The following is a 72,089-nucleotide window of genomic DNA, read 5'->3' as shown; positions in this document are numbered from 1 at the left end:
TTACCGCTATAAAGTCAGTGTGGTGATCATAATTTTCATTACTTTATATACTAATTTATATGAGGCCAATGAACAATGTCTGGGTGGAGTAAATCATTTTCAACTTTCTTCTGTGTTTGACTTTGGAACGTCATAGAGAAGGGCGAATTAGTAACGAGACTTATATTATATATTTATAGACAAGCTTTAGACGGCAGAGTATCATACTTGCTCCTCAAGTGGATGTAAAAAACGTAAACCATTTCACAGACGGTCTGATATACTGATACATTCTTTTAGTTGAGGTGGAACTGTATGTACTTGAGTGAAAAAACATTAAGTTTGCGGCGCTCAGGAATGACTGTACACAGTCCTTTGCAAATATAGAGAATGTAATTGTAAATAGTCAGATATCTGAAAGGAATATTCGTATCAATAAATGAGTGAATTGGTACATTGGGGTTCAATTCATCTTACTTTCAACACCACTCATAGATATTTTCCGAAGTTTCATTTTCGGAATGTATTTTTGCAATGAAAACATTTTTCTTTTGTTTCCTTTAACGATTTTAATTTTAAAGATGTCTACAAAGTCTAAAAAAATTTGTTTTTAAATTTCAATTTTGTATTTTTCATATTTACTTTTGAGAATCTTTACAATTTTCAATAATACTCAACATTAATAAGTATCCATTCGCAATGAATATTGAATGCAGTGTGTCTCAAAAGATTTCTAATTAAGAACGTCGTTGCAAATATATTTCCACAAATTACGTCAAACGAAGTTCTGTTTTATTCTTCATTTCCTCTACGATTTATTTTTTATTTCAAAAGCTTTCGCCGCGAACTACATTTTATGTTGATATTTATTTAGCTTTCATATCCAGATCAAACTCGAAATGTATATGGAATATCAGGAACTATATGAAATATAAATTTCAAACCGGATGTAATGAAAATTTAATAAAATATTCTCCAATCAAACATTACTTAATCAGGTTAAAATTTTACAGCTACCCTGCTGTGTATGAATATAAACATGTATATCACGCGACCTGCGTCGGGAAAATACAAAATTTGTGAATATTTGATTATCGTTTTACATAATTTTTCATTTTCTCTTTATTAATTTGACTCTGGAGAGCAATTTGGCACCTGCTGGTGTATAGACATACAAAATTTTAATGCCTGACTAAGATGACTAATTAATTACTTTCGGTCTTTTTTATCATTTTTTTTTGTTTTGTTTTGTGTTGTTCGAACAATTAAATTATTTGCCGTTGGGTGTAAGTGGCTAAGAAGGTACTCGTTTTCTTTTTCCAAGCATATTGTCATTGTCCTTTGTATCAACAGCACTCCATTCATTCCATATACATCACTGTTCTTATAACGAAACGATCTAATCGGGACATATATAATTGCAAAAACAACTTTAATTGATCTCTAAGATAACCCCTAATCAAAATGTAAAATCATTAATAAATTTTGTTTATTTCCCATTTCAGAAATCTCAAACCACAAATAGAGTAAATACGAAAACCGCACTACAATTTGTTCCAGCGAAAATTGATGGAATTTTAAATTGAAAATTGGAATTCTTCACCATACCGATACGTATAGATGTACATATAAATGCAAAAGCAAGTTGTGTAAGCCAATTAATCAAACTTTGATGATAAATACAGAAAGGGAGTATTTAAAACGCCATTGAAATTGAATACACGCTGGGAGCGTATCATCACCGGAATCAATTAAAAATTGATTATTTTCGGTCAGGTGATTTGAAAGAGTGCTTTCATTTCCATTCTTTTTTCCTTTAAATATTGAAATACACGCAACTAAACCGTCACCGATCTACCGGTTCAAATCAACATACCAGTTCAAATCAAAGAGCCGTCATCATCAGATTATGAAGAAACGTCTGAAAACAAGTACAACGAAACGCGCAGCGATGAAAATGAAACGGCTTCGGCCTGTGGTCGAACCAAGAAGCATTTAATAGATGTTAGTGATAAGATTAGCAGCTTTACAATGGAATGTACGAATCGGTTGAATCGTTGTAGTACATGGTTTTGTTCACGCAACAATGATACGAACGTAGATCGAACTAGAAGTCCGTCGGTGGATGTATTTCAAGGTCCCGGTCCGAGTCCAGGCAGTGCGGGCTCATGTGGTGATGACAGTGTACCACCAGCGAAAAACTGTTATCGATTGGTAATGTTAGGGTAAGTGTTGACAATGTGTTTTGTTTACTTTCCAACGCATATGTAGCTCAAGCAATACGGAAACATGCAGTAATGTAACGTAATACGTATAAATTTTCAAAGTTGACTCTCGTCGGCAGTAAAACTGTAGTCAATCAACACATACACTTTTCGTCTACAAAAGGAACTGAAGACTTATCGGCAACGTTGAACACATGCTCACTTCAACGAAAATTAAATATTTCAATTTATTTCTTTCCAACAGTTTGGGGAAAACTTTATTCTTCGTGCTGAAAATCTAACTTTTTTCGTACCTTTTTTTTCTTGCGAAAATGTTTATTGCAGCCGGAACATTTCTCAAAATCTCTTTTCTCTATAAATATAAATATGCGAAAAACAACTTACCCGAAATCGTTTTGCCGCAATTTAACGTGAAATTTATTTTCGTATTAAAGTACCCTCAATTTTAAATATGTTTTCCATCAACTCGACGATCTTTATTTTTAAAAAAAAAGAGAAAGAAAAATAGATTTCGCATAATGCCAAACACCAAAACCGAATCCATAATTTTAACTTTTCATGCTTATTCGAAAGTGCCATAAATTTGTTACCAATTTTCTTTTTCTTTATTTTTTGGGATCGATTTTTTTCCCTCTTCACTGATCTATTATAGATTTTATCAACGTACATACAGTTGTTTGTTTTATATTGGAATGAAAATTTCACAGTGCTTAACGGTGTGCCTCACATATATATTTTGATACACATAAGTACGGCAACATTTCCCAAATGAATAACTTTTAGACGTTAACTCTATCATCTGATTGAGTTAGTAGACGTTAATCCTGTGATAAATGTTTTGTTATGTAGAGTAAATGATAAATAAGGGGACATAATAATGTATTTTTGTAACTGAAAGTAAACACAAATCAAACGTGAAATATTATGGCAAAGTTAATGATTTTCCTGCGCTTTTCAGTCTTTTACGCATGGAACTTATGCCGATCCACGTATTATATATAAACGTAGATGGACACTTCAAAGCTGTCGCTGTAACATCTTTTGCGCATAACATGTTTTATTTTACTATGTCTTAAACTGTATAACTTGACGGCAACGCTGGCTTTTAATTTGTTCCATAAATTTTTACATGGCTTAAAAGCTTCGCATTTTATGTCGTATTTTCGTCTCTCTTGAATGCGTATGTCGCATCCTATTATAACATGTAAAATGAAAGCTTTTTTTAGTCGACATTTAATTTAGAATTTTTATGTATACTGTCGCATGTGTCTCACAGTTAATTCAAGTTTCAAGTGTTTAATCCCATCGAGGGTCTGGTTTATTTAAAAATGATAAACTTTTACCTGCTCTGTTTCTCTAATGCTATGTAAAATTGTGTGCATTAATTTACTGTTAAAAGGTGCTCCACAGAGCATGAGGATTAATTGAATGACCCGTAATATGAATTGTTAAAAATAAGTTCAATTTTGTTGCAGAAAAATAAAAAATCCGAAGAATAGAAATACATCGATGCCAACAATACAAACCATTAATAATTGTCATACTACATTCAGTACATTCACATGACATAACCAATTTGTATTTTACATTGTACCGATGAAGTGTAGCCAGTCCAACAATGTAGCTAACCGTTTAATTAAAACAAAGATCCGACTTAGATAAAATCTGTTTTATTAATGATTCGCCATTATTATCAGCCATAAAAATTTAGGTGACATAATTAATTTTGGTGACATAAATTAATTAAGTTTCTCAGTCTTTTATACTGCTATCAACGTTACATAATATAAAGCGCCCAAAACCGTTCCTCATATCACACCGCCTCAGAACGAAGTATAAATTCTTCTACCACCACTCCGTATGTATTATATCAAACATTTTACGAGAAACCACTTTTTCTGATGTCATGCTTTCGTATTGTAAATTATACCATTAATATCTTTTACCAAAGTCTGTCTTATCACGATCTATATTGGTGGCAATGGTCTATAAATAATAATTTGCATGGAAGATTGGGCAAAAGAGTGTTTAGTAATGCTTCACAGACAAAATACATACAATGAAGCGTTATTGATCCGATTCTTTTGATTAACGTTTTCATACTTTCTTAGTTTGCTGGTACACTTTATTGGAAATTGATTCCTCATCTTCTTTATTAGAAAAGAGCTTAGGGGTTGTCATGAAATTTTAATAGAATCTGAACAATGAATGATGTCAATTTATTTTTTTTAATAAAAAAAAAGATTTCCATTGGATTTATATTAGTTGAAATCACTGTCTTTGCATTATCGTTGATGTTACGTTTAATACATTGACACAATCGGATTTATTGGGTATTTGTGATTGATGAGTACGATAAGACTGTAAAATATTGCGATTTTTTTAGTAAAAAATATGATTCGATTGTGGTATGGTGCAGAAAGTTTAATTGGCGCCCTTGGTATCAAAATGTTGATCTTTTTATTGTAGACTTTATGTTAAACGTATTTTCCTCAAGCAGGTAATATTCGCACATAGTGCGAAAATTGAAAAAAGACTAATCAAATCGCAAATGCGAATAGCGAAATAAAGGTTCATGGCACTTACTGCGATTATGACGTGAAAGGTTACATTTTAATGATTTAACTTAAGAGGGTACAAGGGTTTAGCTTCGGACAAGAACCAAAATTGCGCGAAAAATAGGGCATATTTAGGAACATAATTCTCAGGACTCAAGAGATGGAATACAGCAAAAAGGGAATTAACGATTAATTTGAGCCTTACTTAACAGAAATTTGGTTTCGCATTTATAAAATTACTTGATTTTCACAATTATTTTTCACAATTAAAACACGTCTACAAGGCAAAATTTTTTTCCACTTTAGGTACATTTTTTTGGCAGTACATCGAGAATAAACACATAAGTTGCTATATCAAAACCGTTCCTTATGTCGCTGACCACGAAAATGTGTTTTCCTTTTTCTAAAATTCCTTTTTGTTTTGATTAAAATAATAAAAATCAAAAATTTTTCTACCACGGCGGCCATCTTGCTTTCACACTATTTCTATGGTGGCCGTCTTCGATGTTCCAGATTCTTTTGTTATTGAAGACACAATGAGCATTTCACTTGAATTAAAAGAGGTGGCGCCATAGTATTTGGTTTATGTCCACAGCTAAACCCTTGTACCCTCTTAATACTAGCTTCATTAATTATATGAAGAGCTTTTCAGTCTAAGTCTAAAGTTTAAAAGTGCGAATAGTGAAATAAAGACTTATCGCACTATGTGTGCGCATGTACAGCCATTTCGAAAAAAATTTGGAGCTTCCAAATAGAAGATTTTTCGCCCTTTATCCCAAATGTCCTTGTGAAGGTTACGGCACTGTCAACACAATACTTTTTGGGGCTCGAGTTAGTTTTTGCAAGATGTGCTTAAGAGGGCAGACTAGGTTACAAAGAGCCCTCTGTTGAAAGCTTCATGTAAACACTCACTTTCGTATGAAAAATATTTGGAAAATAACTCATTTTGGGAATCCATTTTTACGTGTAATTTACGTTGGGGCACTTGGCGGCTTACATAGTCTTAAAGTTTGGACCTTTATCTACAAAATTGCTGAAAAAAATGTTTTAAAAATTGCATCAAACGAAAGACATTACGGTTTTAAAACATCGCTTCACTGGACACAAAACATGAAGAATTTCATTTTATTTACACATCTAAACACACTGCCTCCAACTTTTTATTATTAGAATTGATAATGCACACACTTGTCTACCAAATTCCAGAATTAATTTGACAAAAATCACTTTTTATTAATTAGAAACAGAAAATAAAACCCGAAATTGTTCAATAACTGCCATTTTTTCAATTGTTGAGCTTTGATTTTGACAATTATAAATATGGTATGCAACACATTTTATACCACACCATGTTATACCATACCAGCTGTATATACCATTAGTTACTGTCAAAATCAAAGCTCAACAATTGAAAAAATGGCAGTTATTGAACAATTTCGGGTTTTATTTTCTGTTTCTAATTAATAAAAAGTGATTTTTGTCAAATTAATTCTGGAATTTGGTAGACAAGTGTGTGCATTATCAATTCTAATAATAAAAAGTTGGAGGCAGTGTGTTTAGATGTGTAAATAAAGTGAAATTCTTCATGTTTTGTGTCCAGTGAAGCGATGTTTTAAAACCGTAATGTCTTTCGTTTGATGCAATTTTTAAAACATTTTTTTCAGCAATTTTGTAGATAAAGGTCCAAACTTTAAGACTATGTAAGCCGCCAAGTGCCCCAACGTAAATTACACGTAAAAATGGATTCCCAAAATGAGTTATTTTCCAAATATTTTTCATACGAAAGTGAGTGTTTACATGAAGCTTTCAACAGAGGGCTCTTTGTAACCTAGTCTGCCTTCTTAAGTACCTTGACTTGATGACGTAAGAACTGAAGAAACGAACTAAGAATAACATAAATCGCAAAAATAATCATCATCATTCACTTGAATATGACACAAACAATTTTTCATATCTAAATGGGAAGTGCCACATTGTGACCCTTTTCAAGTTTTATTCATTTACCTACGATTTCAGTTCATGAGATTATCCCCAACAACAAAAGAGTTGTTTAGCTCCAGAAAAACGTTGCTACATTGTGTGTTTGTGTGTAATGTTATGCGATCAAAAAGTCATCTCGTAAAAATTTGTAAAATATGTTCAAAAGATATACCAACAATGTTGATATCATATTCGCCCAATTGAATACAAATATCATGTCTTTATTGAACCCAAAAACTTTGTCCCACTTTCTTATACTGACGAAATGTGTACGTGTGTACCATACTAATATCATTTTCAACCCTCATTATTATCCTATCGCGATCGGAATTTATTACATTCACTCACAGACAATTTACCAAACTTGAATTCTCCGTTATTTTTCCTATTATCGTATTCATTACCTACCGTCTTAATATTAAAGAAATATACGATAAATAAGCCCTTATGTGCCTGGCTGTAAATATATGGGAAGGGGTAGACGGTAGACACGAGGTTAGACGTATAAATATGCTTGTTGTTGTTATTTAAAAAAATCTAATCAAATCACACTTATTGATTCTTAAATATTTTCTTACAGTTCGGCTCGTGTTGGTAAAACATCATTGGTGTCCCGTTTCTTGGGTGGTAAATTTGAAGATTCGTACACTCCTACCATTGAAGATTTTCACCGGAAATTGTATCGCATTAGAGGCGAGGTGCATCAGTTGGATATTCTAGACACTAGTGGAAATCATCCATTTCCGGCAATGCGGAGGCTATCATTTTTAACTGGTAGGTGATGTTAAACAATTCAAAGGGAATGGATTGGTTGCGAATGAAATTGAATTGTTTGTTTCGTTTTTCTGTGGATTCGTTCTTGAAACAGGAGATACATTATGTACAGGATGTATGACATGTAAAGGGGGTAGCATTGTGGAATCCACAATGTGGATGATTTCGATTATATTATACTAGAATGTTGCAAACATTCAATCCGAATTTATTAGGTTTTCTCTCATTCCACATTGTTAATAACAATTGGGAATACATGCAAAATCCTTTTTATTGAAGATTTGAATTTTATTCCGAGCCAATGAAATGGAAACACCATTGTATTTGTGAAAGGAAATAGCATTCTGTTCGCTTCAGAAAATGAATATTCCCGATTGTAGTATGGACGTGCACTATATTTAATGTCATGGGCTACGGTTGCAATTTGGTAAAATGAAATATGCAGATGAGTTTCTAGGAAATGTGTCGACCGCAACGTTGGTTTTTAAATATAAAAATTTATTAAATCAACAGGTCGTCCTCGTTTTATGCTAATTCCACGTCCTTACCACAATAGTGTACTGTGATGCAAGTCTGGTACGAACAAAACTTATAATATAAACATGAGATTGTCGTCGGCAAGGATTTTTTGGCTAACCTGGGAGTACTCTTCCGAGTACTGAATCACAAATAGAAAACAACCTTCTAAAAATACTCACGTGTGTGACAACTCCCATAAAAATGGAAAAAGACAGATAAAAGAACGAAACGTTCATCCTTCGGAACTAATCCGTCAAATTCACCAACGACGACTATTTTATATTCAAAAAGTTTTAACAATTTTCATCAAAGAGACCATTAAAATGATGACTGATTTCGACAAAACTACTGCATTACTATAATTGCTCAAAGTTTTTATACCACTTTTAAGTGGAACAATCAGTGTGGAAGAGATAATTCACAAAGTGTTAAAGTTTTGAATAATGCTTCAACAGAAACGTCTCCCGTTTCATCTAAAGCAGTATAAAGGAACTAAATAAAAATATTGGTTCGATAAAGCACTACTTTATAGACTACACTATTCTGCCTCGTTTATTACGTCTCCCAACTGCTTTATTTTTATTGCAATGTTTACCAATTCGTCTTTACAAAAATAAAGCGAAACTGTCTCTTATTCGTCTTTTTGAATCAATACGTTTTTAAAAGTTCCGGTGTACGTGCACCACACAAAAAATGATAAAATGTATGGGAAAACTACTATTAAAAGGGTAAGTGTCATCAAAAGTTTAAATTTAAAAATGTTATTATCCCAGCAAATCAAATATTCATTTTGTCACATGACTGTTGCGGCGCTCCCTCTTTGTATGTTTATATTGAATCTCTGGTTTAAGAAAGATTTGGAGCATAATTCGTTACTTTTTATGGTGATCCTAAATCCCATGTCGATGAAAAATGCAATGGTTTCTTGGCAACAAATGGTAGTTCTTTTGCTTATCAATAACGCATATTTTTTAACTTTCCCTCGTGTTTTTTGTTGAACTACGAACCAGTCTAATCATTAATCTATACGTCTTCTCTAGATAGACCATTCGGTTCGAACGGTGCAGGTACATTGGCAAATTATTAAGCTTATTTAATAAATGTGTTTAAATCGACGTGAGGTAACGAACACATTTTTTTGTTAATATATCATAACACAAACTACTAACACGTTGAGGACATTGACGTTGAGGTTATTTAACATACCTACTATCGAGGCGCTAAAGTTGTTCAATTGAGAAATAATTGCGATAGTTCTACAATGTTAGAGTGTAGATATGGAACTTGCAATGTATTGTGGTGGGCGAAAATAATTGAATAATCAAATGTTTTCGATGAACTGACCTAATTTCGTTGGTAAGTAATCATTACAGCTTGACACATATTACAGAATATACGACAATGATTATTTTCTGAGCCTTTATTGACAATATGTTATATGTTCCAATACAAACAATAAGTTGGTTCATGGCTGTGATTATAACACAATATGGTTTTATGTAACATGTCATATATCGTGTAGAGAAACTGATTGAAAATCAGTATTTATTCTATTGTTTGAGTCAATAAAAGCCCGACAAGTAAAAATATACTTTTATTTGTTATGCTTCCAAAAACTTCATTTTCCAATATTCCAATATATTGTTGGTTGATCTATAGTAACAACAATACCAAGAGGAAAATCCTAAACATTTTTCATGCAGATCGTAGTAACAGATTCGATAATTATATTAACGATGTTCTTAGCGTCTGTAAAAGATCTATCAACAATTCAAGACATGTGTTTCCTTTCAAATGTCAGATTATAAAAGAAAGCTTTCTCATCGGCTCTCTCAAAATTAGTTCTGGTACATTTAGTTTGCTATAGAAATTCAATTCAACAATGCGCTGGTTAGAGAAACGGCTAGTCATCTGCTATCATTTGTTGTAGTTTCTTAGAATTGTAACATATAATGGAGCTACGTGGTGCACCTAATTTAAGAAATTATTTGAAAATAAATGAAATTGAAAAAATTGAAGTTGATGGCATGCGCAGTAATAAACTATTAGCATTGCCTAGTGATCTCTTATATAGGGAAATGTACGATAAAAGTATTGAGATAGAGAGAGATAGACCATTTACAACAAATGAAGTAATAGATGAAATGATTTTGTTGCAAAACACTTACAGCTTCTTAACCAATTTAATTAGTCGTTTTTCTACTGGATGCCAGATTGCAGATACAAGCCGAACTTTATGACGTACCGACGCACATTTTTGTAATTTGGTTATGAAAAGAGAAAAATCTTTATTTACTGAAATACTGAGCTACATTTCACAATTCTTTGCAGCACTAGTACGTTTTGATAAATAATCATTCAAACATTTACATCTCATTAAATTTTGCATTACTTCAGTACTGGTTACGGTGTGTTATTACATATTGTGTCGTCTCACGTAGCATAACGTACACTAAAACGACACACGAAACGTTCACTTTTCGCAACCGAATTACAGAAAAGTAAAAAATGATTCTGTCGGTTCAATTTCAATTTGTTATAGAAAGGAAATTCATATTCCGAAAATGGAAATGAAATTTGTATTGAAACTGAATATAAGCTCAACGTGTACATTTTGATGGGTGGTTGACGCTATGTATAATATAACATAATCCTTTGTTTAGTTAAATGGCACTATTTAATGCGCATATCTTTCAGATGTATTTATTTAAATGTGCGGAAATAATGCGATAGGTAGTAGCAGTAGTAGTAAAATTTGAATAATCAACAAGCCCGAATATGTATATCACTATACTCCTTAATTAAATAATGAATTAGGCTTATGAATGTGTGGGATGGTTAAGCATATTATATTGAAAGCTAGCATAGAGATTGCGGGTTGTCCTTTGGTAGATAATGAGATATTTGGTTCTTCAAAAAGAAGCCAGTTGTTGTTGTTATGGTAAAAGGTAATACTATATGAGTTCATAAATAATGTGATAAAGTGATTTGCGGATTATGATTGATATACATACAATGAAATCTACTGGAATTTGATATAGTGCTGCCTTTATGAGTATTCAATTAAATTGAATGTTAATATGAGTTATGGGTTGATTTGTTTATATTAATGTTAAAATATCTTGGCAGTACGTGTTATCTCATTTAATAACTGAATAAATGGATGATATAATGTGTTAGCTGTCATCGACAGTGGAATAGAATAGAATAGAATTTAAAATGTTTTGCTATTGATTCGATCTGAACCTTATCTAAAGACAAGAATTTAAAAATTTAAATTTAAATCAATTATTGGTAATTTTGTTTAGAAACGCATCGCGATATCATGATTAAATCTGTAGAATGTATAATTGTAGGATCTGCATCAACTCCTTCAATCTAACAATTTTCAAGAAATTTGTAAGAAATCAGAACTTGATTATCATTTTGCTCGTCGATGTCGATAACAGTAACAAATGCAAAGGTTAGTACTACGTCCTTGCAAATTATGAAAAAATATACTTTAAAATGTCACAGAACTTAGGAAATTAACTTTTGACAGATCTTACCTGTTTCCCAAAGTGTTCTACCAACGCACTTCAAGCAAAAGTGGTCCTCTAAATAGGATACTGAAACTTGACAGTGCTCCATACAAAATTTTACACTGTAAAAAGTGTGTGGATAAAATTTCATACAAAAAGTACTCTATTTGGCAGCTGTCATTAATAGCACTTTTGCTTGAAGTGCGTTGGTTCTACAAAATCTGAATCTGAATGTAAAGTCACCTCTTGTTTTTTGTAACTTGTGTATCCGAAACTAAATACGTTTCCATTTTAATGTATCGCCTTTGATTGCTTTGATTGCTTAAGCCCACTAATAAATAGATAGTTCCCCAAAAGAGATTATATTTTCGGGTTAGTTACACTGTGGATTTGTTCCATCGGAAGATCAACCTAATTTACCATTTTAACAATTTCTTTTAAGGCCACCATTAGTCTGCCAGTCACAATCGTATAATACTTCGCAAACCACTTCTAATCAATTTACTCGTATGTTTAAATGAATAAGAAAATCTCGTAAGATTTATAAATCGTTTGCCTTGACTTATTGCAATGCTGTTAATAAATCCTAAACACATTCGGAAAAATGTTTCCATGCATGGAAACATTTGTATCTTCTACCTACAACAGTGGCACTACATTTTACTCAATGTCCTTTTTCCTACATTTATTATTTATCGCTCTTTACAGCTGCTGCGGCAAGATTATCATTAATACGAAAAGGAATATACCGTTGTAGTCTTACGGGAATGTGTAAGAGTAGCGTGTATGTAGCCATGAGGTTTATTTTTCAATTCCCAAGTCGCTACTTAAGCATGTACAGTAAGTTAATGGTGTATCATTATACCAGTTAAATATACAAAGTGAAATCTTTATATGTGTGAGTAAGTTCTAGGTTCTAATACGTTGAAGGTGATACGTTTATACGACAACATCAACGCAAAATATGTTGATAATTCAAACTGGGATGGAAGATTCCTCATTACGGGTTGTCATTCATTTGCAAGTTTCCGTTTTAATTTAACAGGAAATTAGAAAATTCACATCACTCCGTTTTGATGGAACAGGATATTTCTTCAATTTACCAAACAATTTTTAATGTGAAAATCAAATTGGAAATTTGTAGGGAATTCACATGCAAAAGGCTGTCAATATAAAATCACCGACAAAATCTATGAATTTTCACCGCAAAACCCTCCAAATTTCCTATAAACTCAAGCCATCCGAAAATAAACTCATTTGTCATATCAAATTCACATAGTCAAACAAACATCCACCCACAAAACAAAAACAAAAAAATGATGAACAATCAAGTATAGTGATGATAAATTAATGCAAAAATAATTCACCATAACTCTGAAAAATTCATGAACATCCTTTGCTCCTGAATAATTCATTCAATTTTTCATTTTTATGTCATTCAACATTATTACCATATTGCGGGTTCCAATTGGCATCAGGTGCCCTTATCACAATGGTGATATAGAGTAGATTTATACAATTTGGGTACAAATAAATGGAATTTTGAAGATGTTATTGGACGTGTATGTGCAGCACATTGTGCTGCGGCTCGTTTTCGTTTGGTATGGTTATTATATCTATTGACTGTATGTTCGCCATATTTTTATCAATACCTACAACAGCAGAACGTACAGACATCTTCAAATTGATTGTATTGCCATAAACAGTCAAGTAAGCTCATTTTTCCTTAGTTCTATTTCTTTCAAGTCGAATAAACGGAGCAAAAAATTGTAACTAACGAAATATAACGGTCCTAACCAGGGCTTCCTTTGTGTATCATAATTCTGAAAATTCCGAATAATTCTGAATAAGTCCCGAAAATTTCCTAAATGGGTTTTCAGATTGTTTTCACAATTATTTGAAATTTTCAAAATTATGATCCCCAAAAAAAATAATTCTCGGTCCTAATTCATCCAATGTAAAAATCGAGAGATCTCCGACTTCTAGGGGTTATTAATTTAGGATTAATATGGGATTATTTTGAAGTTGGTGACCCATCGGTAAAAACACTTCGACATTTTTACGGATTCCAATGATTATTTGCTCCATTATTTGAAAACTAAGGCTGCAACTATGATACACTATTAGGCACAAATCGGGAGGAACCGACTGGCCGAAATGGTGGCAAATCAATTACTATTTCCTTTTAATTGCTTTCAATTCCTTTTATTACTTCAATTACCGGATTAACACCTATACTTGCCTATACTTGCCAATTAATTTCTACAATTCCACGAATTTTCGAAATAATTCCACGATATTTTCCGTTATTATTCAATTCCATTGCGACATATTTTTTTGCAGGAAATAGTTGGTGACTCACTTTAAATATTGTCAAATAGAGACTAAAGTCAGAGTTAAGGGAGCGTTTTGGAACAGCTATGTTGCAGCTTCCCGGATACTCCGGTACATAATTGTAATTGATGAAAATACTCGAAATTGATGGAGTTTAAGGAATTGACTGGGAATAAGTAAAATTGATGGAATTAAAGGAATTGACGAAGATACTAAATACATATAAGTATCATCATCGGAAAAAAGTACCATGAATTTCCGATATCATACTTATCCTTATTTACTTTCAATTCCTTACAATTTAACGTATTATTTCCAGCCAATTCCTTATAATTCCATCAATTTCTCGTATTTCCATCAATTACAATTATTTACTGGATACTCCGGCAGTTCCTTTAAGGGTGTGTCGTCAATTACCCGAGTCGGTTACCCCTCGGCACATATTTACTGACTGGCGGACATAATACATTGGATATTTTTCTAATTATGAAACACACCTTTGTTGTTGGTCCCAATAACTCTTTCACTTTTGCCGCTTTAAATAAAAATGAAATAAGTGATGGGATCGGAGCGGTTGCTGAAGCAGCTTCACTTTCGAAGGAAGATAAACATCTTTTGCATTTCTGTCTATCTTTAATGTTCAACTATTCTGTACGCGGACACGGATAACATTATCTTTAAAACTATTTTTTTAAATGTTTTGTTTAAATCGACTTCGGTGGAATCCAGAAGTGAGTGGGACCAGCCAAGATAATATTTCTTTGGAATCGATCCAGATTTGACACAATGCCAAGGGGAACGTGGAAAGAATGATAGTGGTTAATTACAACCAGACCCACCCTCAGTGAACATTCCAAAGTTCTGAATTGTTGCCTAGTGATTATTATATTCCATGTGAAAATGAGCCATCAGTGTAGCTAATTATATTATCGAATGTGATTTAACACTGAACTGCACCCCATTACCGTGCCGTTTAGTAATATAATGTGACTTCACACTTCCATTTAACAGCTATTAGCGTTTCAAACAAATGATATCTTACCGTATATTGTCAACAAAAAATTTACTGTCTAAGCTTCACCTACCGTAACCATTACCATATTCCTCCCTGTTTCCTGTACCACGCACGTGCTTTAAAATGCGAAGTTTTCCTTCTCATTTATTTCTCCGTGTAAAATGCTGATGTGAAGGATGTTACCCATAACATCAGGCACAGAGATAGATATTTTTCACCTTATTATTTGTTTTTTCTTGTGTGTTATTCGTCTTGTGTGCTTCTTCTTTGAATAATCTATCCAAAACTTTTTTTAAGCTCGTCCTAAATTGATTTTCCTTTTTTTTTCTCGGCCAAGAATTTATTAGATTAATTTCGAGCTCCTCATGCATTCACATCGGCAACTCGATGAATAAATGAACCCTTTAGGTTGAACCAATTTCTTTCTACCTAAATATTTGGTTCATTTAACAACCGCATGAACAAAATGCTTTCGTGTGTACCTTTTATATACCGAAACAAAGTGAAGTCAAGCGTTTACAATAACATCGACACGAGGTGTGTGGTGCTACTTAGTGGTAGTTTATTGAATATATTGGATTAGAAGTCAAAACATGGTTAAATTAGTTTGCTTTTCACCCTCAGCGAGGATGTATGTTGTAGCAATAATAACATTGCCTTCCGTCAATTGTTGTTCTTGTTTCTTTGCTCAGGTTGTGTGTAATTCGATGGCCTTTGAGAGTAACATTTTCAAACAAAAATGTTTTGCGAAAATCAACTTGTAACATCGATAAATAGCAAATTTTTGTGGAAACGAGGTTTTGCTAGCATGCAACACGCTTCGTTTATCACAATGGACGTTAAAATGCTCAGATTCACAAATCACAGTCACGTTCATCTGTTGGCTGATACATTTGAAGTTTTTCTTTTATGTTAGTTATGCTACTTAACTTTACTATACTATACCTGTGGTTGTTAGGTAGCACTTGAAATGATTTTTTTCTGGAAATATTGTGTAAGAAGGACGTCAAAATCTTGCATCTCTTTTTCACTAAATTTTTATGCGCTGAGGGTAGAGGTGTACTTTCAAATAATTTAACTTTTAACCTATTGTTTTCTTCATTTTAGGCGATCTTTTCGTGCTATGCTTTAGTATGGACTCCAGAGAATCATTTGAAGAAGTAATACGGTTAAGGGAACAAATATTAGAAACAAAATTAAGTGCCATATCTGGTTCATCTGGACGCTCAAAGAAAAATTTGCCCAAAGTGCCAATGGTAATTGCGGGAAACAAATGTGATAAAGAAATGAAGTAAGCGTCATCGATCAATATCCGTTTCACTATTTTAATGCATGCTCATAACAACTTTTAGAACGGTACAACGCGAGGAAGCTATTTCATACTGTGCCACCCAGGACTCGGCATGTGTGTTCGTTGATTGTTCTGCCAAAAAATTGCAACGGGTCGACGATTTATTCTACGAATTGTTCAATGCTGCAAATCTTCCACCCGAAATGGCGCCGAATCATCACAAACGAGTTAGCACAGCATTCGGTTCACCATGTACACTACCGCCCCATGTTCCATCGGATAAATCGAAGAAATACACGCTATCCATCAAGCGGCGTCTGAGTGATGCTTGCGGCGTTGTTGCACCGAATGTTCGGCGACCGAGTATTCGCACCGACCTAATGATAATGCGCACGAAAACATGTTCGTTGGGTGACGGTGAAGGGGCCGCATCTGGTGGCTTCGGTAGAATATCGAGAAATTCAAGCGGTTGCGTAATACAATAAAAAAATTAGTTTTGTATTTGGTGTTTTTTGCATCCAGCATAAAAGTTGACAAAGAAGGAAAACTAACAAAACAAAAAAGAGAAAAATTTTTAATCATAAGGTTTTTTGTGTGTGCGTTTTACTATACAGTAGGTCATAAGAAAATTGTTAAGTTTAAATTTGAATTGAAAACTTATTGGAAATTATAGATCGATTTCAGATTGTTAAACAAAATGTTTTTGATATTCTAATTAAATTTTAAGACACCAACCATGACTATAATTTTGAGTATAAAACATAGGTTTTTTATAAAGAAGAAAGATAAAAAATAAAATTGTAAAAATAAAATTTAAATTTGATCGCGAATAGTGAAAATAAATGACCAGATTGTCCGGACATCCGACACAATAGTTTATTTTCAAGATAACTTAACAAAGAAATATGTGTACAAATAGACACAAAGCAATATCTACACACAAATGTGTTTGTCCTTTTATTTATTGACCATGCATGTCTCGTAGTCTCGTAACAACCAGCACTGGTTCAGCACTATCCCGTTCTACTTATAAATACACGATGTCGCAGTTACCAAAGTGATTGAACTTCTTTTTTTTTTAGAAAAAATTGTTGTTCTATCTCGATAAGGTAGGCATTTCAATGTTGTTCTCTCAGAAAAGTAACACTTCCTTAAAACCGAACTTAGGGACTGCACTTAAAAAAAGATATTTCCACTCTAGAATTTGCACGGAAAGTAACACTGAAATTTATTGGATTAATTCAAAATGATGGCACAAAAAAATGGATTTTCCTAATTTTTCAAGCTAAATTATGGAATTTGCACATCGATCTCCGTTTGTCGCGCTGAAAGTCGAGTATCACAAAACCGAAATAAAAACCGAGCTCACAAAAATACTGTTGGCGGTTTTCCTCGAAACTCGAAAAATCAAATAAAATTTCTAAGATCCAGAGTGAAAACAATTCCATTCTGTTTGTTGAATCACCAACCTTTGTCGTTTATTTTTTGGCCAAGACATTGCCTAAATCGATTTTACACCCGATTTCACATTATATTGTAAATACAGCAAAGTATAGTAACATGACCTAAAGGGACCGAAACCAAGATAAGTTTTTACTTTTTCACTCGTTTTGTTCGTTTCATTCGTTCTGAAAAAAACCTTAAATAAACCCATAACGTCGAGGTTTTACGAACATGAAACTATTGTGAACCGTATCGTTCCTTAAATACTTCTAAGAAATATGAACGAATTTTGCAACATTTCTCAAACTCTTAAAAATTCTTCAGAATATTATTGTTTCTAGTCTGCGCTAGTATATCACCTAGTCTATCATAACAAATCTTTTACCTCATTTGTTAGGACATGTATCGGTAGTGGAAGAAATGAATCGGTTGGTAAAGAATGAATTCTCAACACCACACTCGTTTGTTACAGTAAAATAACCTTCAAGATTGACTAACTAAACTTAGAGACTTATAAATTCCAGGTGTGTACTTCCCTCTAATCTGCAAATATTAGCTTCGAGTCAATATTTCAACTCAATTGCGCTTTTGTTTTCATTTGTTTTCACTACTAAATTGAGTTGCAACTTACGAGTGTGAAACATTAAAATATTTGGTGGACAAAAACCACAAGCGGCAAATTGGTACGGCTCTGAATTGGTAGTTGAGTTGAGAAATTTCTTACCGGTGAAGACATTGTTGGGATACGCTGGATTCTACACCTACTAATTTCGCTAATAGTATATATTCAATATTTCCAATTTGAAATTTCAAAAAAATGTAATGTTGAACAGCCCTCGACTTGGCACCGCTAAAAAACCATTTTTATTTTAGTTGCGAGAATGTGGAATATCGAATTTATTTCAACGTCGTCGTTCGGTACAATTAACATGAAACGAGTAGTTAGTTATCTAAATGAAATCTAAGTGAATGTCTCGTATTTCGATTCTATAAAAACCAAATTTCATGTCATTTTTTGAAAGAATATTAAAAAAAATATTTTCTAAGCCTATAAATACTTTCCCGATATCACACAAAAGAATTGTATTTTCTCCTATCAAATATTTTATCAATTTTGAAATCCATATTTATATACAATTATAACATTTGATACACCATTTTTCCGATAGATTTAATTGAAAGTTTTCGTTTTGCTAACAATATTTTCGTTTCTTAACTTTTAAGGTATAAAAGAAAAATATGTAAACATTTTTATAAAAAAACAATCGTATTTATCAACTCTATTTTATACTCTAAACTTGTGACAACTTAGATATTGTACTATTAATAGGGGTAATCCCGACCCGAGTTTAATTTTTTATACTCGAGTATAAAATTTTGACAGAACTGGCATATCGTTGAACGGCTCAGTAATTTGGTAACATTTGCCACCAAACTATGGTACAGCCTGTAAATATTTTTCATATGCAGAATGATCACCAGCTGGATCTACTAACACACACTTATTGTATGATAAACAATCAAAACACATTCTTAACAATGTGTTTACTTCATTCATACGTGTTATGTGCGCGTAGATGACGTTAACGTAGAAATGCACTGTGTCTTATACAATACAAAGTGTTTTTGTTTGTACACCAGCTGGTGATATTCAGCTGGTACTCATTCTGCATATGAGAAACTTTTAGCAATTGTAGGATCTTGTTGATTTTTTTGATGAAATCTGTAGAGCTGATGTCTCTGAAACTAGAGGCAGTGACTGGAAAAAGTTATTCGTTTTTGTTAATAGTTATTGACAATCGAAACTGTGCTCTCATGTCATTGCACGGGAGCACGTGTTCGACGTTCAATGTTTTTAGTTGTCATTCAATTGCGCTGCATTTTGGTGAAGAATTTGTTCCAGCTCACAGTCTTTAGCAGAGAAATCAGTTTTACTGATTTCATAAATAAAATCAAGATACTTTGGTGGTAGTTATTGTCAAATTACCAATCAATCAATTAATCTGTCAAATATTTATACTTTATACTCGAGTATAAAAAATTAAACTCGTGTAGGGCATACCACTAATCTAAAGAAGAGGAAGAAGAAAAGTTAAACTAATTTACCATAAAGTTCTATAAGCCAAAGAAAAACTACTTTTAAAATAAACTCAACATACATGACCAATCTAGTCAAAAATATCGATAAAATATCAGTTAGTCATTTACCATAAATTAATCAATTGAAGAGTTTGTGGGATAATGCAAATCTTCTTGCAAAAAAGAAATTGAAAGTTTTACTGCAAGAGATATCAATACGTACGTAAATATATCATTTCGGTAGTTCTATGGTTTGTTGTATAGATTTGAATCGAATCATCCGTCTTCAGCATGCTTAATAAAGTGAAATTGTTGAACACTTTACCAGAAACTTTTTCACACAATTTATTTACTTAAATTCCTATGGATACAATTTTTTGGAATCAAAGTACAATTTACTTAAACATCTACAACTTCACGTTGTTAAATCAACTTTAACATAAGATCTCATCCATTCAGTATCAGTTTGGTTGGAAATTATAGCTTTGTCGGATCGAGAGTTTTGGTATCCGAATCCGAGTGAATGTTCATCCATATCTACTTTAGCAGCGATGAAAATTAAACTGCAAAAAGTTATCGAGAATAACATTCAGTTCTGCCTTACCAGAACTTATGTGATTCTGTAGTTTCAAACCACTATAGTTAAATGAAATTCTCATGTTTTTAGTATGATAGATACCAGTTCGATTCTGCTTTCTCAGTCAGTTCTTTCGTTTTCCGTCATATCATGGTCATGGGTGACATTATGATTAGTGCAATGATAACAGACATAGCTAGTCGTTGCTAAATTGGTAAAGATAATTTTGCATATTGAGTCGCTACTTGAATACGTCCAAATCAATTAAAGTAATAAAGAAGTCACAACGCGATTAGCAGTAAGTTCTGTAAACATTGACGAATCCAAAAACTTTTCTCAACTTTTTTACTAGTTTACATAAACAATTTTAGTATTTTATTCATATCAACGCAATAAATCGTTTCAAGAATACAATTTCTTGCATAGTTGGCTTCTGAAGAAAGTTAAGTAAAACATTTTTTGCATTAGAGTAACAGTTACTACAAAGCAAATTTAATTGTTGATTGATTGAGTTTTAGCTATTACAGTTAATTATAATGTTATTTCAAGCAGCAATTTAAGATAAAATCTATTAAAGCTGAACAAAATATAAACCTTACAGAAACAAGTTGTAGTTCATTAGCTTTATTCACGAAGTAAGCTGTAAAAAATAAATAAAAATTTAATAAATTATACAAAGTTATCTGCTAAATGGTCTTTTATTTGTTGGTACATTGAGTGGCGGTTCGTATATTGAATGTAAAATCTCCATTGAAGATGGATGTAAAAACCTTCTAAACAAGCTTCCAAAGGATTTCACGTGGGGCTTGAGTCTACAATCTACAATATATTAGGCCAGTTACTTCACTCTACACTCTACAGTAAGCAGTAAATCCGAGTATGAAGGGAGCCATACTAAAACATCAAACGTATGATGGGACAAAGAAAAACAGAGAGTCGCACGAATATTGCTAAGTATTGCGAGATGAGTTTACGATGTTATTTATACAGGAAATGATCAGAATAAAAACAATTATTCAACTAGCAACAAACTCTAATAAAAATGCTAACATCAAGCAAAATCAGTCCATAGCTAAGCCCAAAGTTACCTTTCTTTCGGTGATTCCAGCTTGTACTACCAGCCTGGTAGTTAGTTGTCCAAGGTCCGACAGCCATAATATGTAAAACATTTTTTTTAAACTAAGAAGCTATTGCTATAGAGTCTCGCTATACACTACCTCATTCGTTGAATAAAAGAAATTTTTTCAACAATTTTGGTCAAGTCAAAGCAATACAACACTTTGTCAATACCTCATTCTATTAACCGAAGGCCTTTCTCCAGAAATTGACATTTTTGTCTTACGTCCTTTATTAAGTATGGTTCTAAAGTGGCTGGCTTTGTGCACAATATATGAAAATTGCCAATACGAGCCTGAGGAAAAGTGAACTAAAAAGTATTTCGAAAGTTCATGAATATCCAAAGAATACTATTTCGTTTGCTTCAGGCTTCTGGACAGAGAGGAATTATGGTTGATAAATTGACGTTATATAATGTAAGACAAATGGATTTTATATGCACCCTCTTAAAATACGCATTATACGCGTAACATACTTTATTTACAGCAAAGAAGGCATCTCCATTATTTTTATTGCTGAATAGGCAGCTTAAAGCGAATAAAATGAAAATTTGGTATTTTTGGTTGTGTGCCGTGCCGATGCTTTCAGAATACGATTGAACTGAATCAAATTATGAGAAATTTGGTATGGTAGTAAGTTACAAGTGGTTTTTGTAGTAGAAAAGCTTTAGAGGTAACTGTTATCGAAATTATTATTTTCGTTTTTCAATTGTTTTAGCGATGACTAGCAAGGATTTCCGATGTTTCGCCCACAATGTTTATGTATGTAACTCTTAACAGAAAATTCGTTCACTCAAAGAAAAGTTGTGCCCACGGCAATTATAACGACACTCTATTATAATTGGTACTAAGTGATGAACGTAAAGAAGAAAATTATAATTGCAGTAACAATTATTGGAAAAGTGGATAACGTTGAAAGGTCGAGTTTACGAGAGAATTTTGGATGATTCGAGGAAAAGCCGACGTACCTTGTTATTTTTATACTGAGTTATGTACACAACTTTCGAAGCCCTCAATATGTAATAAGATGAAAAGTTTCACTTGTTATATAGTAGATATTTTAGAACAACGTTTTTCCTAAATGACGTTAGTTAGGAAACATTTTATTACTATACGTACGAGAGTGTGTCGGTGTGCAAGTAATGCGATCCATAACAAGGAATGAACATTACATAAGTAGGAAATAGTTATTTTCGAAACAAGTAACGAAAAGTAGGGCTTTCTGTTGCCTTTATTGCGAAAGACGTAATATGATAAATGATAAATGCTGTTTTAGGCACACGATGTGTATTGTCACACTCGGCCTACGGCAAAAGCATTGATCACTTGGTTGTATAAATAACTATTTCCTAACGCATGTTAAACGTTTTTAGCGAATGAGATGTTTCCAGCTCGAGCCGGAGGCGAACTCGCTAAAAAAGCCTTTTACCATAAGTTAGGAGCAACGTTTTTCCTAAACGACGTAGGAAATAAGCGACGAAGTTGCAATATTTCAACACTAATCAGGAAATGAACGTTGCTTTACGTTTGCACCAACAAACTCTTGCGTGAAGCCCTCGGATACTTTTACTCATCTGGATACGAGATATCAAATTATTTCACGTGTAAAGTATAACGTTTTACTTTACGAACGAAGGAAAAGGGTTTCACTAGTGAGGGAATAGTATGTTACATACCAAGGATCGAAAAGGTTCGCGTCGCTCCATCCCTGGACGTTTTCACCACCTGGGTCTAAAACACACCTTTTCGATCCGTGGTATGTATACTATTTTTCTTCCTGGAGTACCAAAGTCACATTCCGAACAAAACATAACAACAGATTTGCACGCCATATTCAGCTGCGATCTCTATACCACATGCGAGATCGTATGCGATATCACAAAATCTCATGCGATATCACAATATCACATGCGAGATGGCATTCGATATAACAAAATATAATGCGAGATCGCATGCGATATCACAAAATCTGATGCGAGATCGCATTTAATATCACATGTGTAGCATTTTCATTTGTTATAGTACATGACACATCTGGAAAAGAATAAAGATAGGATCGAAAATGACATAAGCGGGAATGAAAATTGAGAGAAAAAAGTGTCGGAGAATGTTGCTCTTTCGGTACTAAATTTGGTGAGTGAATGTGACGGTTTTGGTACTTCAGGAAGAAATAGTATATTACTTCCGAGGTTACAAGTTGTGTATTTGATAAGTGGGGCGTTACAGCCATAAAGCTACTAGGGAAAGCTCTGATGTACGTAAATGTCCCGTTAAATACTTCATGTAGATGTTACATACTATTACACAAGAAACAATAAGTCCACCACAATCCTAGACCACGATATGCCGTAAGCATAACAATTTTTGCGGGTATGAACGTACCATCCTTATATCAGTGGGACAAATGATTGGAATAGTACTTATACTTCAATTTTTAGAAAGGTTGTCACCACCCTCCGCGTTTTCCAATGGATATCTCTTTCCATCATTTGTTCTATTAACAAGGTAAACGTGAGGCAAAGTTTCGACATCGTGAATGAAATCTCATTTCATCTCACGTGCTTGAGTAAAACTACAATATTGTAAAGTGATATCTGGGTGTGGTAAATGAGATTTCTTCAATTCAAATGTCCACTCAATTGTTGCGAGCTTTTTGTTGCACATAATTTGAATTACTGCTGAAGAAGTTTATTTCACAAGACACGATTCTCTAGCACAATTTTAATTTAAAATTAATTTTTGAACGAGAAATTGCATTTTCCTTGTAAAATTCACATTTCTTTTGTCATATCTTTGTGATAATGCATCCTAGTACGTAATTGGCTTATAATTTAATTATCTTCTTTCGAAAAATCGTCACCTCCTTTTCATTAAACTTTAATTTTGCGTGCATATAAAATCTTTTGTTGTAAGTAACTTCACTCATTTAATGAGTAGAGCATGAAATTCACGTAGTCTGAAAGTTTAAAGTTTTATAACCCAACACATGAGATCGAATTATAAATCTCATACAGGTTAAAGCTACCAACAAACCAATTAAATTTTGAACAATTGAACAACCCAGACAAGATATACTTTAGAAAATGAAATTCAAAACATACTTGCTGTAGTGAATGACAAGTATATAAGCATACATTCCATCCGATCCACTCAAGAGCATATGAACTCTTCTCGTTTTAAAACCAACGACAAAAGACACACAATATAAAGCATATTTCTACTTTGTAACTCATCTTCGTGTCTGCATTACACCTTCAATTTGATATAACGTACTTACCCACGGAGCGACACCTACAACATCCCTCAAACTTGAATATAATTGTTGGGATCGCGTCGCATCGCACACATACATACACATACGTCTGCATTTAGTATCATTCCTTGTTCGCCGATGTTGAACGCGGAAAATGCTCCCATGGGATATATCTATAATTTAGCAGCGCATCGTCTTCTTCATATTCTCTACTTTCCATATAAACTCCAGTACAATTTAGAGCATCTTTCTGATCTATTATTACCCAAAACCTAAACCACCATTCTGTGAAATGAAATCCTCTTGTTGTATCATAAAGCACAGACAGCGTAGAAATTTTCCAAAAATAAAAAGAAGTGAATGCAGAAACCGTTATCATATAAGAGTATTTGGAGAGTGCAGCACTGTTATGGGTATGTAAAAAAAATGTTGTAGCTTAGCACATTAAGGGATGAGATGAGGATATATTTTCTCAAAATGTAAATAGTTTTTAGAATTTTCATGTGCGCTTATTTCGAGTGTGAAATATTTTTATTCATGCTCATGATTCATGAGTGTCTAACTGGAAAATAAAAATAAACCGAGAAATATATTGTTTCGGATGGAAAAATCTTTTTAATTTTCTTTGCGGTAGGCAGCATTTTTTGCAATTTTTTTTTTAAATATTATTTTTCACAAAGATTCATTGTAAATTGCATTTTCTGGGCATCGGAAGAACATCATACTGCATAAATCACTGTAATTGGCAACGAGCGAATAATTAAAAGGAGAATTTATGACGGAAACGCTTGAAAGTTGCATATGAACATAAAAATGTAAATGCGGCTGGTAATAAACTATCTTTCGTTAGGAACTCATTATTATTAGTTTCAAGTTATGCCATATATCTTTTCATTGCTTTGATTTTAACTCCTAGACCTGTGATTATAATTATTTCAGTTTATGCTCTGTTTCGCGTTCTCTGAGGAATTTTGAAAATGAAGTGTGAAAGACTGAACTTTGATAGCTTCAAGATAAAAGGAAAGAGCTTGGACTTGCAATTTCTATGGTCAGCCAAGTCCACGGCTGATAAATCAATGTTTTTCAAAATTAATTGGAATATCTATTCTATTCATACATTCTTATGCGAATAACATTCTAGTCTTGAGATTTCATTAATATCTTGAGAGAAGTTTGTGGGAGTATATACAAGGAATATAAACTTCGGTACGTGGGCGGTATGGTGTTTTATTGCAAACAATACAATATCTGAGAATATAATTTGCTTGCAAAATTATTAAAGCAGCAATAGTTATTCACGTACTCACTTCGTTCGGGCTACAACTCGCGAAATTGCCTAAAATATACCTGAAAAACTAATTACCTTGCCAGACTCCTGAGATTGTGATCTCAAACACACTGGCATTTTGTTTGATCGAAATCCGTCGCGTAAAAAATTTCATTTTTCTAAATGAGGCGGTTGTCAAATTCATCCGACTTATATGTACTCGATAAACGGAATATACGAAGATATACTGGATATACTCAGAATATACGCGATATACTCGATATATACTCAGCATATTTGTAATTGAAGGGAAGAGCCCTATAGTATATTATGATATCGGGGAATAATGTTGTCGTTGCACTCGTGTTTTGTGTAATATACACGAGTGTATAACGCTGGCTATATTCGCTGATATACTATTATCGTATTGGCAGAAACGATCAACTTATCGACATATTAATGTAGGCTTATGAACTCTGGGTAGATATTAATGACTTCACGCATAGCTCACATTACGACAAAATTAATGTTCGGTACTCCGAAAAACAGTGTTACTGACCTCAAGCATATGATCATATTATAATCTGGTCTATTACTTCCATCGATCGTAGTCGTTCTCGATAACAGATGAATAGCCGTATGTGACAGGTTAATGTCGCTATGTACTAAAAACTGTCGAATCCTTGCACGATCTATGGTAACTTTTCTATTGTTATTTGGTATGTTAATATTCCTTATCAATTACGATAATTTCTCAGGATGAATATTCGTCCGTTTTTTTGTGGAAAGAACTTATCAAAAAGGATTCAAAAGGAACAATTCAGAACCTATAATTGGAAAAATTTAGCGAAATTTTGGAAAAACTTAGTAAATTCCATAAAAATTAGTCACTAGTCATCAATCGACAATCGATAATCAAATTTCGGGAAACGAAAAATACACCTTACTAAATACCTTACTAAAAATAGATTATTAAAATCAATTTTATCAAAATTTTTATGTCGATAATTTACCATCTTTTGTCGATATCTTCTGTTTCCGGTAAAAACCATTTATTTTTCGGTCAAATTAATTTTTTGTCTGGAACCATTCGACTCGATCAATATATCAATAGGACTATATACCAATCCCTATTAAATTACCGTCGAATTTTCATTTTCGATTTTTATTATTTTTTTTGTCGTCGAACAATTTAGTTACAGTTCTCGGAAAGACAAAAATACAATAAAACAAAGAAAGGACATTATTATTATTATTTCTGTCTCAATTCATTTTCTTCAATTTGGATCGAATAGCATTGTGATTTATTGTTAGTGAGAATTTTAATTGAAATTGAAGTACAAATCCGTTCATTTCGAAGAACTGTAAATGAGTCTTAAGTAGAATCTACTGTAACTTATTTACATATTTAATGTGTTTGTACTGTTTCCCTTCAATGCATTAGATTTTCCATTCTCTGTGACCTATCATGGTTTCTATGTGTAATGATCTCATTAAAACTGATGAACAAAAAAACACGTAAATTTTAAATTGCATTTGTATTGTTCCCATTTTGATGTATGAAAAAAAGTACAAACCTTTATTGTTGGCAGTTTTTATTTGACACCGACATTACACCCTTCCAAATGCCTATTTTAGTCAAAGTGGAAAGATAAGATGATCTTGAAACTTCCACAGTAAAATGCGAAGTTCTTAAATCGTGGAATTCAGCGATGTTGTACCAAAGTACGAAAAATTCTCTCGTAATTTTAATTGCCATTTTTTTTCGTTGAATATAATCCGTCATATCATTACGCAGTCTGTCTGGGGATAGTCTATTAGTCAAAAGACTTGTATATACTTGTATAACAGTGTTCTGTATTTTCTTTTGCATAAAATTTCCATTCTTTTCATTTTCTTCTCAAAAAACATTTACAATAAATTTTTGTCAATTTGACTAAATCACTCACTTTTTTTTCTTTTATTTTCGTTAATTTTGTTTGTTTTTTTTATCTTAGGTCGTACAATTCGCTTATTGAAATTATATAAAAATCTAACAAAGTAATTATATTTTGTTTTGCTTGTTTTTGTCTTAAATCTAAGTTTTAATTTCATTTAATATTTATATACTTTTTGTTACGACACCAATCACTTAGTGATATTATCATTTTGAAGTGGGAGGATATGACTAACTAGGACGTGGTACACAATTATGCTGTTTTCTTGTGGAAAAAGTAAATCAAGTGGGACTTCAGTTGAAATATGAATAGTTGAATATCCTAACAACCTACGACTGGATGTTGTGACTTCAGCTTTACCTTCTAGAGATGGAAGGCGTATTGCGATATAATCATTCAATCTATTACTTTATTCGCTCAAAGAATCACCTGTTGTTTGATATGAAATCTTTTACTTCATTCGTTTTAACACACATATTTCTTATAAACACCACTAAATTGTAGCTGATTGTGGTTTTTGTCGATATCAAATGAATACCCGTTTTTGAAAGGTAGTTCTTGGGTCACTTATATCCTTTGCCACCCATCGAACATTGCAGATTTATTCATGCTCGTTCATAGTTTTAATGTATACAAAGGAATAGAGTGGAAAGTCGAAAGTTTCCTTTCGTTTCGTTCGTTCTGGTAGATTCATTACGTATTGATGCAAATAATCCATGTTTGTTTAGTTTAACATTTGAAAAGTGACACAAATGATCACAGAAATTTTCGAATTGACTAGCATGATTCGGGGGAAAATGAATTTTTCCAGGCCGTAAATTTTGTATGACTCTTTCAGCATGTAATTCGAACGATGAATGAGAAAAAAATGCACAAAAAAATAAATGAAAAATAAATTACCTGAAATAACACGACGAATAGTTCAGCTTTTGAAAGCTAACATTAAAGCTTCCATCGAAAAGTTGAAAATTAATGATCCCATTTGGTTATTAAATGCGGGAGGCGTATATAGACGGACGACAAATTGGTCATGGTAAATACTATGTAAATGTTATTTATTGAAAAATAATATGCAATGCCCGTTGAATTTGATAATAACGTTTAAAATCCCAACTGAGAATTATTATTGGCATTACAGGCAGAATATTATGTATAACTCCAATGTTAATGAACGACATAAACTTCGATCATTGTGTATAATATACTGAAAGGAAAACGTTGTAATGAAATATAGAGATAAACCTTTTCTGTATCAATTATTCATCTACCTGAACGGTTCAATATTTTTTGTGTTATTTAGAATTTCGAATTATCTGTCTATTTCTACCATTATTGAAGCGAATCAGATTTTCTGATTAAAATTCGAATTCGAAATCTTCCAATAAGTTGGAACGTACAAAGTTCGTATTTCCCAATTTAGAATTTTTGGTATATAAAATGAACTAGTCGGATAGCCTTTATCGTAACATAATACACAATTAAAATTATGGCAGCGATGTTTTGCTCTAATGATTTTAATTCGAATGAAACACAGAATGTTGAATTAATAATAAACGAAAATAATTAAATGGTCGTTTCGAAGTCGATGACAGAAAATATATTGGTTAAATTAGGAGCTATGTGTGTAAGTCCATTGGAATTGATAATAATTAGGTAGGTAGTTTTCTGTTGATTTTAAATTAAGTTTCATTTAAATATACAGGTAAATTGGCATTTATTTCATTTAATTAATTTATTTTACTTTTAATTTTCTTACGTTTTTTTTCTTTCTTTTAACTTAATTTTACACTTCCTTAGCTAGTTCTGTACTTTAACTAGAGTATTAAATACATAAAACTAATTTCCATTTTGTTTTAATTTTATTACACAGTTTAGTAAATTTATTTACAAAAAAACACTTACAGTTAATAAAAAATTAAGCGCAATCAAACGTAAATGATTCCAATCTCACCTTTAAACATTATATTTATCGAGATGTTCATGTTGCTTTATCTGAGTGATTTTCCAGACGATATGTTCACAAATGATTTTTATTTTATTTATTTTTCATCTTCGTTACATGAGCAATACTGTATGTTTGTGTGTGATTACAGCGTTCGTAGATATGTCTCATAATCTTCTTCCGATTCAAATTCGTCATCAGATCTGTAGAAAATGAAAATTGATTGGTTGAGTGAAAGAACTTATTATAATTGATCGCTTGGACTTAAACGATTTTTTTTTCATTAGACGTGAGACATGAGATCTATTTTTTTTTAAAGATTTTGCGGTACATCCCGCTAACAATACTAACGCCCGCACTAGCAATTTAGTTGTAAAAGCATCTGCCTAATCTCTGCCTTAGTTGAAAATATTATACTCATGCTTATAACGTTTTTGTCTATTACGTGTGAAATTAACATGATATTGTGGTGCTTCAGTCAAATTGGCTGACCACGTTCACTTTTAATTGTCAGTTATATTGCAGAGATATTTTGCGAAGATCATAAAAGCAGAATTTTGAAGTAAATATAGATAACAACTGTTATCATAGGAACTGCTCCTAAAACAATTTTCTGGAGAGTTACCAGCCCTACTACTTATCATGAGTTATTACTGACTCGGGAGTTATGAAGTTTCTATAATCTCAAGTCGACGCGACCTAGAAGATCTTGGAAGTAACATCAACTAAAATAATACTTTCAAACTGCTAATTCTCGGGAGTTACGAAATTCTTCATTACCCAGGAAAACAAAAACGTTAGGAGTTATGGCTCCTTTCGATTAACTGTGAAGTTGAACCCGAGACGAAATTGACGTTACCGCTCCATTTTTAGCCTTATTGCACTAATTAGTTCTTCTTCTTCTTCACTGCATCGTTAAAGTGACATCTATTACATGGAAGTAGTTTCTCAGTACTGTATTGATAGGTAAAAAAAGCTCGCTACAAATCACATTTCCAATTGATGGATGTGTGCATCGGAAAATTCAAGATGGATTGATTCGCTTACTCTGGTTTCTATTTTTTTTAAACAGAAATAAAATGTTATGTTTCAATTACGGATTGGATTAAAAAAAAACTCAGCAAAAATACGATAAATAAATCGAATATTCCTTTGCAGTGTACGTCCCGATTCGTACATATCAAGGCTGTTCTATATATAGAACAACTATGCAAACTGCTACAGTATCCTTAAAATTGTTTGGAAACTTTTCGATTTTTGTCATTTTCCTATGTAAATAAGAACGCAAGCAAACTACCGGATAGAGGTTTGTTTAGCTATGCAAATAGAAGATCGTAATTTTGTTGCTTTTGTATGTCGTGTTTTGGTATACACATATCAGTCAGGCAATGATGGAAGGAACTCATATGAAATCATAGATTATTTTTTGAAAAAGATTCCTCCCAACACACCAATTTTAAAATTTTGTTTGTGGGAAAAAGCTTCGACTGAAAATAGCCCCTGTACGAACTAATATTGGCATGTATATTTGTGTATACAAGCGCTGATTTCATTTGTTGATTTTGGCAAGGAACTTTAGTTCGTTCTAAAAATGTAAATGACTCGGTTATAACCTCTAACATACCCTTATTATCTAATAGATAAGCTTATTCTACTCAATTGTATTCTTCGCAGCGATCTATACATTTATTTTCAGCTCATCTCTAAAACCATTAAAGGTAACCTGCAACATTGGGTATTATACTGCCAGCTCTAAGAGATTGCTGGTGCGAATAGCCAACTTTTTATTTATTTTGATGCATTTAAAGTCAGTCTTGTTACTACAGGTTAGAGCTCGGAATAGGCTGACCAACTTCGACCGCGGTAAAAAAAATGGCCCGGAAAAATGGATGTGATTAGATCATTTAATTTCATAAAGACAAGGCTGCCTTGAACTTGATTTATTCAAACCTGACCTAACTACAGTTTTTGACGATAGAATTAGAGGTATTAAAACCTTGCGCTCAAGGACAAACACACATTCGCTATCCATATTTGGATGCATTCTCTTTCATTACGAAGATGTTTTCTGAATATTACGAGAAATTGTTGCTCACTCCAATTATCTCTTCGTTCCAGAATAAATGCAATAATAAAATTATACGAATGTAAATATTCCGTGAATGCGATAAACGAGAAACGACTTCACAAACAGTCGTTGAATATTTCTGTTCATTAGGAAATAGAACACTTTTCAACAGGATGTCTTGAAGGTGAGCTACATACTCCGTGACATAGTTTCGTAGTCTCGCACATGCATTACATATTTTTCATTTAGATACAATAAGGAATGCAATTGGTTCTTATGTTGTCTAAATTTCGCTTGTGACATAGTTACTTCTATGGTTCTAAAATGAAGAAAATTGATGAAGTGGAAACTTGGTTATTTCTTCTTCCATAGATCATGACGAACCTACAGTCATTTAATTTAGAAGCTAACGTTTTGTATATTTTATTCATTTCATTTCATTTACTATGGCTGAAGTAAATCTAAATTTTATGAAATGAACTTATAAGCTATCCGCTTGACTAAGTCAACCAGTCGTATTTTACGAGACAGAATTTTTTTCAAAAAAAATGCGCATGCATCAATGAAAGCATAAACTTGAATTGCAAATATAAATGTAATCGTAAATAATATTAAATCACTATAACATTACACACAGCTACACGAGTGTATAATAATTCTACTGTAATAAAGTTGGTTTTATACAGAAAATAAGCTCTATGTTGAATAAGAAGCAGATGAGAAAAAAAATAATTTCTTTCAACTACCCAGTAAAAGGAAGTAAGTATTTAAAGAAAAGAAAATAAATTTACTTTTCATTTTGCGAAAAAGTTACCAACAAAAAGAAAATGCGAAACATAAAACGGAATTAAAATAGTATAAAACTTGATCTGAACGGGAATCAAAAGCAAAACTTGTGACATTTTCTCAGAATTCATAAATATTATTACGACAACGGAATATAAAAGCTATCAAAATAATGTAACAAAAAGGCAACAAAGAAGATGAAAAAAAAATGACGAAGAAAAAATTGACAGAATAAAGGAATCTTTTCTCTTCCTCGTATTATGATCCTGTTACTTACACCCAACTTACAATATGTAACATTGAATTACCTTTGCAAATCTCTTTTTTTCCGTCTGTCTTGTGACAAAGCTTCTATACAGAGAACAGCAAATCGATTATCGCAGGAATAACGTTCCTGATCTAATAGTTTATTTCCCATGAGACTGCTAGCTAGTCCCACTTTATCTGTTGATGCCGAATGCCAAGCATCACAATATGTATCCATTGCTCGTTCGCCATTCGCTCTCGAACCGTGCCAAACTAGTTTTTGAGGCCTGTAAATAGTTTATTACCAATTACAATCGATAGAATTGAATGAAGAGTAATTAATTGCTTGTTATCGGATTATTATTATTATTATGACTTCAGAGTATGATGATATCGATTTATGATTGTTATTGGTTCAGGAAAATTTGTTTTTTTTCCTCTTCGTTATCCCAACACTTTCACTGTCAAAATATCGTACGTTTTGCCTGTAGAGAAGTTATATTGTGTCTGAATCGTTTTTCTTCTTCGTAACTGTTATTGTTGCAATAAAAATTCCTTTTTCAATTTTTTTTCTCTCGGTTTTTTTTTTCACTAGTCGTGAATTTTGAATAGCTCCTGGTGATAGTGACCTTTTTTTCTGAAACCGAATACCCAGAAAGAGGAATTTACGAGTTGAAAGTTTTTTTTTTGAGTTAGAGGATAAACAAAATTGTTTTAAATTGCAAACACAAGGATGAGAAAAAAACACATTTCTATCAGAAGTACAGTGAACGTGGTATAGATTATATGATGTACACACCGATGGTATATTTTTGAGACGTGGAAAACGGTATCGAAAAAGAGAATAGGAAAAAAAAGTATCAGATGATGTGAAGCTTTTGAGTATCGAAAAGTAGATAATGTCGATAGGCAAATAAAGATATGTTTTTACTGGAGATATCCAATTTCTTTTGAAAATATTTTATTTATAGATGAACGAGTAGGCGATAAGTAGACGATCCATTGTGTTGATAGACAAATAAGGACTTTGAACTTCGTAGGGATGACAGAACTCATTGTGAAATGTCGTCTACTATTGATTTTTAGTTTATAAAAAAAAACTGACCTAAAATAGAAATGCTTTAAGAGTGGTGTAGTATAGTTGAACGTTAGTGAAAGCTGCATACGGGTTAGGTGGTTATACAACAAATTGCAACGTGACCAATTCCTGAGCGGTCTTGTTGCAATGAATAATAAATGTCAAAATCGGCTCTAGGAACGGCAGAAGGACTTTAGAGATAGTCGGATTCTTTCAAAATGTACATTATCAAAACATAATAGGTAACGTCAGATTTTTCGTCCATAAATGCCGAACCATAACGCTAACCCTAAATCCTGACAATAAAGGCAAATGTCAAACGATAAAGGCAAATGCAAAAATAATTAAATTTCGACTAGACGGATTCTGATCAAACAAAATGCCAGTGTGTAGCGCGTGATCTCAGGACTCCGGAAAACTAATTAGTTTTTGAATCGGACTTCTATATGCCGAGCGATAAGACTTTAAAATCATGTCGTGATCAATGTGTAAAATTTTAACTTTTTCAAAGTCTTATCTCTCAGGAGATGTTGGTCCGATTGGAAAACTAATGGCTTTGTCGGAATCCTGAGATCATGCACTACACAGTGGCATTTTGTTTGATCAGAATCCATCGAGTCGAAATTTAATTATTTATCTCCTGCAAGCTGATATTTCATACATTACGCGTTTCTGCATATAAACACAAACACATACATAACCACAGCCTATACGATTGGATAATTCACACATAACCCACCTAGGGTAAATTTACTTTCCATCTACATATTTGAAAAAAAAAAAATCGCCGAACGGCGGAAGCGAACACGGGACCAGCAGCATATCATCCAAACATGCTGACCACTACGCCAACAAATCACATAACTCGATGCAATTGGTGTCGGTAGTGGTTCGTTAGTCACTTCTACATCGATCAAATAATCAGAGTAGTCGGAATGATGTGATTTGAACGAAATGTTGAGGTGGATAGTATATGTGTGTGAGTAAGTAAATAAAGGATTCTCTGTATAATGTTTTTTTTGTTGTGAATGCGTTTTAAAACAACATGCTTAATTAATTAATTTTAAATCCAAATTTTTGTGGTTATTTCGCTAATGTATGAAATATCAGCTTGCAGGAGATAAAACATTGTTCTACCTTGGTGTATATTTCTCGAATCACTTCTTATGTACAATTGTATATACACTCGCTGGCGCTCGTTATATACAATTGTACATACGAAGTTATTCTCGAAATATACACCAAGGTAGAAAATGTACTATTTTGCATTTGCCTTCATTGTTTGACATTTGCCTTTATGGTCAGGATTTAGGGTTAGTGTTATGGTTAGCCTTTCAATTTTCGAAAATCCTTCCATTGTTTTGGTACTTGCTTCGTTTCCATTAATTTCGCTCGTTCCTTTTCCACAACAATTCCGTTATCATCCATTGTTTGCGATTTTGGCGCTGGATTTTGCGGCGGTGCTGTTGGTAGAGGCATCGTTTGTACAAGAATATGGAAACATTTTTCAGCACTTCACAGTTCGTTGCAATCAAAGTTTATGGTATGGCACGAGCGCGATTCTTTCTGTTGCTCGTGAATGGTAAGTAGTGAAGTTTGTATTGTGACATTTTTTTGATCCACATTCGCACCATCTTTCATTTGCTCCCTTGACTGATAGTGAGACTTGGACGTTACGATTTAAATCGCATATTCAAATAACTGGTATGGAGTGTACAACCATTTTCAAACACAATTCAATGTTTAAAAACCACCAATTATAAATGTTCAGTTCATATATAATGCAGCAAAGCACATGCATACATATATACATAGTGCGATGCAACATTCCATGTAGATTGTAAAAGTAATCATTATCGAATTCATAATACCCTATAGACTCAAGCGAGAGAACAACCATAATTATTACGACAATTAATCATTTTTAAAATTTATTTTCTGCTGAACTCCTGACTTTATCTTCATTTAAACTGAAATTATTCCATACATCCCTTTCCCGCAAACCATCATAAATAACGCTTGAACCCAGTTAACTAAGCTGATGGTTGAAATACATGTGTGTAGGTACATGTGCAAAGGAACTTAAGAACACATTCGAATCAAAGCAAATTAAACAAAAAGCTAAACGAACTTTATTTATAACAAACAGAAATGGTTATACATTTTCACTAGCGAAATTCTCGTACTAAAAATTTATATATTTTCATTTTGTTTGCTTTTCTAGACAACGTTTATCGACACTTTATCATTCAGCTAACAAACATAATTCGAACTTAGTCCAACATTTACTTTTTTCCTATACACAGTCCCCTTACGGTTTGTTGTAAAATTTATGTTACACCCGAAGATATCCCATCGGACTCGTTCCATATGCACAGACCTTCTCATACATAACGTACACACAATGATATCGAGATTGAAGTTCTCGTTTTAAGCACCCAGCCAAAAGCTAAACTAAACTTTCTTTTTTTTGTGAAAGAAAATTGATTAGAGAGACAGACAATATAAAGTAATATCCATAAATATTTCAACGAATCGGATAAAGCTATTCTCACTTGCATTTTACTCAAACAACATTTCTGTTTTTTTCTTCGTGTGCTGGCAAGTATAAGCTTTCAGATGATTTTCTTGGTAAGGTTACGAGCAAATCCAAATAATGTTCGAGGGTGGAGGGTTATAAGGTACCATATAATGTTGGATCAATGGATAATGCTCGAAACGGGATCGTCTCTTGAGAGTATTATGTTCCCTCGTTTCGTTAATAAAGTATCAGTGTTGCTGTATGGAAGTATTTCAAACATGATTGTACTCAAGCTGAAGCATATACCGTACCGCATACCATTTATAAATAGTTTGATTGAACAAAACTAAAAAACAATATTTTCTTTAGCAGTAGAAATATTTCGTTGAGTGTTATTTCGGAAATAAATCACAATGCAAAATGAAATGAATATGAGAATTATTAACAATCACATTTACCATAATTCAACTGGAAAATGTTAAGTTTCCCTACAAGAGGATTTAATTGAATTGTTGCCATGGAATCTTACAAAATTGAATGTAATGTATCCATTTGCTTTGTCAAATTAATTCATGGTAACAAAGTCTATTGACTATTCTCTATGGAATGATACTGGAAAAACAATTACTGATAAGAGTTTCTTTAAGTAAACAAAAATCTTGGTCAAATTAATTAACGTTTTCGGTATACTCTTGTTTCCTCCATTCAGTACAAAAGTGAAATAATTGAGTTGTTCATTCATGGAAATTTGAATTTAAGGTACCGGTTTTGGATACGGTTTTTGGGAAATGTGCCTCTGACATTTTAGACTCTGCGTGGGAATTTCCAAAGGTTTTTTTTTCTTTTTGAGTCTATGAACTCCATGACTGAATTAAGCCAATTAACTTCGAAATCAAAACCCTCTTTGTTTTGTACGATGTTTGTTTTGTTTAAGTGAATGCGAAAATCGAAAGTTCCAAACATATACGCAAAAAAATCACAGAAACAGTCGTTTTCGGGTTCGAAACATGAACATCCGTATAGTAGGTTGTACCCAAACCTTGTTCTATTTCTCTCAGCTTAGTCTGTAGCCTCTAAATAACAAACTTCATAGAAATTAATAAATTTTGTCAAAGAAATTATTCGAATTATTGCGCCATTCTTTTAACTAGTTAATATTATCAAATAAAACTTTATGCAACCCACCGTGCAACCCTCACGTCTGTTATTCTTCTGATTGGAACGACAAAGCGTCAAAGAATTTGGCTTTATATGCATCAAGTCGATATAATCAAGGTAAGTGACCTCCTATAGGTCAACCAACCGAGACAATGTATGCACCAATTATAGCATTAAGGTGACAACTGTCTAGTTACGAATTCCTAAATTCATGAGAATTGGCGTCTTGAATTGTATTCCCTTGTCTGTCAACATAACAATATTATATAGCACTTCACGGAACGGAACTGTCAACTTCTAGTACACTTGGTTTGTACCATTACACCAAATTATGTGTTTTTTTTTCAAGTTAGATGTTTCTACCAAGATTTCCAGAAGTTGTCAGCTCGGCAAGTGCTATGGACTGTCCGATCAGAGTTAAAATGATTGGGAGTACATAATACATCTAATAGCAGGAACGATGGCTATGTCATGTCATAGCCTAAACGAACAATGAAAATTTGTTACCATGACAATGCACGGAAAATGCAATGTTCCAACAACGACATGGAATGTTGAAATGGAATGTGAAAATATTGAATTGAAAATTAAAGTCAGATATGGAAATAAAATTTGAAAATGAAAAAGGATTTCTAAAATATTTGAATTGTTCATTACATTTAACGTCTTCAACTAAGAGGTGTGCTATTGAAGTCCTGAAATTCAGTTCAAGTATTTTTCCTTCAAGCTTTAAATTCGAAATCCAAAACATAATTTAAATGTATCGATGCAATGATATCTGTTTATAATGGCTCTTTCGCTTATATGATGTAAGTTATATCTATTTTTTTAAGTAGGTAACAAACGCCTTAGCAATAGTGGTAAAAGTATGACCATTAAAGTTTGTACTATAAATTTTATTACCGATCATTTTATTGCACTTTTCAACTCAAATCGTTAAGGACCCGACCGAATAACTCACATACATATATAACTCACATAAGCAATAAAAACTTAATCAAATATTTCTTTTCAAAACTTTATCATAAACAGAGACACAAAATACCTTTTAATACGAAAAAAGAATGAGTTATATTTCAATGACACACTCGTATAAACTTCATTATTTGTGGATAATACCTCCCTCATATCATCAGACTGTATAAAAAACAATTCATTACAACATCAAAAGAAAATATGATATCAAACCGGATCAACCAATAGCAATTTACTGCTAAAAGATGACAAAACTCGAGAAAAACAATCGTAAAAGTACAAAAGAAAATAACATTTTATGGTATTTATATGAACGTATGGATGAATTGACGATACTTAAAATAAATTACTAACTTTTCTGAATGAATTCAACATTATACTTAAATACAAAAAGGCACAATGAATAACAACCGTTCAAATAATAAATGCTCCATAAAATAAAAGTGAAAAGTTAAATATATATTGTATGAATGTATAAGTATATTATGTTCCTTTTAATATCTCATTTGGCTGGAAGGAAATCAAGACATTCAGGGAGTTTATTGGTACATTTACCATGTCTATATTTTGTTTTCAATTTTAAGAAAAATATTGACATTTGGTGGTTTAATATTTAATTAACATTTATGGGTTTTTGAGTGGAGCATTTTGTTTCAGCAGGTTCCGTTGGCTCACACTGCAGATATTTAAGGAAAATTCAGGTTTGAAAAAAAAAACATTCTGAATGCTTTCCGGCTGTTATCAGAAAAGTACTTGTACATACTGTCACGTCAGTACAATCAAAGAAAAATATTGTTGACTTATTTCGATGTTTTGCTAAATGTGTGGGTAACATCAACAAGTAAACCAATTTAAATGTTGATTCTGTTTCATTGAGTCATTTTTTGAAAAATTATGCTCGAATGAATTCTAAAAATGTCAAGTTACACTCGCAGAAAAACGATCTTCCGTTGTTGTTTATATTTGTAATCCACATATACCGTCCACTAAATGAAAACCTAGATTTTTGACATTCGTGCGCACCCAGAAAAATCGCAGAAAATATAGATTTAGTTCTTCATTTGTTTAAAAAAAACGGCCGGATTTCGAATACAAACCACAAACCCGCTAATAGGAAAACATGCTGGAATTCACTTTACTTCGACTGTAAAAAAATCCACCAAATTCTAAGGATTCGGATCAATTCCAAAAATTCGTCTCAGTCCTATATACCAAAAGCTCCAAAAATTCCATTTTATTTCAAAAAACTAAATTCAACTAAAATTTAAATTTTTCTAAAAAAATCCGCTTAAGGCCCGTCGTTGGGAAATGACAGGACAGTTTCCCGAAAATGTATGTAAAATTTTATCACAAAAATTCACCGAAAAAATTCAAAGAAACTCACCTCTTATGCTTTCCATCGTATTCGGGCATAGTCTCTTTAGGTCGCCAAGGCATATTTGAACACTAAAACACTTTTTACTCGTTGCAAAAACAAAAAGTTTTTTTTTGTTTTGTCGCGACAAAAACGCAGAAAATATTTCGACACAACTGTGACACTCCGCTACTATAAGTACTAGAATCAATGTTTGCTGTGTTCACTTCGGCGGTAAAATATTTTCATTCAAAAAAGTGTCGGACATATTATAAAAATCATGAAACAGTTGACAAAGGGTAGCGTATACATTTAATAATGCTCATCGACCATTTTTTAAAGCGTTACGGGAGCTCAGCGGACATTCTTTCAACGATGGGAGAGCATTTATTAAAAATTGAGCCTCTCGTAAGACTGCGCTGAGCGTAAATAAATGTTCGTTTCTCTTTAGTAAGCTAAGAAGACTTCGCGAAGTCTAATTATGCCACCTCTTTGAATAAAGTTCGGTTTAGTTCTAATAATTCTCCGCTGAGCTTTAACAAACCTCCGCTGAGCTCTAATAATTCTCCGCTAGGCTTCAGGAAGTGTCCGTTAGGCCTAAGCAAGTTGCAGGAAGGCCTAATGGAGCGAATCGGACACTCAGCGGAGATCTGCCAAAGCTAAGTGGAGTCTTATAAAATCATAGCAACAATTATTAGGTATCCGCTGATGCTTATTGAGTGTTCGCTTAGCTTCAGTGCCTTACTACAACGTGCTAAGGTCTGACGGACTCTAGCGGAGAATTATTAGAACTCATTAGAGGTTTGTCAAAGCTCAGCGGAGAATTATTAGAGCTCAGCGGAGGTTTGTTAAAGCTCAGCGGAGAATTATTCGACCTAAACCGATATTTTTATTCAAAGAGGTGGCATAATTAGACTCAGCGAAGTCTTGTTAGCTTACTAAAGAAGTGGGACAGGTTACAATTTTAATAAATGTCTACCATCGTTGAAGTGTCGGACACTTTTTTGAATGAAAATATTTTACCGCCGAAGTGAACACAGCAAACATTCATTCTAGTCCTTATAATAGCGGAGTGTCACAGTTGTGTCGAAATAATTTCTGTGTTTTATCGCGACAAAACAAAAAACAAAATTTTGTTTTTGCATCGAGTAAAAAGTGTTTTAGTGTTTAAATATGCCTTGGGGACATAAAGAGACGGTGCACGAATACAATGGAAAGCATCATAGGTGAGTTTCTTTGAATCTTTTCGGTGAATTTTTGTGATAAAATTTTCCATACATTTTCGGGAAACTGTCCTGTCATTTCCCAATGACGGGCCTTAACACCACTAATTCTATGGTAGTTTCCACTTGCAGAATTTGAATTTTGAAAGACCGATGATACTCAATACTCATTTTAATAAGAATAATAGAGAATGGGTAATTGTGCAATTAAACGTGGTGTCACCTACAACATATTTACTGCTTTTTTAAAGATTGACATTTAATCTATTCATACAGTAATTAGATCTGTTACTTTATTTGTTTCAAGTAACAAGTACTGTTTGATGTAAAATCTTTTACTTCCTCAGTTTCTCTGGAACTGTTTTGCTGTAAACCATTGGCCAGAGCTCATCGCTTATTTTTGTCGTTGTTGTCACTAACAGATGGCTAGACGTTGCTAAAAGGCTAAAATGTTTGATTTCTATTTCGAGCCAGATTTAATAAGTTTACTTGAAGTTTTGTAATTGAATTACGGTAATTCCATACATAAAAAGTCCGAATGTCAAAATGATATGCAATAAAACAAATTGATAAATTTATCAATTACAAAAATCTCATAAATTATTCAGTTTTTGCATTTAAATTATTTAAATATTTTTTAAAGTTTACTTCTGTTGGTAAAAGTTTTGTAGTCGTCGACTATACACAACAATATAATACATTTTAGTACGCTGTTACGGAATATCATACAATATAGGGAAAGTTTAGGGGTTTCATCATTCCAGACGAAACAATTTGGTGTGGTGGAAGACTAGTTGATATAAAATTTTGAGCACATGAAATATAAAACCCAGCTCCAGGGGTTTTAAAACTTATATTTATGTTCATTGTGCGTTGTGGTGCTTATATACAAATGTATTTAACATACTTTATACACATGTGAAGTGTGATTATATAAAACTGATCAAAAAACTTTTTTTTTTAAACATGTTTTAAGTTGCGTGGTACAAAGAATCCGAATGAAATAAAGTTTTTACCAGCTAGCAAATCTGCATTATTTATCTGTTATAAGAATCTGTAACAATCCTAATTCAATGTTCGAGTTCAATCGTTAATCGCAGAAATGGATTGCAATTAGTTCTGAGTTTTAACCAGACTTTTTGGCGAAAAGAGTTGACTATACGTATACAACAGACCTTTAATGACTTTGGTTGACAATAGCATCTAAATTGAGCTGTAACATAACTCACATGAAACGAACTTTTTTGACGAATGATGGTGACATTCAACCACAAAAAACGTCATGGGTTACGGGTTACGTTCGAGGGTTCGTTACATGGAATTATATCGATTTTAGAAAATCAACTTTTTGACCTTTGACTCTGTGAAAGTCCTTAGGCGATTGGGAATGTGAAAAAGAGTGAAAAAGGTACGAAAATATTTGATGCAAATACTTTTTGTGACATTTCAATAATTCATATACATCAACAATCCCAGGTGACATGTTCGCATGATATACAGAGATGACATCATTTCTCATGTATAAATAATAAGCACAATTTTCCACGGTATCTTTACAATGTACAATTGCCTCGAAAATTGCGCTTATTATTTTCTAAAGAGCGAGCAATTGTAAGAATGGAATTGTGTGTCTAATAATAACGATTTAGTATCCATGTTCTAGCAGCGACTCAATAAAGTAGAAAATACGGGTTTTTACCACCTGCTCACAATACAAACTATTACATCGCTTTTATTGTGTCGGGATGGTTATGGAACGTTAAATAAACCAAGTAATTGACATAAACTGTTTCACATAAATAATGGAAAGTAATACGTTTCAACTTACCATGTATTGTCGTTGAGTATATTCTTCCCACTAAAACTATAAATTCGTGGTGCTTGAGAGAACAATCCACCTTGGCCATTAAATACACCTTTCCATGAATTAAAAAGCACATCTCCTTTGGTATTCACAACAGGAAGATCTCGGTCGTTTGTACGAACAATTGAGTCAAGATTTTGCACTCTGTAAAAGAAACGATGTGATTTAATGATTGAACGAAGAATAATAAAAAAAAGATGAATCATTCACTACGGAAATAATGGGGTGCCGCAATTTCACCTGTATACAGCAGTTAACTTTCAATATACATCCATTATAATGACACATTTTCTTTCATGTATACAATTTTATCAAACACTCCCACGTTGAAATAGAAATTAATAATCCTTGTCTCGCAGACATAAAAACATTCTTTTTCACAACAACTTTTTGTTGCTCCATTATATTACCATGAAAGTGAACAAGAATTATATGCTTTATGGAAGCAATATTTTGCATAACAACTTTCAAGTAATTAATTCCGGAAGAAAGCAACCCAAGCCACCCAAGCCACCCATTTTCAATTTTACAACTTTTACCTTTAGGCCAATTACAAACAACAATCTGTTGAATACATCTCATCATCACACGAGAGAGAAAATATAAATACACCCAATACATGGCATATACATTGCGATTCAAGTGAAAGAGCATTACTATTACCTTGCTGATAAAAATGCTTTAAATGTTCCTAAGAGTCCAGCACGACGAGCTTGTCGGTAGCATGCAAAGTCTGCTCCTCGTATACCTTGCAAATCTCCAGAGTATGGTTCGTTTAGAGCTGCCATTCGTAGCTGCAAGCAATGATATATGTGAAGAAGTGATACAAAGTAAGACATTAAAATTTAAGTTGTTATCTTAGTGCTTAAAATTTATAGTAGTGCTGTTTTCCTACAAGTTACATGTTATTTTGTAGAAAAGTTAACGCTCACCATTTTCGGATACCACTAGAGTAAGCCGCAAAAGAAAAAAGAGAGAGAAAAAAAAACACATTTTAAATTAATTCTGTTGAACAACCAGCGACACGCGCAATAAACAATGAATGCAACGTTGAGAACAAACATTCACAAAAGAATAAAGTTTAACCCATTTCTGTCAACTGGCGAAAAAAAATGAACCAAAATGTTAAATATCTTTTGCAGGCAAAATGTATCACTTTCTTGGTTTAAACTTATTTTGGCTTTATAAATTGTTGCTGAAATGTATTTCAGTCGAGTATTAGCGGTTTCATTAAAGTATTCGCTGTACACGTTCAATTGGGACAGGTGTTTCAGAACGTTTTACTCTTTCATTATGGAAGATAGGGACAATTTCGTTGTGCATTAGCTGATAATAAACAGTGTAATAACAAGACGTAACCTCCTACGTCTAGGCTAGAGGATAAAATCACTGTCTTTTTACAATTCAGGGACATAATCGTCACCTTTCCATGTATCCATTTGATGTCAGACGGATATTTTTTCATCGAGAAAATTTTTGAGCGACGTCAGGCACACTATAAACCAAACGTTGTTCCTAACTTATGCTGAACGGCGTTTTTTTTAGCGAATTCGAACCTCTCATTCACTAAAAAAATCCCTTTAGCATGCTTTAGGAAAAGTTCTATTCTTGCGCTCTAACGAGTCTTGCCCGATACCAAGCATTTTGAATATGAAGCTGAAGTAATGAATATAGCTATTTGGCTATGGAGAAATACCCAGAGATGGAGAAACACCGAACGATTTTCGATACTGCATAAGCGAAAAAATTGTCTATGAGAACACGAACATATCTTTCTGATGTAAATGTTTGCGTATTCCGTAGAAACAATAGCTGAAGTCTGTACTCTTACACAAAAAAAAATTAAGAGAAGTCGTTCAGTGTTTTACAATGCGTTTAACTAACGACGTAATTAAGTATACGACAATCATATCGGAAAACATAACTGTGCCCTAAGTATAAATTCAACTGTAAAGTTATGTGTTAAACAAGCACAGCAGAAAGAAAAAAGACAAAACCGAAACCAAGAAACTAAAACGACGGCCATAAAACATTACATTAATAGGATGCTTATGTAATGAATACAAGAGGAAAAGTATATGGTGAAAAGGATTGGAATAGCAATGGAAAACGTTATCTTTTGGAAAATAAAGTTTCATGATAAATGAACTTTTGTGTGGTTGCTTGTAGTTGAGTTTGAATATCTATTGCTCTTGGAGGGTGAATAGAATTGTAGTGGTCCGCTGTTGAAAAAAAAATAAGAAGAATACTACGAAGAGAAAAGGAAAGAAATAAAAGAAAACTTTCGGAAAATCATTTCTTATATTTGTGCTGTACTAGGGATAAAGGAATGGTAAGTTGTGAACGCTCGTGAAAAACTTATTCAAGAGAAAGGTGATCTTTTTTAGACAATAATTAGTTAGCAAGTGGAATGATGTGGAAAATTGTGGGTGGGCTAACATAAATATTCTCCACTGATTTTAAAAGCGGATAACAAAAGTGTTTGCTGGATTGAAAATAAATTTGAGATTTCATACAAAATGACCTAATTTTCACAGGGAATAGTTACCTACCCGACGGTAATAGTTTTTGAGTAACAATAAATCAATTGTTTATCATGTCATTGGAGCGATAAATTGGTTTAAATGTTAAATTTAATTAGTTTAATTAAATTAGCTTGTTAAAATGTTGTTGCTTTGTTTGATTGTACCGAAACATTTTATTGAATGAAAAGCCAAAGTTTATTTAGCTCTCTGTCCTATGTCTGGCTCGCAGAACAATGAACATGGTTTAAAGTTCTGATCTGATAGCTAAAAAGTTTTTGCAATATTGATTTTAACAAAGGTATATTCTACGTTTCCATAGGTCAAATACAGTCAGAAAAATATAAATAGCAACGCTTTTTCCATTTCAAATGTTTGTTGATATTGGTGTGCTTGGGCGGTTGTTCGTTATCAAACTTTTATATCGATTGTATTGAAGTGAAACAATTGGAACGTACGAAACGGAACGTACATGGTGCAAAATTGATAAAAGCATTGCTATTTTAGTTTTTCCACTTTAATTAATGTTGAGTGTTCACAAAAAAGGAGAGCCTGATATTGGATGTGTTATGTGTTATATGACGGTTAGTAAAATATGTCGCGGGTATACTTAGAGCGATATTGGTAGCCTATTTCATTTACATCGTCGATGATTGATTGAGAAAACTGTGTAATTTGAAATACACTCTAGCCTCATTAAGGTAATTTTTATGATTCTTCACGCTTGTTGGAGTAAGTAGATGTTACAGGAAATTGGATATATTTAAGCTAAAAATATATCCAAACGACCCCACATTTATTCTTCTAGACAAACTAAGGTGAAAAAGAAATTAAAGAAATTTAAAATTACATTTAAAAGTAACGTTTAAGATACATTGCATACACCGAACAGAATACTAATAAGATAACTCTAACATGAAAGTTTTTTAATTTTAAATGCGTTTTATACGATGTAAGGTATTTTTCTATGAAAATCCCAGCAGTTTTCAACTTTTAACACAATAAAATTTGTATTTTGTTAACAAGAGGGAAATTAGCTATCAAAGTTATTTTCTTGTATTTATCATAGTATGACGGCTATTGAGAGGCGAATAATCGTAGATAGAGAGTTTTCACGGATAAATCATCAGAGAATCCGGGTGTGAATTATTTTCGAAGAAAATCTTTGAATTTTTGAAATTCCTAATTTTCTGGAAGCCGCTAGCGTTTCACGGCGTAGTACATGAATCTATTACTTATCAAGTTTTTGAGTACAATGAGTTTTACATATATTCATATTCGAAAGCAAGTCCGTCAAAATCAACCCTAGATCATTTTACATTAATCCCACATCGACATCACCCACGAGTCTCAATAAAAAGCTATTTTGATTGAACCACTTTAATTTATTTGCTTGTCAAATACTCGAATTTAGTGAGTTACTGGACCTTTTGAAGAGAGTACTTCATTTCGATAATTCTTATTTATTGAGGTATGATTGCGTTAATTTACCTTTTCAGAGTGACCTAAAGAATACATTTTACTTTACTAGTGAGGTAATATGGCCATTCCCTCACTAGTGAAGACCCTTTCCCTCGCTCGTAAAGTAAAACGCCATACTTTACACGTGAAATAATTTGATATCTCGTATCACGATGAGTAGAAGTACCTCGGGCTGAAGCCCTCGGATACTTTTACTCATCTGGATACGAGATATCAAATTACTTCACTGGTATGGTAATGTACTATTTGCGCTTAACGTAAATGTGAGAGATTTGATGAAATTGTGATTTGCAGTGAATTACAATGTTTTACAGATGATTTACTGAAATGAGTATCCTATTGCTTTTTTATGATTCATGATGAAAGTAGACACTTTATGAGTAAGACGCTTTAGGGGTCTATCAATTATTGCGCACGCTCTGTTGGTGTAAGTGGGTCAGACCATACATTTCTTTGTGCGTCATTTTGCTTGACTTGATGAAATGGGTAAGTAAAGCCGAAATTTTAACGTGACAATATCTCAAATATAACATTTTAATCCATAACGTTACCACACTACATAAATTTTGTTAAATAATTTCAAATTATTAACTGTTGAAAGTAACCAAATATTTGTATTCTTCAAGGCAACAACAAAAAATGAATAAAAAAACCTACTTGAAAACTTGAATAAATTTTAATCTGTCCTCTATAAGCCTTTTAGGTGGAAAAGTTAATACAAAACATCAGACCAACAAACTCAATTAAAACTTTTCTTGAACGCTGAACAGAGAGTTCTTTTTTTGTGTGTACATTCACCATAATGTATTAAAATATATTACAAACAATAGCCGATTTATGTGGAACAAAGTCATTGGGAGAGCAAAATTTTTAATTGACTAATGGTGTATAGTTACCCGAAACCCTTCAATAAGTTTATGAATAATGTAATGAAATTAGTCCTTGACTTATTAATGATTCTTAACTGGAATGTTAAAAGTTAAAAATCCAATGCCCAAAAAAAAAATGATTTCCATTTCTCCAGCGCTTCAATGAGGTAAAAAGACGATACGGGTATTGAAAACATAATTTTGTAATTAAGATTTTAATTGGATCAGACAAAAATAAGAGGTTACTTTCAATGGTTTTTTATTTCTAAAAATTTTAGCCTACCCGCCCTTACAACATTTAGGTATCAAATTTCTATTCATTTTTTTTTCAAACTGAATCTCCAATTTCGCATTTAAAAGAAATTCTATACAAAACAACGTTCAAGACTTGCGAGAGAAGAGGGAGAGTAGGGAAAATAGGTGGGTCTTAAGAAAATTCAATAACATAATAGGAAGCATTCCATTAAATTGCATAAATGAGAATTAGCATTATAGTTACCGATTCATATTCAGGAGTCATCGTAAACTGCATTTGCATGAAATGAATAATTAATTTGATGTTAATATTATATTGCTCTGCAAATGTTGTGTGTAAATGAAAAAGCAATATAGTGAATGTAAATGTGTGCACTGTGCAGCATTAAGTACTAGTAGGTTAGGTAATTTCAGTTGGAACATAATTAACCATAAGTTGGCATTTATAATTTATACCAGGCAATTATAAGTAGAAAATTGGATTTGCAAGTTACGAAATTATATTTTCGCTATTTAAGATTAACGGTGTCAGATTTATTCAAAATTTACGTATCACTATATTTTGACCGAGCCGTTGTACACTTTGAATCAGGCCATTTGGTAAGCAAGTATTCCCCAAGGTCTACCTTATCTTCGATTTATTTGATACACATCCTGTATATTTCTAATGATACCCGAATCCCAAAAACCGTCTAATCCACTGCTGTAAAAGTAGATTGATAAGTAGAACTTATTAATGAGAAGACGTTCCCAGGGCAGATCAAATGTAATGCAACTACGGACAGCAAACTATTTTAGAATCAATTGTGAAGTTACCAATTTGATTATCTCAATCGTACAAATTCGACTGACTTTGAGATTCCGAACAGACCTATAGTCCCAAAGCTTCTCCGAAATTGGTCAAAGAAATTTCGAAATTAAATTTTCAATTATTCTAAATAAATGTCTGGTGATCTTTCCACTGTGAACTTTGGCCATCGTGTCCAATTTTCTAGAACATTATTGCCTGGAAATTGCCAACGCCCTGTATTCAGTTATCTCAATTATTGCATGACATGCATATTTAAATGAAGCCCCATCATTGCGGCTACACATGTATGTATAACTGATATTACTGTCTGTGTATATATATATGCGATGCCAAATGAATGTGAAACGTCATGTCTGGCTAATGTTCCAAACATAAAATGAATTATGATATTAAATGAATTTTGAATGTTGTGATGCTAATAATTGTAATTTTGGTACAATAAAATTATTTGCAGCTTTAAAGTTGTGCTTTCTGTTAATTGAACATGTGAATGCACTTACGTTTGGTCCTTCCACTGGATATGGTACATTGTTCAATAAATTGGATGCCTCGAGGTCAGGTCTTGGCGGAGGTGCTATTGTTGTCGGCGGTGAAGGTGTTGTTACTGGCAGCAATGTTCCCAGCTGTTGACGACAGTTAAATTAAACAATTGTTAATTTGATGACCGTTTAAATTTGCATTCACTTGTATATATATAGATCCAAATAGTTGTAATGATCTATTTTTCTTCAAGTACATTAGACAATGGATAAACTTTCTTGTTATTTTCAAAGTCTTTTACAATGTTTCTTACATTCCAATGCATGATTATTTTTATTTCAACAAAAAAGGAAAACAAAACAAGAAGAAACGTTTTTCTTTTTCAGGAAAGGAAATTTGAACAAAAATGTATCTTCAAAACAATCTGTCTTGTGTTGTCTTGTAAACTTTCGTCCATGTATTTACAAATCAGAAAGCTATTTTATACTTCACTTCCCCAGCAATACAGAGTATATATATAAAGTGACAGAAAATTATTTTCGCCTTGTATTTCGCATGGATGGACACAACATACCGTCCTTAATTTATATACAAGATTTAAATTTGAGATAAGGAAACGGTATACACGTTTAAATACTTTGTATATATATAAACTTTCTGGTTCTCATACCGTATACCATTGTAGATTAGTAGATTACAATAAATACGGCTATGATGAAGTATTGTTGTATCGGCTGCTATTAGTCTTCAAATTAAATGGAAGTGGTGGTGCTCCCTTTAGGATTCTACTTCATTAGATATTTAATATGGAAAGTATTTTGAACGGACTTGCGTAATTCTTGACGCAATTGTAAGGTCAATAGGCATAGGCAGTACATAGTATAAGGTCTCGCGGTTCACATTTTTCAAACTGATTTCAATACTAATATATTGCAATAAGTCGAACATTCTTCCGTTTTATTGATGAGAACTACTTTGCCTGAATTAAGCAATGATATTCATGGAAAATGTAATAAAAAATAATAACGACAACTGCTTTACCACTACCTAAAAAAAAAATTCAACAAACTCAAAGACAAATGATAAAATATTTTAACCAAAGTTGTATTGTACTACACATTTATCAGCGTCTAAAATTTGGACTCGCAAAATTTCATGAATTTTAATACAAAATTCAAACACAAAGATCTCCTATGCTTCTGTCCACTTTACTGTTCGGCTTAGAAGGGAAGAAAGACAATGTATATGTACCATCCAGTACCTAACTTATCCTGGACTAAAAGTTAAGAAAATAAATGAGAAACATTTTATAAATAATTCAAAACATAACACTTCATAATCATATTCAGATTTATTAAACAAATTTTTCGTTGCGAAAAAAATAAAATAAATATAAATCATATTTACTACCCTCGCCAGAATCATGCGAAATGGGATTTTTTGATACACCTATTTCAGGAACGATTTATGTTTTAAGTGTATGGATGTGTATGTTTAAACGTGCGATTTGTTATATACTTAAGCATGTACGTACACCTAGCCCAAGATATGGTTATATATTCATAAAACATAATATATGTAATAAATGGAAAAAGATAACATTTGTCTTCTTGTCTGTCAGTTAAAAAAAAATTTCACTGAAATGTCGTAAAAATGGCATGGGATTGTAGAACAAAGCCAATACTCTGGAGAAACCTATATATTTAAATGTTCTTTTTTTTTGTGAGAACAAAATAAAATGTGATATAATACGAAATGATTAGAATTCAGAGCTTGGTGGGCTCAGAGGAAAATATTTCGTTTATGTTTTTACATGTTTGACTACAAAACAGAAAAGCAATAAAATATATTTTTTTTATAACATTTTCATGTTTGTGATTTAATATAAATTGGAATCTATGAGATCACCTGCTTCGGTAACGGTATGTGAGTTTCTTATCATATGTTCTACATAGGATAATTGATTGGCGGAACTTGAGTGACTAAGTCAACCTAATTAAATTTGGAAAAATCCGACGTCTGAACAAAAAAAGTTACTGAAGCTTGATCGAAACCAGCTAGATTTAAAAATTCAAGACTAGAAAAATTATTAATGTAGGTGGGCATAATAGTAGATTATTGACACATAAGAGGAAGTGCCGATATTTCAATCAGAAATTTTATTTTGTAAGCAAAAACGAGGAGACAAACGTATGTAAATAAGTACTAGGACATTGATGATGCGCGTGTTACTTAATTTGCAATACAGTTTGTTCATTTCATTTTTACACAGTTTCTAAAGATTGTCGATATGTCAGAGTTTTTAATGTACCCAGTCAATTAAGTTCTTCCCAAATTGCGCAATATTTGAATTCGCGATAGAAATTTTAAATTTTGCGTCAAAAATTCATAATTTGGGAAGAACTGGAAGAACTTAATTGACTGGGTACATTTAAAACTCTGACATATCTAAAACTGTGTAAAAATGAAATGAACAAACTGTAAGTAGTTGAAAGTGGAATTGATGTTTTTCAAATTTATCTCAAATTATCCAATATTTTTCCATATTCTCAAATTGCACGCACGGAATTTTAAAACTCTCGGATTTGCTGGTTTTTTTTTGGGAATTTTGCAAGCATTTTTATATAGAGAAATCAAAAATCCACTTAAAATACAGAAACGACAAATGAGTCGGTTTTTAAATGTCCGTGCGTGTTATGCAAAAATAAGGGAAAAATCTGGAAATTTAGGAAAACATGACAACACATGAGTAAATATAGTACAACGTCCCTATGAGATTCGCATTAGGGTTTATTACATTTTTGTGCTATCGGTTCTTGTTTAAAATCCATTATTTATTTTCCAATATTCAAACAATCAGACTGAATCATATATCAATTCAAAATTTGCAGTGGAAGTTTCAAGGACTGTACTGAATTTTATTTAATTTATGTAATTCGATAAAATGCTCAAAAGTGTTTGCCGTAATCGTTTTGTATCAATTATATGAAAAATGAATTAAATATTTAGGATAGCAAAATGATAAATAAAGTGGCATTTTCAATAAAATATACCTTTTAAGTTAATGGGATTATATTACACGTACCCATAAATACGCCCAGCAACCTCGGGCGGGGTATAATCATTTTTGGTAATGTAATTGAGTTTACATACACATACGGTTACCACTTGAGTCGTAAATGATTCAGTATTGATTGTTTTTATTGATATAACAAAACCCACAGTATTACAGAAATTATTTTATAATTTATGGAATATAGATAATTCAGGTATGCATTACATACATCGGGATGATAATTACAATGTTAATTTCACTGTGAATTGGTAGTCGTTCATGTGTACACTCAACGCATCAACGAAAAAACACTTTGACCAACAAATTGAATCGAACATATTACATGTGTAATATCTTGTCATCACTTTCAAATTGTTGCATGTAAACTCAATGTAAACTGATATCGATCCTTGGTGACTTGGGATTTTTTGTTCCGAGCTGTAATGCCTTATTACGCTACACCAGCACAACGTATGCGAGCTTAGAATAGTTTTCCATAAATCCTTTGTCGTTGTTGACTGTAGCCGCATTAGATGTTATTAGTCATGCAATACACAGCACGATAAAGAACAAATCAAATGTTTCACGTTCAATACACATTGTGATAAATGAAACAACAATACAGACAGTCACACCATCAAAAAAAACCATAATTTGAAACCATTGATTTTTCCTCAGAAATTGCGGTGTTTAACCTTGCAAAATAATTTAATTTTGGTGCAATGTAAAACCACCCGTCAAAGTCACAACCGCTTTATATTGATGTTGTTAGTACCTACTTATATTCTATTCTCGCATCGATTCGAGTACATAATACAAAACACTTTAGAAACAATCTGATACACCAAAAAAACATGGTGTATAAATTTCTCAACTGAATGATTGCAGCTAATATACAACACCATTTTTGAGGTTGCTGGTATACAACGCGTTCTAATGTGTATATAAATGGATATATATCTATATATAAAACTCATAAATTATTACCCTTTTGTATACCAACTAAACAACAGAAAATTTTCGATTTCCAAAAAAACATTGAACCAAGAGAGAATACAAAAATAAATATTTTCTTACCGCAATATACTGCCACCCCTTGTTAACTCGAACTAAAAGTGCTTCCTCATCAATTATGTACGCAATGGTGCCCACCGGACTCAAAGCAGACATCTTTAAACAAAAACGAAAAAAAATGTAAAAATTTCAGAAAGAATAATAGATTGTTAATGAATTCTCATTTATACCCCGGTATTACACAGGTATTTGGAGATGCTTTACAAATAAATAAATTTTCGTGCGGATATTTAGCAATCAATTTTAATAGATTTTCGATTTTCTTTTGTTCTTTTTATGGTCGTATTTAAAACAATCCATCAATTTAATGGAAAGTCAAATATTTGAATAAATTTAATTTTATTATTTATTACCGTTGCCTTTTCATCATCTCATACATATTCATGTAATAGTATCCGATCCATGTATATAATATAACATACCTTCGTCATTGCTTCGGTATTTTGAAACGTGACAGCTCCAGGCACAATTTTTCCATTCGTTGGCAATGAACCGTATGATGAAGAATCCTCATACACACGTCCAGGGGGTCCAGGTGGGCCTGGCGGACCGGCAGGACCTTCAACATAGACGACAACAGTATTAAAAGGAAGCAAAAAGTTGAAAAACAGGCAAACTGTTTTTTTTTTGGAAACATATGAAAATGACGTGCGTTGATTTCGTAGAAAGTCAGAAAAAGGAAATAAATCAACATGAACTTTGTACAAGCGAGCCAAAGTAAAATATAAATATTAGATTAAAATACAGTCACAATGCTGGAAATACATATGTACAAAAACAAATTTATTGCGGCTTGAGTTCAGCAAAATCACCCCGCAATTATTACGCATTCAAGATTTTTTTTTAATGAATCACATCAACTGTTGTCACTCGATTTAGATTTTCAACTTCAATTAGAGTCCAGATAGTGGATAGGTAAATGTTATATAATATTTGAAGGTATAACGGTATAAAATAGCATTGAGTTCATTTATAAAAGCTTTTGGATTCATATTCCACTGATCTACTTTAAGTCAGTGCTAATAAAGATTCCTGAAAGGTTAACTATTATGAAAAGATAAAGCCAGCTTCCAGACATGATTATTTTTATCAAAACAATTTCAAAAAACGTACACATCATAATTCAACTAGCAATTTGAATGAAGGAATTGAGGTTATACCTCTAAGCTTCATTAAGTTCATTCATTTATTTATATCTCGTTAAGTCTGCTGACTCTGACATATCCAATCTAGATTTCTGTATGATGATAATTTTACTCATTAAAAACGGGAATTTTACCGACCTCATCGCAGCACTCAAAAAAATTAACTTTTAAATTTTATTAGAACGTTTTATTGTGCAGAGAAAAAGCTTACCGAATCAAAACATTTTCATTCAATTTAACATTCTCGTGGAATCATTTATAAAATACAAAAATGTTTAAAATTATTCACAGACACAGCAACTAGAATGTGTTTCAGATTTAGAAGTTTCTTAAGTGAAAAATATATGTACGTGCTTATGATGGCAATACTTGTGTACAGCTAGGCTACTGATTTTGCCAGTAAATAGGAAAACTTGGTTCCACCTGTTGGATGGGTCAGATCCCTTGACTGTCTGAACTCCTCAATAGTATTTTTATTGGTAATAATGATTTATGGATTTATTTCAATGAAATGTAACCTCACAAAAACATAATTAGAACAAGAACGGTCTTAATCTCATAATTCCCTTGACTGAAAGTCATGGGTCTTACGGATGATAAACACCCTAAAATGTTTGTCACACAATGATCACTACTATGATTGAAAATGCATGAATGTATGACCAAAAACCTTAAATACAGAAAATGTTTGTCACACTTTGATGATTCGTTGATAACACGATAACTTGAGTAATTTTCAACGGATTTTCAAAAACTTTTTTTTTAATCGACGGGGAATTAAATTAATGAGGTTAAGTTCGATGATGGGCTATTACGGTCGGGTGTTCTTAGAGATATTCCCAAAAGAATTTTTGTCTCGTCCCTTGATTCCACGATAACTCGAGTAGTTTTCGACGGATTTCCAAAAACTTTTTTTTATTTGACGGGGAATTAAATTCCTCAGGTTAAGTTCGAAGATGGGTTATAACGGACGGGTGATCTTAGAGATATTCTCAGGAGAATTTTTGTCTGGTCGCTTGATTCCACGATAACTCGAGTAGTTTTCGACGAATTTCCAAAAACTTTTTTTTAATCGACGGGAAATTAAATTGCTGAGGCTAAGTTTGAAGATGGGTCGTAACGGGCTGGTGATCTTAGAGATATTCCCAAAAGAATTTTTGTCTCGTTCCTTAATAACACGATAACTTGACGTAATCCTCAACGGATTTCAAAAACTTTTTTTATTCAACGGGGAATTCCATTCCCGAGGATAAGTTCAAAGTTGGGCTATGACGGTCGGGGGATCTCAGAGATATTCCTAAAAGAATTTTTGTATCGTCCCGTGATATTATCGTGTTATTAGTTGAGTAATTCTTAATGGTCCACAAAAGACAATTATCCCACTAAGAAAGACATTTTTGGGTTAAGCTTGTTAATGGAATATACTGGAGTAATATTCTAGGATTCATTCCAAAATTTTGTGTGTGTAATATCTTTATATCGATGATAAGAAAAAAATTAAAGTTTGGACGAGTGTGAACTTTGCGGCCAGAGCGAAGCGAGGGCCGTAATCACACGAGTTTCATTTTTATTCAATATGTAAGCAAGAAATTCGCCTCTTTCCAGGGTCTGTATCTCGTGATGCCTTTTTGATGGTATCTTTTCATCAGAATCCTTTTTTCAAAACACACGACCGCAATTCACGCCGTAAGTGTGCCTAAAATTTGAATTTTAAGTGAACGATTCGATGAAAAAACGAACCGAAAAATACATTTCAACGCTTCATTGTATGAAAATGACGCTACGTTAGAAAGACCTCCGCACTTTCCATTTTGAATTTCGACCGCACTACCGGCGTGAGTAACGACCACGAATGTATTAGCTTTCAACAGAAAGTAGATTTGGTTGTAGTCACTTGACCAGTTCTGAAAAAAGTGACCAGTGTTCCGAAATTTTCATAAACTGCTCAGTTTTCTCAGGGTTGGTCAAACTGCTACAACCAAATCTATTTTATGTTGAAAGCTAACACATTCGTGGTCGTTATTGCGGTCGTACATACTTGAAAAATGATAATTTTGGTGGAAATATATCACCAAAAGACAGTATTTAAAAATCACCCAAATGTATACTGCTCAGCAAATCATCGATGCCTCTTAAGTACTGAAAATACGTATGAGCCAGTATATGATCAAGTGCTGGAATTTCTCATATACGTGTTTTGTATCGAAAGTAGGGTACGCATACCCCGGTATACTTTTATATACTTTTAGAGTGATTTTTTTTGCTCGGATTACAAAAATCTTCTTGAGAAAAGTAGTCAGTCAGTCAAGGGATCTGACCCATCCAAAAGATGGGGCCTAGTTAATTTAATTTATCACATACGCGCGATGTTCGGATGTTAAAATTACTTAACTAGAAGTTTAATTCAAAAATTACACTTCAGGTCTACGTTGTTGCCTCGTTTTCGCTTGAGTGATAAAATAGAGTAGACACTTGTCACTATCAGTCTCGGCAAGCCTCGACTTCTTCGTGACAAGTGTGTAATATATATTTTCGCTTCGCTCTGGCCGCAAACTTCACACTCGTTAATTTTCGTTCTGTTTATTCGTTTTTGTTAAACAAGGCAAAATCACATAACAAGAAAAATACCATTGAAATAGATACAAAAATTCGTCTAACAACGGCATCGGCAGCTAGATTATTAGATCGTTAGCTATCGTTGAACCTAACATCAGGAATTCCATTGTCAGCTATTTTTATTTAATCGGTTGGTGTTTACTTAAGTTATCTTGTTAACAAAGAACAGAAAAGTGTTACATTTAACGTTTTCAATCACATTTCTATACATTTTTAAAATCATAGTGATCGTGTTACGTACGATGTAGTTTCTGTTGTAAAACCCATGACTCACAGTCAAAGGAATTATGATGTTGTAAACAAAGCTTTTCTGGACGGTGAGATTAAAATATGATCCAGAAAAATATCTATTATCCATCGACATCACCGGCACGTACGGGCTTAATTAAGATTTATGCATCAACCATTTGTGCATGAAAAAACACTAGTTTATAGCGCTGCAAAGGGACAAGGCATTGACAGATAAAGAGTGTTTAAAAATGTATCTGATTCAATGCAATACAACTAGAATTGGGTTGGGTTGATTACTAATACAACATCAATATGTCGATGGTTGCTGAAAAAATGTATGAAGATTTATTACCATGCTTTAAAGTCAAGCAAGAAAGCCAGTTTGTCTCCAATAGAAACAGGAAATGAATTGTGAAATTCGTACATTCGTGCAACTAAAAGTTTTGGCGCATAATTTAATTGAAAGATCAAGTTTCTTAACCCACAATACTCTAAAATTAAAACTTATATACAGACAATATCTGTTCCCTAAATGAACAAATACACAAAATATCAATTTAAGTAGTAGAATAATTGGATTTTCCTTTTAAAAACATTTATAAGACTCGATGTGAACATTGCATAATAATTATTTCTCGCTCAAAAAACACAGCCATTCGAAGTTCATGAAACAGAACTCTACCCCTCTCTCGTAAAATAATTAAATATAAAGTTTGTTCCTATTATAATCCAACAAAACTTTTCTTCATATCAATGGATCTATGTGGAAGAACTGAACTACATTATCCTTTAACACAAGTAATGGCATAAATACAACTTCCGTCATGGAAGCTCAGGTACCATAAATACGAATTTACAGCTCAAATTCAGTATAAAACAACACTAAAAACTACACAAACTAGAAACTATCGTCGTCAACGTTTAATTACGTTACATAAAATTCTACCTGTGAATAATACACACACTGCAAATACTGTTAGCATAACATTTATGTACAAGAATAATCATATGCTACACGCTGGCAAATAGTAACAGAAAGTGTTAACGACAACGACAACGCAGCGAAATAGCATCAAAATACACGCTTCCTCGTTTTTGTACTTTCGCTCGTTAGAAAAAATTCAATTGACACACAGAGAGGCAAACGTTTCAATTTGATTAAATGAATAATGAATTCGGCTGACTTAATTGACACACCCGAATCCATTTATAAGCAAACTACTGATTACGAGTGGAAAATGTTCATATTCAAAATTCTGTTTATTTTTGAGCAGAGAAATAATCTTATTATTTGTGATAATTCATATATTTTGACGAGAGATAGAGGAGAGAGCTTAAACTTTCACGGTGAAATATTTTTAATTAAAAAAAAATGAATCTAATGGGTAAAAATCCAGAATTCAAAATGTTCAATAAACAGACTGAAACTTTATTTCAAACTTGAATATGAAAAAGTAGATAATTCCCGTAGAATATTAGATCATCTCAAGTAAATCTCAGTCAAACCTGTCAAAGACATATTCTAATAAATTCCGAGTTTCCTAAAGGCTTACCACCAGATTTGTGTCGGTGAAACCGCTCTTCAATTAAATGTTGACGTAATATTTTTCAGAAGAAATTCGTTTCTGTGTTTTTGAAAGTACGATTTAGTTGTGTGAATGGGTTCGCTATCTTTTAATATTAGTTGTGCTAAGAAAATTCAGAGAAGGCGTCACATACAATTTATAATATTACATATTCTCAACTTGAGGTAAGAAAATCTCGTTCATATTTAAAGAGCTCCGAGGGGGGATTAGATATAAATATGTCGATCAAAAATCATTAAACCATATGCGGGCGGGTTCATGAAATCAAATTAGTGCAATAGCCATTTTATCATATGTTGTCAATTACACCGCAAATAAAATACCAACGTTTAATTCGAATATAGGCATGTCCCAAGGGTGCCACATAATAAAATTTTCAAATTGAATAGCAATGAGATCAGCATTTTTTTGTTACTTTTTACCGCTGGTGCTATAACCCCATATAGCCACACATCTATGTGAAACTGAAATGTACTTTTTTGTAAAACAAATTGTTTTGTTTTATGAAGTTACTCATGCGAATTGTGTGTGAAAAAAAAATGAAAAAAATTCTTGGTATTGTTGGTCTGCAGGTTACTACTTTTCTTTTCGCAGACTTATCACTTATAAATTCAAAATAAGAATTTATGTTGAGGAATGAACAGACGTATATCAGTTGCCCTGAAGTAATTTAGCATTAGACAGATAACAGCAATTCTTTGCAACAAAATAAAAGGATCCTAAAAAGGCATCAGAATTTCTATTGAAACTATCTAGAGAATCAATTATTACGTTAATGTCATTTTTGTTAGAATTTAATACTAGAAGAATACTGGATAACCCAAGTGATTTTTCTTCTTTCAGTTATGTAGCCTGTCTAATTTACAGAGTCGCTAAATCAATTATTGGGGCCGTATATTAAACAGAGCAATGCAGGTAACTTCTCGAGAGAAAAATCAGATGATTGACAAAATGTTAATTTTCTGGTTGAATGTTATATACCAAGGACAGCTTCTAGTATCTGAGGCCGAAACAGCTTTCTCTTATTTTAACACTTCACGTGTCCCATGGGTAAGGGAAGAGTAAACGAACTGTGTTTGTTCCTTGATTTTATTTATTTTTGAGACGTGTTATTAGTACGTTCGGTCACTGTGTATGTACGAGTAGCCCGTTGCCAAATAGAAATATAAAAAACAACTTATCAGTTGCTATATCAAAATGGGAATAAATTCAACCAAGGCAGCTCTCTAGCAATATCACACCAATAGACCGTGTGCAGTATAAAAAATTTATTTTTTATTGATGTAGATTATTATTCTGTAGAACAAAAGTGTAAACAGAATATCTGAAAAATGTCTGCTTGATTTTATATCTCACTTTAAAAGCTGTAATTTGAATGAAACTAAAAGGATATCCGAGCCATTCTAATTCATTCTAATTGGATTCTTACTAAGATTCTAATAAGTGGGATGGCATCGGGATGGCAACAATATTTTTCAATAATTTCTATAAAAAAAGATTAAATATTTTTTTCAATGGTTTTCATAGTAAATCTTCTTTTTATTGAAATATGAAACTTTTTTCTCAAAATCGCACACGGTCTATTGTTTACAAAATTAGGAGGCCAAAAATCGTACTGTAGATTTCATTATTATAGAAGTGTAGGAATACAGTGTAGTGAAATTTACAAGCGGACACTGTACGATTTTTGGCCTCCTAATTTGTAAGCAATTGGTGTGATATTGTTAGAGAGCTGCCTTGATTCAATCTTTATTAAACAAAATAACAGTGCCGGAATGTCATGCAAAGTCAGTCAGTCGCTCCACTCACAAGTGAATTTAAAAGGTTAAAAATATGCTAAGACTGAGTTCAGTGTACTAGGAAACAGAAGACGAGGATAAAATTTAAACAGAAGGACACTATTTACCAACATTGTCTGCCCCTCGGATTTTCTGCTTCAAGGACACCAGTTTGTTATTGAACTTTCTTTATCAAACAATAATAAACTGATTGCCACACACTTTCTGCAGAGCAGTCAATTTTCACCGAAAAGCATTTTGAATATTTTATATTATTAATGGATACAATGGCACTTAGCAAATATATATAGACACATTAGTCCTTATATTGTATAGTGTAGGGTGCGTATAGTGTAGGTGTTGAATGTATGTAGGTGTACACACACAAGAAGTTCGATGCTGGTAATACTCAATAAAATTTCATGTTTTTCGGTCTTTGTACCATTTGATGAGATAAAAAAAATTGTTACGGTAAGCACAGCAAAAAAAATAGCTAACCCACAAATAGAAACTAGGGAAAATAGCTGGGTAAATAATCATTATAATTATCATAATAATTAGCTTTCGGTCTCAGTCTATCGGCCACAACAGAACGAAATGAATATTCATAATAAATTCCATCAAAAGTTCAAAATCGTTTGTGGGTGATTTAAATGCGAAACTAAATAAAGCACTATAATCCTGTGCAAACAAGATTACGTTCAAGCTCGTAAATGAAAAATAAACAATCCATCAGTTAAGTTTACATTTTACCTTAAACCCACCCCGAATTAGAGAATTTTCTTTTTCAAACCACAATAATTATTCATCTTAATTAGTGTCTAACAAATCAAAAACCTTCATCAGACCCGAAACTAATTGACGAAAATATTGGCGACAATAAATAATTTTAACGCAACACTGACAATGGTACCTCATGGCATTGTCACGTAGAGCTTGAGCGACACACACATCTAAATACAAACACACAACATAAAAGAAAAATGAAAGATAAAAAAGAGCACTTGAAATGGGTAATCTGGAATTTCGGCGTGTTAGACATCGTTGACGAGGAGATGACATTTTCGGTAGTTAAATGTGGGAAGGATCAAAAATTACGATGTAACATAAAAAGGGTTAAAGTTGTGTGTTTTGTAGGAAATCATGTAAATTATTCATATATATCAAATGTATATAATACGGCTTATAATGTAAATTTTCAGCTAAATCTAATAAGCTTTATTAGTAAGGTATGAAAATTTGGAGATAAAGCCGCGCGAATCACTTTTTCTTAAATAAACAAAACGATATAAATTGCTCCATATTATCCACATAAATGTACGCTTAGCACTCCACATTACACTTACTAGTTTAATGATTTATGTGAGACGGTTATTCACTTTCAAGGTTTTATTATAATCAATGCTGAAGGTTTTATTTGATGAAAAGTTTTATGAGCAGATTAAAATGTAATCCTGTACCTTTTAAGTGGGTAGTAAATAGTTATTTATGATAGGTGGTATAAGAATGTGAATGGATCAATTTGAATTCTGTGGGGTGTCTTGCACTCAATAAAATGGCACTTACTGATAACGAGCAAAACTACGAATAACACTTGATGTTAGACGATGGTTTTTCGATTTAAATGCACAAATCGAAAGAGTTAAAAGATCCTAAAAAAAATCGCTGATACATCTCATCGTCTCAACGCAAGTACTAGCAAGATAATTAATCTTGGTGTCTCACTTCTATCCGACGTTGCACTTTCTCTTCTAATTGGAACTGAAATCTTGATATCACGAAAAGACACAGCCATTTCGAGATGAATGTGTTACGAAGGCATGCAACATGAATGATTGAAATTTTATGTTATTAATACAAAAAGATGTGTAAGCTTGCTATGACGGTATAGAATTACATTCACCTATCTTTGAGCGAGCAGCACAAGACAAACCCTTATTTCCTCGATCCCATTTTGTGAACCCACTTATTTGAAATTACGAGTATTAGATGTCACTCTCTCTGACGTTCAGGGATAATTTATTATCCAGTTTACTTAGACAACATGTTATAAGGTATAATAACATTTTCCTTTGTCATTGTTTTCATTTTTTTTTCTATCTTCTCATACATTACATGTACGACTAAATTATTTTTTATTTCACAGAAAGAGTACAAACTCACAGTGACAATAAATATTATGCACGTATGACAAAGCGGTCGAGGCTTGCCGAGACGGCTTGTCATACGTGCATATTCTTTTTTATCGCATAAGCGAAAACGAGACAACAAGATATGCGAATGATACTTTGACAATTTACAGAAGTATAATGTTTGTTTATATATCCTAGGTGAATAATTTTTTCGGGGAATCACACTGCGTATGCGATAAAAACTCTTAGTCATAACGTTTGGATAGAAAAAAAAGAATCAACAAAATAGCAGGTTATAACCTATAACAGACAAAATAATTATTTTCACTGCCAGAACAAAGGTCGGGGTTCGGTAATAATTATTATTATTGAAATAAAAAAAGAAAGAAAAATTTGTAAAAGTCACGACTTTACGAACATGTATAATTCGGCAACACCTAATTTATTATTTGCTCTTGTCGAAATATTAATATGACTAATTTTTCATGTGAAAACCCCGTCGGAGAAAACCATTCGTCTGAGCCGAATAAATCACAGACTAAAGCCAAAAGTAAAACTATGTTTCTTATCAGATTTCTTATATTTGTAACATTATTCATTTTCGGATTCACAGCATGAGAGAGGCTAATGGAGTGAATTGAATGTTGGATTATAAAGGAGTGCGTCTGGCTGATGTTACCGTTCGAAAAGCTGACTGACACCATGCTTTGATGTTCTTTTTAAGATGTAGTCAACAAGAGTTGTCCATTGTAATAATTGGAATACTTTGCAATTTGTTTTCCATAATTTTCCAGGGGCCTTTGAAAACATTCCGTCTGGTTTTTCAGGGTATTAAAAGTGAGTGTTCGTAGAATTAGAATTGGTTGCTAAGTGTTAAGCTTAAAAATAAATCTTTGTTTATATTCATTAGTGGTCCATTAATTTGTAGATTTGCCAGTAAACTTGTCACAATGAGTTGTAGGTGGTCATTACTTTCTTTGAAACTATTTTGAGTTAAAACTTTCAAATAAAAGTGGTCGCTTCATTACACAAAATATTATTTAGAATGGAAATTTAACAGTCGCCTCTTTCTGTATAGGCCTATTTATTTTACAAATATCGATAATTGAACGCTGTTTGTATATATTTTGCACTTCTCACTGTTCGCTTTGAAAATGACGAGCTGCACCAAGCCAAATGGTTTTGTTATAGCAAATAATCTTCACATTTTTTTTTGTCAAATTTACCCTCTTTTTGCCGGTTAAAGTAGTTTATGTTAATAGACGAATGCAAAAACCGTACCACAGTCAGATGAGTTACCGTATACCGACTGAGTAGATTCTATGTTATAATTCATGCATGCAAAAATTTCAATGTTATTAGCTTTCCGTCCTTAAACCTTCACAAATGAATAATATGATTTAACTCCAACAAGTCAATATTTTACTCATACATTCAGAGAAAGTGTACAAGAAATTCGTTAAATATGCGGGTAAATAAGTTTGGATTACCATTTCGGATTGACTTCTATGCTATTTTCATTATATTATTAACTTGATAAAATCTAATGATTTAACAAGCATGCAAACATTTTACTTAATGGTCCTAATTTCGTTTATATACAAACAAAATTGATCTTTAGAATATTATGGGCCCACGATAAATCGACGAAATAATTAATTCATTATGGAAACAACATGTTCGGTTCATACTTTCATTAATGTAATACGCCTTGCCAGCATGGGAAATACGCGCTCAGATTATGGTGAATATTATGGAGAGAAATTATATAACCAGAAATTAAGCGCAATTTACAGAGGTAATTACACATTCACCTTGCAAAGGTCAAATAAAACGATTTTTTTACTAAAAAAATAAACTTCGAATATTTTAGTTTACCATAAAATATTGCCATAAGATTTCATCGCACTTTTCGAAATATTTGTTCATATATTCAGCATGCAATATAACGTAGTTTCAATAGAATGCAAATTTTTTATTGTTTACTGCTATCAAGTTAATAGTTAGCTACTAAAGGATTCAATTGGCACTTAAAGTTCTTAAGAGTTTTCAAACCAGAGTAAAACAAACAACGAAAAATGCAACAACAAAGCATGGAATTGGTAATGAAACGGTTCAATTAAATGATAAATGAATTATGTATATTATTTACCGAATGTGCTATCTTCAACTTCCTTCAGATGTTTTAGTTCTCTTAATGCTTTCAATTCATCTAAACTCGATTTTCCACTTCCTTTTGTGATGTAGCAAATATTAGATTGAATCATGAGTTGAGTTAGCGAACTTAAAGCTTTTCCGATTCAAAAGTACATCTAAACAACTTACCGACTCGGCCGGAATGTGTTAAATCACCATAGAATGGACTTCGCGAATCCATACCAGGTTCTCCTTTTTGGCCCATTACCGATACTCCTGGCGGTCCTGAAAAAAATTTATTTGAACTTACGATAATTTACACAACTTAGTGAAAACACTAACCTGGTGGTCCAGGGGGTCCTGGTACCGGAATATATTGAGTTCCTTGGCCAGAATCACCCTTTTCACCTTTTTCGCCACGTCCCTAGAAATATGAGATAATCTCTAGTAAGCTAACGTTTGTTAAAGTTTCCTTGTTTATTAGTTAGTACAAGGTGGTAGTACTGACAGAATCTAATATTTGTGACAATTTCCATTTAAGAAAATGTGCCAGCTCGAAAATATTTTTTATTTTGCATACCATCACTACGATGAACAGATTAAACTTCTCAAGTTAGCACATACAATATTGACCCCCCGTTTTGGTAATAAAGTTAGTAGTATTTTGTACTCGAGGGCGATAAATACCTTTTTCTGGAAGCCAACAAATGAAACTATGAAACTATATTCAAATTCACTCATAAACATTCTATAATTTGAAAGTGCATGTAATGTGTTTATGAATTTCTCAGTAGATATTTCAACTAAAGAGGCATTAAAAGTTAAGTAATAAGTTTATACGATATGCAAAATAGTTACATATACACTGTACGTACGTATATGCCCAAATAATCTTGAATAATGTTATTACGTCTTATATGTTGCTTCTACGAACAAGGTTTGATTGAACTCTTTGTACATATAAACAACCGTGTACGGTAGAATAACTTAATCTTAATTTAATAGAGATACATCCTAGGATATTTCATTGATGGTTTGTTGGATGAATACTAGGTACTTTAGAAAACTTTCTATTCGAATGACGTTCGAACAACTCTACCACATTAATGAAAGTAAATGTGCATCTCTTAATTGATATTGATAGACTGATGCGAAATGTGTTGCGATTTTTGCCGACAGCAGTAGGAAAAGAAATTTTTAGCGAACTTTGTAAATATCAATTAGGCAACTTTTCCATCAATCAAATTTCATTTGTAGGTTGTTTTCCTCGTCTTCATGTTATTAAATAATCAGATGATAATTCAAAATGCTATTGAACGAGTAGAGCCTTAAATCGCATTTACTTCGAAGCATTTCCGTTAATATTGATGTGCATCTTTTCTCTATCAATCAAAATTTACAGATGTATTTCAGATCCGATATATCGAATTCAACAGCAATACTTTACCCAACATTAAAATTCAAATTGAATTTTGACAAATAAACACAACTAACTCACTTAACCCAAATTGTTTCTCTCCGGGTGTATGTATACGTATACTTTTATACAAAATGCCAGAAAGAAAATTGAAAAATTTCATTTACAATGCAAAATTGAATTGAATTGGATTCAAAATTCAAAGTTAGACGAATTGTAATAGCGTAACTTACACACAAAACCATTTTAGTTAGCAAATAAAACAATATCTTAACATCATGAAACATATATATGTTTTCTATGTTTATCATGAGCACTTCTCAACATTGCAGTTTCGACGCAAACATATTCATGTTTCCAATGTAAAGAAATCAATTTATTGAATTTTGATTTGAAACAGAAATAAAAGTTAAAATTTTCTTTCTATTTGTTTTTCAATTTTTTCTTTTTTATTTTGTTAAACAATTTATTTCTTGTTTCCTGAAATAAACAAACATACGATGTACATAATGTACCACATTATGTCGACGTGAAGCGATATTAGATTCAACTTTTCAATTGAATTTTCGAACTTTTATTAGGATATATTATTTGAGAGCTTAAGAACGTTTGTTACAGTGGACCACTGATTAAATGGAGTTTGCATTGTTGTTTGCCCAATTTATAAAGTTTTTAATTTTCTACCCGTACTGCAATGAGTTGAACGCAATATAAGTGTACGAAAACGATGGTGGTTTGGAAATCTATAGCATATACGAAACCATTCAAAACTTATGTGGGAATTCAGACGTGAAATGGAATCCAATTCCTAGCATAACTCTATATTAATGTTGTTTTCGCGGTTAGACTGTACTATGAAATTCCGGAAGCACGTGATAAGTGTTGTAATTTAAGCTTATTTGTTCAACATTAGAAATACGCCCTAAGAACGGGTATATATGAAAACACATTAGTCAGTATCATTCGTACAAATGCCCATGTCAATTATAAGATTATTTATCTAATCTACCGATGTATATCGCATGAAACTGTAGACCAGAATTTAGAATCAGTTTTATGGGGTTTGTTGATGTGCTTGAAATTTAAAAAGAAGTTGATATGAACCAGACCGACATATAATGCCGGTATACGTCAATCCTAACGATTTAAAGAAAGGGACTATGAGAGCCGATCTTTTTACATTTTCATAGTAAATATTTGCTTCTTTTCAATTTTAAATAAAATATGGCCCTGTTGTGTCACACGTCTTGCCTAAATCATTATATTTTTCCCACATACTGCACTTGACGAAGAATGTTTTCCAAAGTGGCGGAAAATATACGTTTTATGGAATACAGTTAGGTATGGAATGAGATACAATATATTGCTTGTTCGGAAACATAAATACTTACTCCTTCCACAACCGCAATTTCACCCTTTTGGCCCTTCTGTCCAGTATCACCCTTTGGTCCGGGAATTCCAGGTCGTCCCTATATTTATAAAATGCCACAAAGAAAAAAAGACTAAGTTGAATACTTGTAAATGGTTTGTGGCATTAGCATAAAACATAAATGTTATCTTGCTCGTAAACAGTGTGGTTCACAACAAAATAAATTTTTAGTATGTATTGACTTGTTACCTTGTTATTCTATAGAGTTAGCATTAAAGTATAAAGGGAAACGATATGATTAGATAATTTGGTACAAAATGTTTCTACATCATTTTCTTTCAATAAATGCATTTCGTCGTCAGAGCTTTTTGATATGTCCATAACTAAACATTAATATCAACTTAGAGTAAGTAATATCATCGCATTATAAAGTTTTAGGTCGTTTTGGATTTTGATTGACTTACAGTTTGAGAAATAATAGGAACGTTCAATTTCAAAAATAAAAAATCCATTTTTTTTTCGTTTATACCACATGCGTTACCAACATGCTACGTGAATTTCACCTGTGGAATTAGTAACATAAACTGAATTGAAATTGTCCGTTCTTATAATTATCAATCTGCTACATTTTTCCACATTCCAATTTAATACTTTCGTAACACTTTTCAGTTAAAGTCGAACGCCTCAAACTCGTTAGAGAGAGTCTTTACCCAAATGCATTTAACAACAAAATCTAATATACGACAATTTTAGTGTGTAAAAGTAAAACTTAAAACTTTATGATTCGATATGTTTGGCCATGACCAACAATAAATTGTGTAATTATGTATGGAAAGCTCTTTAAATTGACAAATTAAAAGATGAAAAACACTTACAGGCCAACCAGGCAATCCAATATCTCCCATACTTCCAGCTACGCCTGATGGACCCATAGGACCTGGAGGACCAGTTTTACCACGTCGACCACGTTGGCCGCGATCACCTTTCTCACCCTAACAAAATAAATTTTTATAAATTCGACCATTTCCACTTTGACAGTATGTTTGTTATTAAGTCCGAACAGAGGCTAGCATCAGGACTTATGTTAGGCTTTTAGAAAGATAAATAATTTTCCGAAACCGCAAGTTTAAGTAGTAAAAATTTTACAAATAAATTCTTTTTTCGAATGTTATATGCACACGTAATTTTTACAGTATTTAATATGCAAGAGATTCTCTCTTTCGTTTCTTTCCTGTCGGCCAAATGTCAAAACTCATATATGAAAATGAGCAAAAAATATTTTTTATTTCAAAAACCGAAACAGTTGCATGCCAGAAAACAACACTATTACATTACAAAAATGAACTCAACCCATAGCATACAAAACATGCAATTGTACGAAAACCCCACACAGAACCCGAATAAAATATCACATTCGTTTCAAAACCAGTGGATGAGATTAACTCCTTATGGAATTGTTTAAAATATAGAGCGAATCTAACCCGTTTTAAGCATATGCATTTTCGTTGTTATGTTTACGATTTTACTATTCACTGAAATATGCAAATCCCAAAATATATCAACGTTTAACATCTAGCCGGAAAAAATGAGATATTTTCAACTAAAACTTTAAAATCAAATTTATGATTTTTGCTACAAAGTTTAAAAATAATAAAATACAATTTACATAAAACACGAATAGGAAAGCAAACAACGGACTTTTTTCATACTAGAAATTATCATACATGTATATTAAAAATTAGGTAAAACCGTCATAACGCTGCAAAAAAAATGAATTAAAAATCCGTAAATAACCTACAACATTTTAAAAAAGCGTTGATTGAAAATGTTTTCAAAAATTATAATTGAGTTTTTTATATTTTTTTACCCCAGGAGAAATAGATGAACGTTTAGAAATTGCAACCACATTAGAAAAATGTATCAAGTTAAAAGGTTATAAATATTTGGAGGGTTTTAGTCCACTGATGTTAAATTAAAAATCATTTTGTCTATAGGGGAAATATGGGCGGAGGTAATGCTGCAATTTGAGTTGAACGGTGTATCGATCGATCGCGCAAAACGAAAAACAAGAAAATATTTAACTGCTCTAATTCTCAATCGCAAAGATACTGTCATGTCATTTGGATTATTTCACATTTATTAATAATATCATAGATATTATTACCTTCGATGTATTGCTGCCATCCGCAGATGCTGGACCAGGTGGACCTTCAGGTCCACGGTCGCCTTTTACCCCAGCAACACCTTTGCTGCCTTTTTCACCACTTTCTCCTGGCATTCCAATAATGCCGGCATCTCCTTTCTTTCCCGTTTCACCTGGCGGGCCAGCCGGACAATAGCATTCCGAAATATTTTTGGAATTCGAAGAAAAGCCAGTAACTCCAGGCCCTGGTGGTCCAGGCGGACCAGTATCTCCTTTCATTCCCTATTTGTTACAAGTTAAATTTAATTTAAAAAAAAATCTTGCATTATTCTTAGAACTTACCAACGGTCCAATTTGACCCGGTAAGCCAGGCAATCCTATACAAAAAGAATAACTTAACGTGAGATTTGAAGAACATTTAGTCTGTTAACTCGGCGTAGGTCACAGACAATTCAGGTGCAACGCAAGGCACTATTTTAAAAAAACCTTTTTCCACGTTTCCTACATTTTCCCAGAAGAAAAAAAGGAGAACTTAGGGAAATGCTTTTCTAAAAGATGTCTCTGAACATCATCATTTGATCAAACACTTATCCACCAATATTTTAAACGTAATCGAAGTTATTGTATTATAATTTACCTGGTTGCCCCGGTTCACCCTTTGCTCCAACCGCACCATGCGGTCCAGTATGTCCCTGTAATATGCACAAAACATAATTTGCATATTTTGCAAGTTTTGCAATTAATCATTCGTTACACTGAAACGCTATCAAATTAGATTTTTCTTTCTTTTTTTTTCGAGTGGAGATTAACACAATTTTATAACACGACTCAACTGTGCTTTAACTCAACCAGAGTCTCCACTTTAATTTGACAAATTTCAGCACACCGGAGCACATTTTCATAAAGAAAAAAAATCTTTTTTTATGCTTTGAGAATTAAGCTCTGGTTGGCTTTTGTATGTAGGTTGAATGAAAACATTTCGGAAATGGAATTAAAAGAGAACGAGAAGAATAAAAAAACTTCATAAATCATTACTCACCCTATCACCTTTAGCACCAGTCATTGAATCACCTCGTTCACTTTTGTACCAGGCAAGCCTCGTTCACCTATTGGTCCTTTATTCCTTTGTCGCCATTTCACCTTTCTGGCAGGTGTACCACCCGCCCAGGCATTGTATTCACCATCAAAGATTCCTAGATAAAAGTAAAATTCATTTGTGATTCAAACTGCTACATGACATGAATCTTTAAGGCATATAATATGTGCGCATGATATGGAAAGCTTCTTAAAGGTTTTTGAAACCATCTACAATTTTGCCTCTTTCCATCTTTCCATAGATAGATTGTATAGAAACAGTTTTCTCTTCTTTTAACAATTCAGGTGTCAAATGAAATAATACTTTTAATTGAGACGATTTCCTGTCTCTCTATTGTCTCGTTTTCTTTCTTTTTTTAATTAAAGCACAAATTCGTTTCTATTTAAGAATAGCAGAACTGTGTCTATAAATCTATTTACACCATTTTATACCTTATACATCCTTGATGGGTTCCAATTTATCTGTTTTAGGAAGAAAGCATGAAATTTAATTGTAACTTGCATGTTAGTTTTGTGTACCATGTTATGTCAGACCAATATTGTATTTAGTTGATAACAAGGTGGAAGAAGATTAATTGTATCACACGTCATGTTTCATATAAGAATATGTGTGTGATGTGAACGAGTTCATAATAACTAGGATTATGCTATCGCGTTGTCTTCAGTAAATTCGAGTTATGTGTATTTTGTAAGGGTATAGTGACTGTATTTTAGTTCCGTAAATGACTGTATGCTGTAATACACACGTAGACATAACGTAGAGATTTATTCGCTGAATGTGTTAATATTTACATTGTTAATTCCATTCAGA

General features: G+C 32.6%; 2 protein-coding genes and 1 long non-coding RNA gene across 7 annotated transcripts in view; 2 read left to right on the top strand and 1 right to left on the bottom strand.

Annotated features, from left to right (window-relative positions):
• LOC119084542 (GTP-binding protein Rhes-like) overlaps positions 1 to 17,742 on the top strand; it is a 47,902-nt gene extending 30,160 nt beyond the window's left edge. The window contains exons 2-5 of the mRNA XM_037194556.1: positions 1,485 to 2,204; positions 7,323 to 7,516; positions 16,013 to 16,196; positions 16,258 to 17,742. Of these exons, the coding sequence (XP_037050451.1) occupies positions 2,011 to 2,204; positions 7,323 to 7,516; positions 16,013 to 16,196; positions 16,258 to 16,681 (996 nt within the window). The 5' untranslated portion in view covers positions 1,485 to 2,010 and the 3' untranslated portion in view covers positions 16,682 to 17,742. The remainder of the gene's footprint in view (positions 1 to 1,484; positions 2,205 to 7,322; positions 7,517 to 16,012; positions 16,197 to 16,257) is intronic.
• A 1,962-nt stretch (positions 17,743 to 19,704) lies between these two features.
• LOC119084543 lies at positions 19,705 to 39,297 on the top strand. The gene is made up of 4 exons (XR_005089083.1): positions 19,705 to 20,470; positions 27,314 to 27,321; positions 38,803 to 38,805; positions 39,286 to 39,297. It is a non-coding gene; the product is annotated as an uncharacterized LOC119084543 (long non-coding RNA).
• On the bottom strand, positions 28,617 to 71,274 carry LOC119084541 (collagen alpha-1(XV) chain-like). Of its 5 annotated transcripts, XM_037194551.1 has the most exons (19): positions 71,223 to 71,274; positions 70,821 to 70,875; positions 70,526 to 70,560; positions 70,205 to 70,465; positions 68,916 to 69,032; positions 68,290 to 68,298; positions 68,063 to 68,140; positions 65,597 to 65,678; positions 65,444 to 65,539; positions 65,271 to 65,351; positions 54,053 to 54,189; positions 53,634 to 53,726; positions 49,522 to 49,644; positions 48,455 to 48,481; positions 44,015 to 44,029; positions 43,746 to 43,876; positions 43,047 to 43,226; positions 32,972 to 33,196; positions 28,617 to 30,012 (listed from the first exon to the last, which is right to left on the bottom strand). In XM_037194551.1, the coding sequence occupies exons 1-19, from the start codon at positions 71,244 to 71,246 to the stop codon at positions 29,955 to 29,957; spliced, it is 1,827 nt and encodes a 608-aa protein (XP_037050446.1). In that variant the 5' UTR covers positions 71,247 to 71,274; the 3' UTR covers positions 28,617 to 29,954. The 5 variants fall into 5 exon arrangements, with proteins under 5 accessions (XP_037050446.1, XP_037050448.1, XP_037050450.1 ...); XM_037194553.1 differs by lacking the exon at positions 44,015 to 44,029; XM_037194555.1 differs by lacking the exon at positions 65,271 to 65,351.
• Positions 71,275 to 72,089: the final 815 nt, after the last annotated feature.

Source organism: Bradysia coprophila, unplaced genomic scaffold (genome assembly GCF_014529535.1).
Source record: "Bradysia coprophila strain Holo2 unplaced genomic scaffold, BU_Bcop_v1 contig_762, whole genome shotgun sequence".
Taxonomy (NCBI): Eukaryota; Metazoa; Arthropoda; class Insecta; order Diptera; family Sciaridae; genus Bradysia; species Bradysia coprophila.
The sequence above is the reverse complement of the archived record's forward strand: the minus strand, read 5'-3'. Positions and strand labels throughout refer to the sequence as shown.

Excerpts from the sequence above, each read along its gene's own strand:
- LOC119084541 (XM_037194551.1), bottom strand. The coding sequence starts at position 71,246 with ATGACTGGTGCTAAAGGTGATAGG. Across the intron at positions 70,561-70,820 it reads GGGTGAACCGGGGCAACCAG|GATTGCCTGGCTTACCGGGT; the intron begins GTAAATTATAAT and ends CTTTTTGTATAG. Across the intron at positions 65,352-65,443 it reads AACACATTCCGGCCGAGTCG|GAAGTGGAAAATCGAGTTTA; the intron begins GTAAGTTGTTTA and ends ACATCACAAAAG.